Source organism: Mytilus galloprovincialis, chromosome 7 (genome assembly GCF_965363235.1).
Source record: "Mytilus galloprovincialis chromosome 7, xbMytGall1.hap1.1, whole genome shotgun sequence".
NCBI lineage: Eukaryota > Metazoa > Mollusca > Bivalvia > Mytilida > Mytilidae > Mytilus > Mytilus galloprovincialis.
Window position 1 is genome coordinate 79,888,513 of NC_134844.1, and position 72,089 is coordinate 79,960,601.

General features: G+C 32.7%; 3 protein-coding genes across 4 annotated transcripts in view; all 3 read left to right on the forward strand.

Annotated features, from left to right (window-relative positions):
- Positions 1-5,123: 5,123 nt before the first annotated feature.
- On the forward strand, positions 5,124-34,333 carry LOC143083760 (uncharacterized). Its single transcript, XM_076260070.1, has 13 exons — positions 5,124-6,178; positions 6,786-6,886; positions 7,783-7,911; positions 14,839-14,928; positions 15,226-15,407; positions 15,890-16,085; positions 16,531-16,705; positions 17,197-17,475; positions 18,611-18,724; positions 19,367-19,528; positions 26,803-26,937; positions 31,435-31,559; positions 32,239-34,333. Exons 1-13 carry the CDS (start codon positions 5,176-5,178, stop codon positions 32,380-32,382), a joined length of 2,835 nt encoding a protein of 944 aa, XP_076116185.1. The 5' UTR covers positions 5,124-5,175; the 3' UTR covers positions 32,383-34,333.
- Positions 34,334-46,008: 11,675 nt separating this feature from the next.
- LOC143083761 (serine protease HTRA2, mitochondrial-like) lies at positions 46,009-59,460 on the forward strand. 2 transcript variants are annotated; one of them, XM_076260071.1, is made up of 7 exons: positions 46,009-46,361; positions 47,702-47,900; positions 49,551-49,745; positions 50,550-50,582; positions 57,349-57,463; positions 58,322-58,514; positions 58,949-59,460. In XM_076260071.1, exons 1-7 carry the CDS (start codon positions 46,009-46,011, stop codon positions 59,112-59,114), a joined length of 1,254 nt encoding a protein of 417 aa, XP_076116186.1. In that variant the 3' UTR covers positions 59,115-59,460. The 2 variants fall into 2 exon arrangements, with proteins under 2 accessions (XP_076116186.1, XP_076116187.1); XM_076260072.1 differs by lacking the exon at positions 50,550-50,582.
- Positions 59,461-67,367: 7,907 nt separating this feature from the next.
- The window catches only part of LOC143083762 (uncharacterized), an 18,196-nt gene continuing 13,474 nt past the window's right edge, over positions 67,368-72,089 (forward strand). Inside the window, exons 1-3 of the mRNA XM_076260074.1 lie at positions 67,368-67,627; positions 68,493-68,650; positions 71,148-71,300. Coding sequence (XP_076116189.1) covers positions 67,497-67,627; positions 68,493-68,650; positions 71,148-71,300 — 442 coding nt within the window. The 5' untranslated portion in view covers positions 67,368-67,496. The remainder of the gene's footprint in view (positions 67,628-68,492; positions 68,651-71,147; positions 71,301-72,089) is intronic.

Here is a 72,089-nt window from a genome sequence, read left to right on the forward strand (position 1 = left end):
TAATCTTCGAAACCAAACTCAGACTTGTACATTCTATTATTTAAACATTTTGACGTATTAAATATCTGAGCCTTCCATTCATTTACAAACAAATTGTGGTAATACTGTTTCACATTTTTAGACAACTGACAATTTGTATCTTTATATTGATAATCCAGGCATTAATAAAACCACATTCAGATATAATATCTTTTACACAATTCAACCACTTAGAGTGGTATACATTACCAGAATCAAGTTTATATAGCATTTCATACAATGTACGAGAAATTTTCTCTTTTTTGTCAGTAACATACGTTTCAAAAAAACCAACCATTCTTGGAGAAGACGTTACTAAGTTGAAAAACTTGTGTCTAATCCCTTTGTCTCTTTTTGGAACAACAAAATATGTTTAAACTAACTAACCATTCTTGCTTTAATATTAACAGACATCGGTACTCTACCTAGTTCACCATATACAATGCAATTAGGTGTACTTTTTTAACTTTCATTATATATTTACAAAATTCTAAGTGCAGTGATTCAATAACATCATTTTTCTCATACCCCCAAACTTCTGCACCGTACATTAATATAGGGCCAACCATAGCATCAAAAAGTTGTAACAATACATCTATAGGTAAATACAATTTTCTTGCCTTTCGTTATACATAAAACATTGCTTTTCTGGCTTGTTGAACCAGTCTAGATTTATTAACATGAAAAGTATCTTTTCTAGAAAATATAATACCTAAATATTGAAATTCATCAATAACATATAAACGGTCATTATTTATAAAATGAACATTATCAGCCTGTCGACTTTTAGAAAATATAACAACATTGGTTTTTTTCAGTATTAACTTTGAGATTCCATGATTCACAATATAAATACAATGCATTCAATGCTGTAACTCAACTGCAGATTCTGCAAAAATGACTGTGTCATCCGCATATAACAACAGATACAATTTAAAATACACTGATCTCATGCATAAATACTAAGATCGAATTAGAGTTATCTATCTTTAAACAGAATGATAAAATATTAATCAACATGCTCAATGTGGAAGAAATGAGCAAAATGAGTTAAAATATAACTATATCATGTATACGAGAGCGTTTAACGACATTCACTAGCACTACCAATGAGGATCTCGGTAAGTCGGTATGTATTTTTATAGCGTTTTATTTGTCTTTTCTATAGCTTATATTGGTTGTCATAGCCTTAGGCAGCGTATATTGCTGATAGTGTACTGTAGCTTTACCATAAAATCAAATAAAGTATTTGCATTCGTCATAAAGAGTCCATAAGGATATAAAGCACAAAAACAATACCATTCCTTACATTTGTAGAACAATGATATATGTAGTCTAGACAATAGAAATGTTAGTAAATAAACTTTAATACAAAAATTAAACTGCAACATAAATAAAATAAATGTTATTTTGACATTAACCATATATACTAATACAGTGGCGGATCTAGAAATTTTCGTAAGTGGGGGCCCACTGACTGCCTAAGAGGGGACCCAATCCCGTCACACTTCAGTGATTCCCTATATAACCAACCAAAATTTTTCTGAAAAAGGGAGGGGGGCCCTGCCCCCTAAATCCGCCTTTGTAATTAGATTTTAGTGAAACGTCTCAGTAGTGTCGTTCCATCTCAGAGGACTCAGGTAATATATAATAATCGAGGTAAACAAAATTTATCATATGTATAATATTCTTTTGGAAAAGCTCCATTTCGAAAGGTTCGTAACAATTTTTTTTTTAACTTGGCATCAGAAAAATGCCTCAAATTAATAAACGAGTCAGAACAGAACGAGGAAGAATATAAAAAAGGAGATGTGGTCTTATTGTCAATGAGACAACTCTCCACAAGAGAATAAATGTCTAATGAACACTTAATTTGTATTCATTCTTTTTTCTATGCGTCTACGTAATACGATCTTCTATGTAGACGAAACGAAGGTCAACAAAATCATTGATAATAATAACCTACATGAAAAGTTATGTGACTTTTTCCTTCATTTCTGATGACTGTTAAAAAGGCTAATAACTTTTAAATGATATGTCCTTTAAATTTTTAAAGCATATATAAAATTTAAAATATATATTGAAGATATACTGTTCCCAGCCGAAATTGCGTAACCGACTCAACATGACAAAAAAATGCATACTAGTACTTAAGGAGTCAATACTTTTAAATCACTCATAATGTTTTGTGCTTAAATGAATATATTTTGTATCAATAGTAATATCTCAACTATTTCCATGTGAAATTTGTAGTATTTTGGCCTGATTGAACTTTACAAGGATTTGCAAATCTTGAATTAAAAATATATTAAAATGTTTGTTTACCCGTCAAGAATATAAGGATAAGAATAAGAATTGTATTAGTCTTAAATCCAAACAATAGGATTCAGTGTTACTAAAAATACAAAGCAAAAATAAACAAAACAGACAGACAGACAGGCATATTAATATCAAAACGATAGACATTAAACACTACAAACGTGTAGCATTGAAAGAAAAAAATATATAGATTATAAATATTAATTATATTTACTATTTTTGACAGCATATGCCTCCTCTTTAAAATTATCAATTCAAATATCATGAACTTAATCATTTTATTGTGAAAAAAAAAAATACAAATATAGAAACATCTACATATTTACAAAGCGGACCCTGTCCCAGATGGGGAGCGTAGCTATAATCCGACACCCCGAAATTCCGACAGTCCAGTAGTCCGACAGACCAATAGTCCGACGGTCCGATAATTCGACAGTCCATTAATCCGACAGTCCGACAATTGAATGAAATCTTTATAAATTCCGTGACGTCTATTTTTATTTCATCAAAATGATACCTTATCACTGCCCTAGTATGGCAATATTATTCACTGTACTGTCTTTTTCTGGATTAATTCCAATAACCTTTATCTATCGGATATATACCTTACGTCGTAACTACAATCCCCTTCCCGTTCATGAAAGTGACCTACCGAATCTGCTTACCCTTCCAGAGCACCCCTAGTTTTTGGTGGGGTTCGTGTTGCTTGTTCTTTAGTGTTCTATGTTGTGTCATGTGTACTATTGTTTATCTGTTTGTCTTTTTCATTTTTAGCCATAGCGCTGTCAGTTCAAGTTATTTTCGATTTGAGTTTGACTGTCCCTCTGGTATCGTTCATCCCTCTTTTACTTTTACTATATGTGATAACACTTCTATGTAATTACTAGACGTATAATATGGACCTATAAGCATTCCTAGTCATAGAATCATCACGACATGACACCAATTATGTGAAAAGGCGACTACGGGCAATGACGCGAAGACAGTACTTATTCACACCAGAGAAATATATATACATATGTGTCTCTGTTCATACACAGCAGATAAAGCGAATAGTGGTTAAGAGTTGGAAATTTAAGAGTTTGATGTAACATAGACATATATCTTGGGTATTTCAAAGCACCATTATTTTTTTATTATTCATTGTTTCTATAGAATAAATTTGATACTTGAGATAACATGGTTAATTATTATAAAGCTTGTACAATGAAAGAAAAAGGGTGAATATTTGATTGGTTAACTTCCAGCAGAGACATATATAATACAATTTGTATTATATATATGTCTCTGCTTCCAGTGATTGTTATTTTCTTATATATGTAATGAAACATTTAATATGTCACGGTAACTTTATATATAGTACTGGACAGGACAAAACTTTACTCATGCCAAATAAACTCATAGATTAAAAATTTGTATTTTCACACTACGCGCGTTTCGTCTACAAAAGGCTCATCAGTGACGCTCGAAATAAAAAAAAAGTTAAAAAGGCCGAAAAAGTACGAAGTTGAAGAGCAATGAGGACCAAAAATTCCCAAATGTTTGGCAAAATTTAGCTACAGTCATCTATTCCTGATGCAGAACAGCCAACTTAGTTTTTCATAAATTCAAATGTAATCAGTTTATTTATAATTATGACTATATCATTGATAACTCATGTCAACACAGAAGAGCTAACGAAATTATTATTACGATTGACAAATTTGGGTAGGATTGCTACGGATGATTCCGACAACAAAAGTAGGCTTGTTATACACACCATTGTGTAGATAAATCAAATTAAATTTACGACATAAGTTTTAGTGGGGTTGACAGTCGAGAAATCGGCATACAACGTAATTTCGCCACCGGCTGACATTTTTTAAATGCGACTGAGTTAAGTACCTTGTGTTATATAAAAAAAACTGAGACAAGTGCCTGTGACGTATACATACTGACTGAAAATTTTCAGTGTGAAAAATTATATCAATTTGCAAACTTTCCATGTCTATATAGGCATATTTTTTTAGAGTGGGTCTCATTGGGGTCTAAGCGTGACGCGGGATTGTCGATTTTTTGAAAGCGTGACACGTGAAAGTCAAATTATTGTGTCGTGAAAACGGGAAATGAGGTCTAGCGGGCCCCGGGAAATGACAAAAAAAAATAGAATTGCCTACGTACATAGCGTAAGCGGGATACGTGAATCTGACAAAACAATAAGCGGGATACGGGAATCTGACAAAACAATAAGCGGGATACGGGAATCTGACAAAACAATAAGCGGGATCCGGGATCGGAACACCCCCCCCCCCCCCCCCCCCCCCCAATTAGACCTCCTTTAGAGACAAGCTGAAACTACTATAACTATGTGTTATAGTAGTCTCAGAGACAAGTGACTATACGCGTCGGACTATCGGATTGTCGGAATATAGGACTGTCGGTCGGATTATAGGTCTGACACCCCCCCCCCCCCCCCAGATGATCCCAGATGTCTTAATGTAATCTGTAATCTGTTATATAAATTCTGCCAGTGTAGGCACACCTCTTCCGAGTAATGGATTTCACAATATGAATAGAAATATATATCTTCCACCAATATCACTATACACTATTTACATTGTACAATTTATTCTTGACGATAAAATTGGGCTTAATGTCAATATCATCAACTCATTAAATATTTTAAAATCTAAAATATTTATCAATAAATGATAAAAGGGTCAATATTTAAACGGGAATATTTTAAATTTCCCGCTTAATTGTACTATTTTACAAAGGACAAGTGCGCGTGACGTCACTGCAGTGACTCTTTGGTCAGAAATGGCGAACCCCATATGGTAGATCGAATGGGGCTTCAATATGTCGATAGAAGGGGGTCTGTCAAGTAAAGAATATGGCGGCACCCATGAAAAACATGCGACCGGCTTCAGTGTAAATAAAGGAAACATATCTGACACTTTAATTGAGAGAACCGAATCATATCATAAAAAGAACAATGAAGATCAAATTTTGTCATTTCAAGATGGCGACATTATCGAAAAAAATATTGACACTGACATTGAAAATGTACAATTTCTATCAAACGAAGATCTTGACAGCTTCAGGACAGATCCCCAAAACGATTCCGAATGGCTGAGAAGTAGACATGATAGTGGTAACTTTGACATTCCTTCGTCGTCTTCTGATGAGGGGGATTTCTTTGAGGCGAGCGTCGTCGATCTCGCCTCTGGTGGTAACGGTATATCACTGCCACTGGACAGTGATGTTTCTGGTACTCAAATATTCATGTCTCCTTTAAATCAGCCTGTGTTCAGCACAACAGATACAAATCTAGTCATTCCACCATCTTCCATTCATCAAAATATTAACTCTGTTTTGAGTGCAGACATCATCACAGACATAGGGCAGTTATCACAGTCCATAAAAAACAATGAACAAACTGATACATGTACTGCCGAAAACTCCCAAACCATTGCAATAGTTGGCCAGAATGAGGACATGAATAATACAGCAAGACAAAGTGCAACCTACAATGTCGGAAAACCGCCAGGTCAAATACCCGAACCCACAGTATTGATGGCCCCTGTCAATGCCAATAACCCACAGTTGATTCAAGCAACAGCAATTCCACAGACAATTCAAGTGATTCCACCACAGTCCTCAGTGACTCCACAGGGGAATTTGAAGTTTGCCACTATTTCCATTTCAACAGACAAACCTTCAAACTCTACCCACATCCTTGTGAATACAAACCAGGGCAACCAGTTATATAAAATCAATACAGCTGATCTACAACAAGCCACAAATGCAATTAAACCAACACAGCCACAGGAAGGACAACATCAAACAATCCCACAAACAGGTTAATGTTATGCATTTGAAAGATTTTTATTATGCAATGTTCATTTATGCTGAAAAGACAAACATTTTTCAAAACAACCAACATATTTCCATATATCCAATGTTTCCAAAGGAAGATCATTAATTTGGCCATTACCATTCCCTTTATGCCATTATAAATACAAGAAAATATGGTATGATCCACAATGAATGTGAATGTACATTTCGGTCATCATACAGCCTTCAAGATGAACTGAAATGTCATATAGCACGCTTTAAGAGCTGGGCCCTGACATGACAAAATGTGAGAGAAATTGAAAAAGGGAAAAACAACAGCCTTTCTATTATAAAGCATTTAAATAAAAGAAAAATTAATTATTGGAAATGTTGAGCATCAATGAGACAAATCTCATATTTTATTCTACAATCATGACAATAGTCATGTGTAGAGTCATTCTCGTAATACATGTAATAGCCAGAGTCTTCATTGATCAGAGACTGAAAATTCTTCAATTAAAATATAATTTCCTAAAAGGCAAACTTTTTTTTGCATACATGTACGCTCACAAAATCTATCAACTCTATAGTTTATTTGTGGTAACTAATGTGAAATATGGTTTTTTTTCCAGGTTATTTGCTGTTAAGTCCTGACACATCAAATAATGGGCTGGTTAATATCGTACAGATGGATGGAGTACAAAAGGTCCTACAGCTTGAAAACTCGCCTAAAGTAGGTCTTCATTAGACATTATTTTATTATACCAATCATGGGCCCTTGTCGAGCAAGATACATATATAAACATCATACAATGTTTGTTATTAAACAAGCTTTTAGTGAAATGCACAATACATAATACACAACGTATTAAAGTGATAATATGAACAATGTAGGATATAATTATGGTAAGAAGCATTGAGTGTAGTGAGGTCAATTTAGAAAGAAATTAAAATTAAAGGAATATGATATAAAATTTATAAATAAGGAAAAAATAGAACCAGAAATAGTCTCTTTTTGTAGTAGTTCTCATGATGACCGTTGCACAGCAGTGAGGGACTTTTATGATGAGATACATGTACATGTATGAATGTATTTTTTATAGCAAAGCATTTAGCAAAATAGCATATTCACCATATTCTAGTTATGTCCCTTGATAAATGAAAACATGGGCAAATTTGCAGTTCCGCAATCTAACTAATTTTTCAAATATTTATTTGGAAATTATACACGATGCTTATCATTACCAAACTCAGATCAAGTTTGAAATCACTGTTTTTATTACTTTTGTCTCTTCATAATACACATGCATGTTAAATAGAAAAAATTGTTAATTTTGCTGTATATTTACCATGTTTACAAGTCGGTCATCAGTGTCCCATCAGTGTCCCATGGACACTGATTTGGACACTGATTTTCATAGTTTTTCCAAAAAAAAGTTCTGAAAAAATTGTGAAAAAACAGTGATAAACAAAAGCTAATCACTGTTTTTTCATAAAGGTTCTGAAAAAACTATGAAAATCAATCTGTGTAGTTTATGAAGTATCTTTATTTACAACATGGCAGGTTGCTTCCTGTCAATTTCTTGCAAAATTTTGGACACTAAAAATGTATTTCCTTTCTTTATTCAGGTGCTCATGAATTCTATGGAGAATAAGAAGGTGTTTGTTTGTCCAGTAGAGGGCTGTAGTAAGATGTTTAGGAGATTATCAAAGTACAAAACTCATCAAATGAGACATACTGGAGAAAGGCCATTTAAAGTAAGAAACTTTTATTGCTAATTGTGGAAGATTTTTTAATTGGTATGTCCTAAATACGTATTCATGTGACCAGGTCTACAAAAGATACACATATACATTTGTACTTAACTCCTGATGCGGGAGTTTCTCGCTACATTGAAGACCCATTGGTGACCTTCGGCTGTTGTCTGCTCTATGGTCGGGTTTTTGTCGCATTTCCCATTTCCTTTCTCAATTTAACATATACTTAATCATGATTCATATAATCTACATCCCCCTAAGGGTGACTGGGGTATAGAAATATGGTCACTTGGTCTTCTCCCAACCGGCAGTTAAACGCTTGCCGAAGTGGGGCGTCCGTTTGGCTGTGCGGGATGTATCAAGTTCGCAGTCACGTCCGGTCAGAAGGGGGACATTAAATCCGATGCCTCGTGTAAAGAGAGTGCCACGCTCCTTGCACGTTAAGAACCCTTGCAATAACTCTTTGAGGGGTCCATAGGTGGCCTGTTGCAAGTCAAAATTTCTGCCTCTATCATATACCCTCATTTTCCAGTGGCAGTCCAAATTTGCCCGAACATCATCCTCCATTATAACTACCTACCTATTGTGTTTATTGTTAACTTGTTCTCGTCCTGAATATGCATGAAATATTTGCCACTGGACGTTAAGCAACCAACAATCAATCATATAATCTACATAGACATTGTTATCGTATTCTATATTAACATTACAATGTTATTCTAGATTTCTTACTTTCTTAAACCGTTTGCTGTCCAATCAAGGACTGTTGTGTGCACTCCTTATGTAACCAGTATAATATTTGGCATATTGCCGGTCTACCCATTTTTGTAAACTCTCTAAAGGGACCAAATCTTCAGCTCTATTAAATTTATATTATACATACCTGCCAACTGTCACTATTTGCGGGGGATTTCCCCCATGGAGGCTCCCAAATTGAAATTTTGAAAGAGCAATTTTGTCCACAATTTAAACAAAACAATTAATTTTACAATGACTTTAGGCTTATAAAAGTATGAAGGAGCCAAAAAACAACATTAAAATGTATGTGCAGGCCCCCTTGAAGGTTTTTGAGGACTATGACAGCCATCTTGCACACAAAACCCCCATAGGCATTTTGAAAAGTTGGCAGGTATGATTATAGGTTGATGTCAGCAATGTCTGGGACTACTTGTAGAACAAATCTCAGTACTCGTCAATTATGTCATTGTATGTGTACAATAGTTATGTCCCTTTCAGTGTTCTCCCCAGAAATTTTGGAAAGCATCACATTTGGTGAAAAAAAATAAATTGTATTTTTTTTCAATTTAATTTGTTGCGTCGTGGCAATGCTCCATTTCCTTTATGTTATATACATTGTACATTGTTGTTTATTACAAAAATGTATTATATTGTTTGTATGCTATAGACCCTTATTTGGTGAATAAAATATTCTATTCCACCCTATTCTTTGTGTTTATGTTGAATTCATAACTGAGAACACAATTAAACTGTAACCATGATAATAGTATTTTCAGTTTATGTTTTCTATTTTCATTTATAGTTCCAGAAGTTTTTTTTTTCCTCTTAGGCCAAATAAAAATATATGTGTGGTTCCAGTTACCCTTCCTACCCAGCTAAATGATTGAATGGTTTATCATAGTGCAACCTGTATAGATACAATTGCACTAAATATGTAGGAAAAAAACACTGGTTCTTATAAAAAAAAAAAAAAAAGGGAAGAGAAAGTATCATATAGCAATAAATTTTAAATTGAAAATCTTTTTCTTTATCATGTCTATCAAAAAATGTATCATGTCTATGAATTCAGAAATATATTGGTTCATGGTACTCAATGAATTAGTGCCAGTTGTTTCTTTTTATCAAAATGATATATATTTTTAACAAAGTTATCTAACAAATAATCAATATCCGGTTCTGATCAGTAGTTTACACTAAAATATTAAATGGCCGCCGAAATCAATGAAAAATACGAAAATAAAAAATGTTTGACAAGAGATTGGGAATGAATATGGTGTTTACAAGTGAAGCGCCAACCGTTATTGTAAATGGTTGGCAGATATTATATAAATATCAATTTTAAAGTCGAAGGAATAAAACTGTTTTGAAGTCCAAACTTTGAATAATCAAGAATAAGATTTGTTGGAATTAAATAAAAGCAGCTTTATTAAAAGCTAATATCATAAATAATAATTATGAATCAATTACAATATATCTAAATAGAATTGCAGTGTGTGCTATAATAGTGAAAATACATGAATAGTAAAATCTAGGTCACTTACTAAAAACAGCTGATCTGTCTGCGAGGTAATTTGAAACTGACTATACTTTTCTCTAAACGTTTAAAAGATCAAGTTAATCAATACACCTAAAAATAGTACGTGTGTACACAATATGAAAGTAGCCAAAATGGCCATAAAGTTGACAAGTTCGATTTGGGATAATTCTAACATTATAAAAGGATAAATATGGATTACATAGGATGCATTAATAACTTCTGAATAAGGTAATTATGTTGTAACTATAGAAAATCATTCCGCATAACAAGCAAGTGTACAAAAAGTGAAAACATGTATGACCTAGTTTCGCGGAAAATATACGCCGGGAAATACGAATGTATGAAGGTTACTATTAAAAGAATAATGCAAATAATCCTGGCACAACAACAAGGATGAAACATAAACTAAAGCCTATTATGATCACTTTCTCAAGAAACTACAAAACTTAATTAGCTCAAAATCAAAATGTTCACTCGATTTACAAAAAGTAATAAGGGAGAGAAAGAAAGTAATACATACCTGCCAAGTTTTGAAAGTGCCCATGGGGGTTTTAGTGCGCGACAACAATTTCAAAGGTTACAATTCTTTGCGACGACTATTTTGCATGTGCTGTTTTGTGGTCTAGAAAAAGTGTCATATTTGTAAGATGAGCTTACATGCCTTTTTCTAAAGTTTATTTGCATGATTCTAGTTATTATATATCAGTAGAAAAGATGAACATGTAGCTGCAAGACCAGGAATTAATTTCATGTGTAAGGATATTAAATAATTGTTGACTTTTCCAATTTAAAATTATGCACAAAGAAAGACCTTTATCAGGTTGGGAACAACACCTAGGGATATCCCCTCAATGTAAGGACATTAAAAACCACTTTTTAAGTAAAAATGAGCACATTTTCTGAGTGATATTCATATTATTTGAAGTAACTTTTCCCAAAGAATTATACATCTTATGATCTATCTGGTATAATATGGTCAACACATGTCCAAGTATTATGGTATGTTCATGGCCTAATATATCATGTATTTCTTCTTTATTTTTCAAAATAATTGGACCCTACATTTAGAAAAGTAGTTCTAAATATAATGTCAGAATTTCCCATTTTTAAGTTAAATAAAAATCTACATTTTCATTTTTATTTTTCACAGAAGTAAAATGACCCCTTGACTAAGGGGTGTCCCTCATTTAAGGTATTCCTCATGTGGGTTTTTTTGTTTTTTCCATGTGAAAAATAAAGAATAGTACATTAAATGATTTGGTATTTTAATTGAATACATATCATTTGTTACAGCAAGTGAAATATCAATAAATTAGTGAATAAACTACTATTTATTATCTTTATGGTAGTACTGCATCATTGAAGTTTGTCAATCAACCATGCTTTTATTCTTATTCTCATTTCTGTGTAAGAACTTCCTTGCAGGTGAAAAACCATTTGCCATGTTTACGATTTTAAAAAGACAGAGGAAATCAACACAAGTTCAAAATCTAGGATGTTAGAATTATCTTGAGAGAAAACGTTTTTGATTGGCTGATTAATTTGATCATGAGAAACATAGAATTTGATTGGCTGAACACGAATGTCTTCCTTGGACACAGTTCAAAATCGGGAACCATCATATTTTTCGTGTAGATTTTCACAAAATCGTGTTTTAGAGGGTTTTTCACGATCACGATCGTGCAATCGTGACAATGGGTCAAAATCGTGTAATACACGCCTAAATCGTGAAAGTTGGCAGGTATGGTAATATTTAGAAAGTCATAAAAATATATGACTCAACCTCTTTTTAAAAGAGAAAAAATGTTTGTTTCTCTGAATTTTCATTTTGTAAACTTATATTTCGATTTTTTAATGATTTTCTTATTACATTTTCTCCTTGTCGAAATTTGTGATTGCAGACCACATTTTATTAATCATGTCACAAGTGAGGCCAAAAATAAAATATTGTTTGTTTCCCCTCACACGACCGACCCGGTAAAATCACCGCGACCCGAAAAATTTTATTGGCCATTCTTGTCCACTATTTTTTTTCTATGCTGTAGTCAACGAGCGTTGGTTTTTTGTGATACCTTTCCGATGCTGTAGTCAACGAGCGTTTTAAATCAAGGCATTTTTTAAGGAAGCGTCTACATGATTCGTAATCAAGGAAACAAACAAAATGCTTTGCCACACGTTTTGTTTACAAGGGTGATCTTTTTTGAAAATAAAAAAACCTGAAGCATCTTTCAACCCGCTGAGTGCATCTTGATTTATTTTGTGTCTAACCTCTGTTGCTGTTTAGAGGATAAAATCTTAAAGACTTTGAGTAAAAATGGTCTTAATCGTGCTTTAAAATATATCTACTTTGTCTTTGAACAGGTTGGGCACAAGTCAGGAAATGTGGGATACATGTATTCCCTGCTTTCAGGGAAAGTCCCTGTTTTCTGGTGTAAAAAAATCCCAGTTTAAATGGGATTTCCTTTTTCAATTTATGGCATGAAAATTACAAAAGGGCACGTTTTAACGTTGTAGCTGCTTCAGTAGAATTCGTAAATACTTAGGCAGCAACCATTTGATTTTCTGGGGGGGGGGGGGGGGGGGCTATGGATCTTTTGGAAAAAAAAGTTTGTTTCCAGTTTTTGGAGAAAAAAATAATTTGTTTTTGACCCTGAGAAAAAAAATATGTTTGTTTCACCCTCAGTTGCCACTATATGTAATGATAAAATTGAAAGAAAAAAATTGTTTTTGACTTGTCGCCAAAAAAATAGATTGTCTTTCGCCAAAGGCGAAAAAAAAAGTTTGTCCAGAAAAAAAATTCATAGCCCCCCCCCCCCCCCCCCCCCCAGAAAATCAAATGGTTGCTTCCTTATTAAAAGTATTTTAGGAAATACAAAACATGAATATAAAGTGAAGCCTTGTTTCTTCTAGAACTCGAAAAAAAACCATACAAATCTTTGTTTATCAATCAATTGACCAAGCTGCATGATACAGGTGTAACTGAACATAACTAAATTATGTTCACTTCTATTTTTATTTTTTATTCATTGAATTTTAATTCCAAGTGATTAACATACATGTATCTTTTTGTCATCTCATAATTGATGATCAAGGTATGAATTGGTGAACAAAGGAATTGTTTTGTTGTGAGTTATGCATCAAATTAGACTTGAAATAAGCTTGATTTTTTAACTAAAAAAACACTTGCTATCATTAAGCATTGTTATCACAAGTAGAATATGCGCTTTTGTAGATTTCATTACATTAAATGAATAGAAAAATTAGGAGGTCCGTGTATACTGTTTTTTTTTTAACACCAGAAAACTGGGGTGTACACTGAATTAGAATACAGGGAATACCCCACTTTTCTTGACTTCAGGGTTGGCAAAGTATTACCCGCCCGGGAATTCCCGGGTGGGAAAACCCGGGTTTTCCCGGGCTGGGCAATACTCTCAGAAATGGGGAATCCTGGGCAATACTGGGCAATATGATTTTTTAAGCTTATTTTATCACAAAATAGTAAAGTCTTGGTGTAGTTTTATAGTATTACAGCTAAATATATACTTTTTATACAGATAACCATTGACAGTCATTTCTAAAAGAATGAAAAATTCAATTTCATTCCCTTCTATATAGACAAAATACAGGATTTGCACATTTAAGGAAACCTTGTTAATTACCAAGCATTGTTTCAATATTAATCCATACTTTGAAAGAAAAAAAAATATTGCAATGTTTTAGTGAATTGTTCATTTCAAATGTTATACATTCATATTGCTAAATAAACACCCTAAGGGGTCATGCCATTAACACATATAGAATTGAAAGGGCTGATTATTGTTACATAAACAAATCTGCATTCTAATCTGAATAATTATTTACTAATAGTGACAGTACATAGACATTATGTAAATATAATTTTTCTTTACATGTACATTTAATTGTTAATCCTTAATAGGAGTTATATTTATTTAAAAAAAAATAATTTTTGCTTTATATTTACAGTTTTACCAATCCAAACAAACAAAAAAGGTTATATATATCTTGAATGTATAACATTTGTGTTTGATCACTGAATACTCTATAAAATTCAGACCAGTATTTTATATTACCCAGTATTGCCCAGTATTACCCACTAAAACGCAGTAAAACCTGGGTTTTCCCAGTATTTCCCACTGGGCTGGGCAATACTCATAAAACCCGGGTTTTTGCCAACCCTGCTTGACTTGAGCCTTACCTGTTGAATTTTATATTTTATACAAATTCAATATAGAAAACCATATTAAGGAATAAAATATAATAATTTGCCTACCTACCTACCCATGCCCTTACAACCTCAGTCGGGTGAGGGGAAACAAAGATATTTTTAATGTTGGCCTGAAAGCTTGGTGTATTCATATCCAAACAGTTATCGCCCAAAGGGCAATTAACACCTTTGCAATCACTCTAAATTAACTCTATTGTCCGACTTGAAGGGATTACAATTAAAGGTGATATATTTTTTATGATCATAAGCAGTAATTAGATGAAAGTTCAAAATTTAGGTCATGGCTTTGCCATATAGAAACGAGAAAAATAACATCCTGAAAATAATTATAGCGGTACCGCGACGCTTAAACGGCTTGGGGAGAACACTGCCTTTTTAATGTACATACTATTCATTCTATTTGCAGTGTTCCAAAGCAGGCTGTGAATGGGCGTTTACAACTCATTACAAGTTAAAACGACATGAAGAATCACACGAGGGCAGGAAGTCTTTCATGGTATGGTCAAAAAATTTATCATCTTGTTATTTTGTTGGATAACTTACATTTGGGGAATAGCAGTTTCAAATTTGAATGCTAATTTAAGTATTTGTAAGAGCTTGTTTTGATACGTTTTATTTGTGTACAATGATTCATATTCATGATGTACACAAAGTAAAGTTCCACTTGCATGACTTGTTTGGCAACATTTTTATAGGTTTTAGAATTTTGTTTTGCAGCATTTATTAGTGTCAGATTTTAATCTAAATCCAATACTACTGACAATGTGTAATTATACATTATGATATATTTCAGTGTCCTATACCTGACTGTGGAGGGAAGTTCACAACGGTTTATAATCTCAACTCACATATAAAGTTACACAGCAGACCGTGTACAGAGCAATGTCCTGTAGAAGAATGTGCACTGAAGTTTGCTACCAAGAGACAGTTAGATGCTCACATGAAATCACACAGTGGGCATGAAAAAACATACAAGTAATTAATCCCTAACAAATTTCTAAAGAGTTTTGTCATGTTGAGGACTTTCAGTATTGAATGTCAATTTTTTTCTTTGACAAAGGTACCTAGTTCTAGGTATCATTAGACTCTGCATAAAAGTTGATTTATCTTAAAATAGACAGAGGTCTAGAAAAAATATTTATAGCACCCTCTGATCTGAAGAAGTATTGCTTAATTTTGAATTGATATAGACAATAGGTGATCCCATGTCCAATTGGATGGGCCCATGAAATGTCTTGCAGTAGTTTACATGGACTAAAAAGGTGCAAATGTTTGTTGAATCTTGATCACCAGATCAGTTTTATCATGTGTACTTTATTGCTTGGTTATATTTTTTATAGCAAATGGTAATAAGTAAAAGTAATATAAAAAAAAACTTCACTCAATACAAGCAATATTATAATATCCTAGAAAATTTAGAACAGATTATATATGATTATATATGATCTATATTTCAGATGTCCTCATGAAGGTTGCGACAAAGTGTTCATATCAGCATTATCCATGGGTTCTCATCCAAGGGTTCATCAACATAACAAAGATGATCTGACCTGCACATTTGAAGGCTGTGGGAAGGTGTTTGACAAAACCTGCAGACTTAAACAGCACATGAGATCACATACAGGAGAAAAACCTTACATCTGTGGATTTGAAGTGAGTTGTACATTGTGTTATGATCAGAACATAATGGGTGATCATCTGTCAACTTAAAAGATAATTGTGTATTTATCGACAACCCAAAAATAAGCTGGTCTTCAGGCTTCTTTTTATTGGTATTCGATTATCAATTAAATACCATTTTTCCTCTATTTTTCTATCTTTATATTTTGTTACCCAAGAAAATAAGATAAATCAACAGTGCTAAATGACTTTACATGTTATGCTATACCAAATTTTGCAATGTCTTTGTTCTTCTAGTTTTTAAATCCAAGAATAAATAAGGAAAAACATCTTCATAGGGCACAGAGCAAATTTTAAACTTTTCTGAAGTTGTTTAATTTTTTAAGATCTAAGAATGATACCTTATAACCCTTTCGTTCAAGGAAGCCCTTTATACATTTAAAGGCAATTGTCATTTTTTGTTCTCTTTGTATTACAGGGTTGTGATTGGGCTTTTACAACAGCCAGTAAATTAAAACGACATCAAGCCAAACACACTGGCGTCAGAAAATGGGTGTGTGATCTCTGTGGTAAAGCCTTCATGAGATCTGAGCATCTCAAAGGTCATAAAATCACACATTCAGGGGATAAACCATTTGCCTGTCCTGTTGAAGGTAAGCAATGAACCTCCTTTTCTAAAGAGCTTCCAAAATACATATATATTTTACTGAAAACTAAATTTCAGGTTTGCAGAAATAGGGGGGAAAATTGAAAACAGCAATTAAAAAGTATTGATTTTCAGAATTTAACTTTGTGATCATCTTCACTGAATTGTTAGTAGCCTGATTCTGATGTATTTTTTTGGCAGAAATAAAATGTAACAATTTCTGAATTAACAGTATTTTAATGCGAAATTTCAATTGCTGATGTTACTTTTACCAGAACAGAAAGTAGAAAAGTGTTGTCAGAAACTTACAAGCGAAACTAGGACGCATAATCTGTATTTTTATCATTTTGCAGTTTTGACACTAGATTTTCCATTATATTTTGTGTGCTTACTTTTGATAAAAGAGGTTGAATTTTTTAGGCAACATTAGACTTTAAAATAGCAAAGACTAGTCAGCTGTAGGTTGGAATAATGTAAATTGATTAATGTCTATTTCAGGATGTGGTATTAAATTCACTGCCAAAAGTAGTTTATTTGTTCATATCAAGAAGCATGAGAATGGTGGAAAGAAAGTGATGTACCACTGTCCAATGGAGGGATGTCTAAAAAAGTACTCTAACAAACCCTCACTGAGGGCTCATATTGTCAAACATGTTAAACAGGTCATGTCTGAGGGTAACAGTACACAGGCTGACAACATAGATATCATGCCTTACTTAGACAATGATCTGCCTGATATTGGACTACTTGCATCTATAGATGGACCCAATTCTACAGGTATTTAAACTTATAAGATGTGGGATACTGATTTATGTGCTAAAGCATGTGTTTTTAGATTTTCATAAATGTATCATTTTCAATGTTGTTTGGGGAGGATATCAGAATAAATTCTTAAAAAGATCAGAATTATTGAAAGATCTGATGATTGTACTAATTAGTACAACAGAGTAATCATGGTATTAAATGGTAATTTCCTAAATAGAAAAAAAATATGTAAGGATTACATTAATATTAAATCGATAAAGAACAAGAAATAAAACTATATAATAAAGATAGACAAAGTAAAGTTCACAGTTAAACTAATAATCTTAATACCCTTCCATGATGGTTAGATATATTGTATACCATTTATTCCAAAGGTCAAACTTTTGAAGATATTTTGGCATTTACACAGGGGTCTAATTTTAGCTTTTTGTCTACTGGCCAGCCGGACCAGTGGACTTAGAAGTCGACTAGTCCGGCTGCAAAAATGACATTCATTTAAAAAACACTAATGTAAATAATAGATTTTCACTTTTATTTTCATGCTTTTTATGCCCCACCTATGCTAGTAGAGGGGCATTATGTTTTCTGGTCTGTGCATCCTTTCGTCTGTCCATTTGTTTCCATTGAACATGGAAAATGATAGTGCAAGTGTGGCATCCGTGTACTTTGAACACATTCTTGTTTTTTACATATGTTAGACACGAAAAAGAGAGAGTCTCAATGATTTTCTTCATCTAAATCATTATCAAGGACAGAAAAATGTTTGTCAGGCCAGGAATTTTTTTATATTTACGTTTCCTTTTGTTAATTTCATAAACTTTATTCCGTTCTTCTTTTAAGATGACACTTATTTAATTTTTTGTCCGGCGGTCCATCCAAAAATTTATTTCCAGGTAAATTTGTTTGCAAACAAATAGCGATGCAATCGGTGAGTTTTATCGACAAATTTCTACTGGTCCATTTGTCAACCAGCTGACAAAATCTACTGGTACAACGCAAATTCTACTGGTCAGAAAGACTCGGACCACCGGACCAGGGCCAATTTTGACCCCTGCATTTACAGTAGCCAACAACAATTTGTCAATTGATTACTTAAAAAAGGACAATACTAAGATTTTCTTTTTAATTCCATCTTTATTTTGTTCAGATCAAGAGGGTCAGCCAGAAGTGACTGATACAGACTGTCCTCAGAATGCCCCAGTCCAAGAAACTTCCTCTGGACAAGTGATGATAGATCCGTCAGAATTTATAGCATCTTCTGGTAAGGTTAAAATCTGAATTATAGTTGAAGGTAGTTTTCTAGTGATGAATAATAGAATGTGAATTTAGTGTACTCCATTGCTTCAGACTTTGATCTCTTGTGTGATACCGCTTCTTATTATTATTAGTCTTTCCGTTTGCACTCTGTCCGTCTGTCTGTCAATCCATCAGTTTTACACACTTTTTTTCCTCATGCTTGAAGATATTGATTTGAAATTTGGTATATAGTTTTATCATGAACAGTTACAGATCAAGTTTACATTGTATTATGTTCGTTGGACTTGTTTAAAAAATGTTTTTAGTAAAAATAATGTATGTTTGTCATAACACTTATTCTAAAAATAGATTTTCATATTTTCATATGAACAGAAAATATCTGTTCGAATAAAATTTAGAACCCTAAAAAACTGTAAAAGATGATGAAAGATAAATTACAAGGATGATTCCTACATATACAACCGGGATATTTTGTTATTGTTGAAAATTTGCACTGACTTATGTTATCAACAAATATGGATTGATTTAGAATTTGACATAGTATAAAATCATTTGTGTATTGCTGATAAACTGTGCATTAATTTCTGGATGTCTTTTGGTTTTTGCGTACTTGAACCTAATAATGAAGTAATTTATCTTTTTGCAGGTATTTCAGAAACATCATTCATTACAACAGATAGTGGTGATGTCCAACAGATTAGTCCTGACGTCATCAACCAGATCCTATCTTCCATGGAACGGCAGGATCAGATGGCCACCACACCTACTGACACAAACGTGACACCCTCACCTAGTTCCAAGACAAAAGGTAAACTTGTAATACAACTTAGTACTCAAATAGATACACATTGATAGACAAATCTGCCTTATTTTTATGCCCCACCTACGATAGTAGAGGGGCATTATGTTTTCTGGTCTGTGCGTCCGTTCGTCCGTTCGTTCGTCCGTTCGTTCATCCGTCTGTCCCGCTTCAGGTTAAAGTTTTTGGTCAAGGTAGTTTTTGATGAAGTTGAAGTCCAATCAACTTGAAACTTAGTATACATGTGCCCTATGATATGATCTTTCTAATTTAAATGCCAAATTAGAGTTTTGACCCCAATTTTACGGTTCACTGAACATAGAAAATGATAGTGCAAATTTCAGGTTAAAGTTTTTGGCTTCAGGTTAAAGTTTTTGGTCAAGGTAGTTTTTGATGAAGTTGAAGTCCAATCAACTTGAAACTTAGTATACATGTGCCCTATGATATGATCTTTCTAATTTAAATGCCAAATTAGAGTTTTGACCCCAATTTTACGGTTCACTGAACATAGAAAATGATAGTGCAAATTTCAGGTTAAAGTTTTTGGCTTCAGGTTAAAGTTTTTGGTCAAGGTAGTTTTTGATGAAGTTGAAGTCCAATCAACTTGAAACTTAGTATACATGTGCCCTATGATATGATCTTTCTAATTTAAATGCCAAATTAGAGTTTTGACCCCAATTTTACGGTTCACTGAACATAGAAAATGATAGTGCAAATTTCAGGTTAAAGTTTTTGGCTTCAGGTTAAAGTTTTTGGTCAAGGTAGTTTTTGATGAAGTTGAAGTCCAATCAACTTGAAACTTAGTATACATGTGCCCTATGATATGATCTTTCTAATTTAAATGCCAAATTAGAGTTTTGACCCCAATTTTACGGTTCACTGAACATAGAAAATGATAGTGCAAATTTCAGGTTAAAGTTTTTGGCTTCAGGTTGAAGTTTTTGGTCAAGGTAGTTTTTGATGAAGTTGAAGTCAAATCAACTTGAAACTCAGTATACATGTGCCCTATGATATGATCTTTCTAATTTTAATGCCAAATTAGATTTTTACCCTATTTCACGGTCCATGGAACATGGAAAATGATTGAGTGGGGCATCCGTGTACTTTGGACACATTCTTGTTTTGTTAATTGTTTTGAAAGTTTAATTGAATATTCAATAAGCGTTGTTAAGCAGATGGATTTCAATTTGCATGTTAGCATGTATGACTGTTATGCTTGATTAATTTGTATATTGAGATACATCATTATACTTTTAAATCCAAGAAATATATTGAAATTATATAATTAAACGAAATTTTAATTGAAGTTTAATTAAAATTCCGTGAAACAATAGTGGTACATAGGTGTTACGTGAGATGAACAGCCTCGTCATGATGTCAGACTTCAGAGTAAATAGATGCAATATAAGGGTGGGACGGGTTCCACAAACCAAACAATCGTTAAGTTCACAGGTTAGTCAGATTAAACAATTAGATAACAAAAGTAAATGTGAATTTTCAAATCTTGTTAATACTCCTGAAAACTTTAGAGCTGGGAAAGTTAAATACAATCTTGAAAGTTGGAGATCAATAACGAGTGATACATCAATTCTAGAAATGTTGACTGGTTATCGGTTACAATTTCACACCTTACCGCCCGGTCGTAACAGTTGTAATAATCCTTCGTTTAATGAAGATGAAAAAACTTCCATAACTTTGGAAGTGAAAACTTTTTTAAAGAAAGGCATTATCCAAAAAGCTATACCATGCAAGAATCAGTTTGTGACACATATTTTCATTCGCCCTAAAAAGGATGGAACACATCGAGTGATTTTAAATTTAAAATCTTTAAATGAATATATAGAGAATTACCATTTTAAGATGGATAGTTTAGGCACTGCAATTAATTTAATGAACCGTAATTGTTATTTTGGTAGTATAGATTTGAAGGATGCATTTTTATGCCCCACCTACGATAGTAGAGGGGCATTATGTTTTCTGGTCTGTGCGTCCGTTCGTCCGTTCGTTCGTCCGTTCGTTCGTCCGTCTGTCCCGCTTCAGGTTAAAGTTTTTGGTCAAGGTAGTTTTTGATGAAGTTGAAGTCCAATCAACTTGAAACTTAGTATACATGTGCCCTATGATATGATCTTTCTAATTTAAATGCCAAATTAGAGTTTTGACCCCAATTTTACGGTTCACTGAACATAGAAAATGATAGTGCAAATTTCAGGTTAAAGTTTTTGGCTTCAGGTTAAAGTTTTTGGTCAAGGTAGTTTTTGATGAAGTTGAAGTCCAATCAACTTGAAACTTAGTATACATGTGCCCTATGATATGATCTTTCTAATTTAAATGCCAAATTAGAGTTTTGACCTCAATTTTACGGTTCACTGAACATAGAAAATGATAGTGCAAATTTCAGGTTAAAGTTTTTGGCTTCAGGTTAAAGTTTTTGGTCAAGGTAGTTTTTGATGAAGTTGAAGTCCAATCAACTTGAAACTTAGTATACATGTGCCCTATGATATGATCTTTCTAATTTAAATGCCAAATTAGAGTTTTGACCCCAATTTTACGGTTCACTGAACATAGAAAATGATAGTGCAAATTTCAGGTTAAAGTTTTTGGCTTCAGGTTGAAGTTTTTGGTCAAGGTAGTTTTTGATGAAGTTGAAGTCAAATCAACTTGAAACTCAGTATACATGTGCCCTATGATATGATCTTTCTAATTTTAATGCCAAATTAGATTTTTACCCTATTTCACGGTCCATGGAACATGGAAAATGATTGAGTGGGGCATCCGTGTACTTTGGACACATTCTTGTTTTGTTAATTGTTTTGAAAGTTTAATTGAATATTCAATAAGCGTTGTTAAGCAGATGGATTTCAATTTGCATGTTAGCATGTATGACTGTTATGCTTGATTAATTTGTATATTGAGATACATCATTATACTTTTAAATCCAAGAAATATATTGAAATTATATAATTAAACGAAATTTTAATTGAAGTTTAATTAAAATTCCGTGAAACAATAGTGGTACATAGGTGTTACGTGAGATGAACAGCCTCGTCATGATGTCAGACTTCAGAGTAAATAGATGCAATATAAGGGTGGGACGGGTTCCACAAACCAAACAATCGTTAAGTTCACAGGTTAGTCAGATTAAACAATTAGATAACAAAAGTAAATGTGAATTTTCAAATCTTGTTAATACTCCTGAAAACTTTAGAGCTGGGAAAGTTAAATACAATCTTGAAAGTTGGAGATCAATAACGAGTGATACATCAATTCTAGAAATGTTGACTGGTTATCGGTTACAATTTCACACCTTACCGCCCGGTCGTAACAGTTGTAATAATCCTTCGTTTAATGAAGATGAAAAAACTTCCATAACTTTGGAAGTGAAAACTTTTTTAAAGAAAGGCATTATCCAAAAAGCTATACCATGCAAGAATCAGTTTGTGACACATATTTTCATTCGCCCTAAAAAGGATGGAACACATCGAGTGATTTTAAATTTAAAATCTTTAAATGAATATATAGAGAATTACCATTTTAAGATGGATAGTTTAGGCACTGCAATTAATTTAATGAACCGTAATTGTTATTTTGGTAGTATAGATTTGAAGGATGCATTTTTATGCCCCACCTACGATAGTAGAGGGGCATTATGTTTTCTGGTCTGTGCGTCCGTTCGTCCGTTCGTTCGTCCGTTCGTTCGTCCGTCTGTCCCGCTTCAGGTTAAAGTTTTTGGTCAAGGTAGTTTTTGATGAAGTTGAAGTCCAATCAACTTGAAACTTAGTATACATGTGCCCTATGATATGATCTTTCTAATTTAAATGCCAAATTAGAGTTTTGACCCCAATTTTACGGTTCACTGAACATAGAAAATGATAGTGCAAATTTCAGGTTAAAGTTTTTGGCTTCAGGTTAAAGTTTTTGGTCAAGGTAGTTTTTGATGAAGTTGAAGTCCAATCAACTTGAAACTTAGTATACATGTGCCCTATGATATGATCTTTCTAATTTAAATGCCAAATTAGAGTTTTGACCCCAATTTTACGGTTCACTGAACATAGAAAATGATAGTGCAAATTTCAGGTTAAAGTTTTTGGCTTCAGGTTAAAGTTTTTGGTCAAGGTAGTTTTTGATGAAGTTGAAGTCCAATCAACTTGAAACTTAGTATACATGTGCCCTATGATATGATCTTTCTAATTTAAATGCCAAATTAGAGTTTTGACCCCAATTTTACGGTTCACTGAACATAGAAAATGATAGTGCAAATTTCAGGTTAAAGTTTTTGGCTTCAGGTTGAAGTTTTTGGTCAAGGTAGTTTTTGATGAAGTTGAAGTCAAATCAACTTGAAACTCAGTATACATGTGCCCTATGATATGATCTTTCTAATTTTAATGCCAAATTAGATTTTTACCCTATTTCACGGTCCATGGAACATGGAAAATGATTGAGTGGGGCATCCGTGTACTTTGGACACATTCTTGTTTAGTATTTCAGTCAGAGAGTCTGATCGAAAATATCTCCGATTCACATGGAATCATTTTCCTAAGGTTTTTTGTTGGCTCAAATGTGTTTTTCTTAAGAGCAGCTTTCAAGATGTCATTTGTCGTTTCTATGGCTGGTATCATTCCCTTGATGATATACCCCATTATTTTCTGTAATTTCAGATCACGTGATCTGATTGCGTTGAGCATGGAGTGTTTTTCTCCCCAAACTTCTTCATTTACTGAAGGGATCATAAGATTTTGACAGTTTTCGGGTCTTTTGTATTTCGATTTAATTTCTTTAAATTTTGAATCGGGGATCTTAGATCTTAGAGAGGTATTCACGGATTTTGCTAAGCTTTCTTCAATAGCCGCACTAGTTTCCTCAGAATCATTGTAAAATTCGCTCATTTCATCCATTAATTCATTGACCTCGTTAAGATCCTCGTCATCAGTGAGGTTATCAGATTTATCAAGGTTGTCGATCTCAGCATTTTCAAAGCTACACATAAGTTTATCTAGGTCATCAACAGACTCTGTGTCCTGCTGTGAATCATCTGCAACTTTTAAGTGTTTATTTGAAATGTTAGATTCCCCGTCATCACCATGGGATCTTTTTATGCCCCACCTACGATAGTAGAGGGGCATTATGTTTTCTGGTCTGTGCGTCCGTTCGTCCGTCCGTTCGTTCGTCCGTCTGTTCATTCGTCCGTTCGTCCGTTCGTCCGTCTGTCCCGCTTCAGGTTAAAGTTTTTGGTCGAGGTAGTTTTTGATGAAGTTGAAGTCCAATCAACTTGAAACTTAGTACACATGTTCCTTATGATATGATCTTTCTAATTTAAATGCCAAATTAGAGTTTTGACCCCAATTTTACAGTTCACTGATAGAAAATGATAGTGCAAATTTCAGGTTAAAGTTTTTGGCTTCAGGTTAAAGTTTTTGGTCAAGGTAGTTTTTGATGAAGTTGAAGTCCAATCAACTTGAAACTTAGTATACATGTGCCCTATGATATGATCTTTCTAATTTAAATGCCAAATTAGAGTTTTGACCCCAATTTTACGGTTCACTGAACATAGAAAATGATAGTGCAAATTTCAGGTTAAAGTTTTTGGTCAAGGTAGTTTTTGATGAAGTTGAAGTCCAATCAACTTGAAACTTAGTATACATGTGCCCTATGATATGATCTTTCTAATTTAAATGCCAAATTAGAGTTTTGACCCCAATTTTACGGTTCACTGAACATAGAAAATGATAGTGCAAATTTCAGGTTAAAGTTTTTGGTCAAGGTAGTTTTTGATGAAGTTGAAGTCCAATCAACTTGAAACTTAGTATACATGTGCCCTATGATATGATCTTTCTAATTTAAATGCCAAATTAGAGTTTTGACCCCAATTTTACGGTTCACTGAACATAGAAAATGATAGTGCAAATTTCAGGTTAAAGTTTTTGGCTTCAGGTTAAAGTTTTTGGTCAAGGTAGTTTTTGATGAAGTTGAAGTCCAATCAACTTGAAACTTAGTATACATGTGCCCTATGATATGATCTTTCTAATTTAAATGCCAAATTAGAGTTTTGACCCCAATTTTACGGTTCACTGAACATAGAAAATGATAGTGCAAATTTCAGGTTAAAGTTTTTGGTCAAGGTAGTTTTTGATAAAGTAGAAGTCCAATCAACTTGAAACTTAGTATACATGTTCCCTTTGATAAGATCATTCTAATTTTAATGCCAAATTAGAGAATTTATTCCAATTTCACAGTCCTTTAAACATAGAAAATGATAGTGTGAGTGGGGCATCCGTGTACTGTGGACACATTCTTGTTCTACTTATACTATCGTGTGGTGCTGTTGTGTATTTATTTGCACTGTCCAACACACTATCAGAATTAGAACCTAAATGTTCTGTTAGTTTTTGCATGTATTTCATCTGCTTGTGTTGTAAACGTATTAAAGTGTCAATCGACATCGATGACATATCGTCGTCATCATCAGATTCAGATTCATGGGTTTGAGAATCCCTAAAGTCTTTGGGTATTCTAGTATCATCTACACCCTTTCCAGATTGCTGGCTAGTGTTAGGGTTATGGTCATCATCAGTTAAGTTTAATGTCCCACTTTTTGGATCATCATCAACCTGAGATGCCATTGTTCAACAAGTTATATAACTTGCACTTACGTGGTTACGTACTGAAAACCGTGATTTCACGTTAATCTAATTTCAGAAACGCCAAAACTTCGAAATTGATAAAAGTTTTTATACGACCGCAAAATCCTGGCACTATATAAAATCCAAGAGTTCTTCAAGACAAAAATTAACACATGTTAACAATATAATAGACGAGCATGTTCTGACATCATGACGAGGCTGTTCATCTCACGTGACAGCTATGTACCATATTTGTGAAATGGAATTAAACTTCTTATCAGATGTTTGGAATATTTGATTGTTCATCCTATTTGACATTTGTAACATCACAGTAGATATGATAAAAAAATTTGAAAAAAAAAAAAATATTGTTTATTCTTCAGAGGATGAATCATGATGATAAAATTTCAACTGCTTTAAGAAAAATAAATGGTGATATAGAAATTAACAGCTTGCTGGTAAAGTAACAATATAGATTAAGACATCAAGTTTACCAGTTGACAAGACACCCATTTATGGAAGAACCTTTGTCAGATTTGCTGGATCCATAAATATGTATATAAAATATTGTAATGCATCAAAACAATTTATTGTCTAAAACAGAACATGAAAATTGAACTTTGTTTGGCAATTAATTATCAGATAAATAAATATTTGATTTTTTAGGAACAATGTCAAATAGTAAATCAGGTGGTTCAGCAAGGACTGATTACCATGGTAACCATCTGATGAGTGAGAGAGCAAAGAAAAGAAGAAATAAGGAGGCATCATCCTTAGCAACTGCTGACACTTCATTCCAAGGTAAATATTGGTTAACAAAGTAGATTTATTAACTGGTTGCCAATTGTTCAATTATACATTGTTAAGGTAGCACAATACAAAGATTTTTTTACTTCCAATCACTAACATTTGAAATGCTGTAACTTTCTTATGAATGCATAGAATATAATAAAAGAGGTATATATAGATAGATAAAAGTTTAATCTTTTAAATGAATGCAGTATTTTTATTATGCAATCATTATGTAATCAATTATTATGTAATTAGTGGCAAAATCTGGGTAAGTTCATTTGAATGAATTTAGCTCTATCATCTCTTTAACTATACAGAAATTTTCAACGAAATCTTAATCAACACATCATGGGCTTCAAAAGGGTGTCTCAGATTGTCTCTATGGTATTCCATTCTCTCATAAATCTCTTATTAGTGTAAACATCCTAACCACATAAAAGAAGATAATGTTTAATTAGGTGTAAAATTTGTTCTATACATTCTATCTGAAATCTGAGACACCCTTTTGGAGATAATGGCCATAGGAACAACATATAATAAAATCAACCCTCTAGGGATACCTATGCAGAAGCTAATTTCATTTGAAAGTGGAAATTTGGTGAAAAATATTTTAGACACAGTTAACATTATAATTGGTTACAGAATTGTTGCATAATACTAACATTGCATTAATTTGAAAGAGTAATCTGTTTAATAGCTATCCAAAACTACCACTTTTATAAATTTTCAAGCATTATTAAGAAAGTTACAGCATTTTAAAACTTGGGAGTTGGAGTTATAAAATCTTTGTATTGTGCTACCTTAAATAGCATATGCATTTAAGGAATGACTGTTATATTTTGTCTGGCTATGAAGAAATGAAATATAAAATGTGGTGCCCACTGAATAATGCAGCGTAAATCATAAAAAAAACATCAATGACGTCATCCAATCAGAAGACATGTTACATTCAAAATTAAATGATATTTATATAACAAAGTTGTTGCTATTTGAGGCCAACCTTAAAAATATGTTTGTTTGCAGTTTTCCGACTGTACCTTCAGACTGAAGGGTCGGTAGGTAGGAAAAATATTTTATTTTATCAGCCAAAATACAGTTTAAACAAGCAGTTACACTAAACCAAGTTTCTTGTGAAGAAAAAAAAACATTTTAAAACAACTAACACTGGACATGCTGAAAACCAACATCAAATGAACAGGCATTTTCAGATAAAAAACTTTTTAACCAAAACTGAAAATTTAACATAATGTCATTATCCAATTTATGACATAAAATATGGTATAATTATTAAATACTGGAACACTTATAAACAAGGAATGTCATTATGACTAGAACTGTTTTAAAGAAATATATTCAGACATGTATGCTTCTTGACTAGAATGTTTTCATGAGTAGAGTATTTTCATCAGAAAAATGTAGATATTAAAGATTTATAAGACAATGTATTAAAGAGTGTATTTTTAATAAAAAAAAAATAACCATCAGAGCTCCAGATAAGCTGCGTATTTGCGTGATCACGCAATACAAATAATAAAAAACCCAATGCAATTGCCCATTGCAGAGTTCAATAACCCAATTAATTCAAAGGAACACCCAATTATATTCCAAAACCATGAGTTCTCAACCCTTTTATTGGCTACAATTTGCGTTATTTACCCTTATCTGTTTACAGTCGTCGCGTAAATTATTTTTATAATATTTATAATTGGAAATTTCTTTCGTTCTAAAAATAGATCCTTGCATCGTGTAGCTTAAATGTGATTGTGTCCCTGTTAGAGTTTTCCGTTGCTCAATAGGTACACATGTTTTTGAAAACATTTCGATCTTCTCGGCGTTTATCCAATTAGCGTGTGTCATGAAGTCATATTTTTTTTGCATTGCTCAGGATTTATCAAAACATACATTGAATTAAAACGAAAGTGAATGTCCGGTAAAATATTGAATAGAAGCATGTTTTCTGCTTCTTTAGAAAAGCTGACGGAAAGTTATGATGATAACAAGACTCAGCCAGTGTTTTTAGGAAGCGTCCATCGAACACACGGGCGTGTGTGCGTACCTTAACGAGAACATTGCTAATAAAAACAGGGTTTCCTTAAGAATTGAATGCTTCTTTTTGTAAATTTATTGGGGTGTAAAAGCGTTGACCGAAGTACATTTTGTATGAAGCGCAGAAGCGCTTCATTCTAAAAATGTGCGCTCGGTCAACGCTTTTACAACCCTATAAAGTTACAAAAAGAAGCATTCAATACTTATAATTACATTTTTTAGCTATGATCATGAAAACACGAATTTTATATATTTTTTAATTTAATTCACCTGTGCACTTTATTGTTGGACCACGTGTTATCACGAATAAAAAGTTGTATTGAGCAATGCAACTGCTTACGGAATAACACATGATGTGCAGTTAGCCAATCAGAATAAAGTATTATAATGAAACATACATCTAATGTAATTATTTAAAAATGAAATCAGTTGAAAAGTGAAAGGCCAAATCAATTATGACATGAAAAAGCATCAGAAACCAAAAGTTCTAATAATACAACATGTAGACAACTAAACCCAGATTTATGAAAATTGGAATAAAACAAAAACATTCAAGTATAATTAGAGTTTATATACTATTTTTTTCATTTTACGGTTAATTAATGAATACACACGCAGGCACTGCATGGTCTCAGAATTTATTATATAAAGCATTGTAAAGGTATAAGACGAGTGCCTGTGAATACATATATCCGTTTTTTACAGTTTATATGAGAAAATATAAAACTTGCAGAAAGTTTGAAACAGAACACAAATTAAACCTACAATTGCTCCTCAGTGAATAAACCAAATAAAACAGCTAGCAAATAACCCTAACCCTAACCAAATAAAACAGGTAAACAAAGACAGAAACATATTTAAGATGGAAAAAATCTGGGGTTGATATTGCCTAAATATTCAATATTGTGTTGATGAAAAAACCCAATACATTAAGGAGCTTGGTGGTGAAAAACCCAATTTGATATTACATGAGGGGTGAATTGGAATTGATAATGCAATTAAAAAACTTTATCACCCAATTGTATAAGAAAATGGTGGGTAAAAAACCCAATTTGTGAATTCTTATCTGGAGCTCTGAACCATTGAATCTTCCTCAATTGAAAAAAAAGGCAACTTGAAAAAAAAGTATTAAGACATTCGACTGTTTTCATATTTCTAACAATATTTAATTATATGTGATAAGGTTATATTTTTGCCAGGCTTTAATGAAAACCAATTGCAAAGAAATCTAAAGTTTGGGGTGAAATCCATAGCACCCCATTAAAAGTAAATGGTCTGTACTGAAATGTTTTTAATGCATAACAAAAATTGGCAGCATAGCTCCACAGGCCACACAGTTTGGGTATATTTAATATTGTAAGAAAGAGAATAATTGCAATGAGTGGGGCAGCCCCCCTTATCCTAAAGGAGCATACTCATTGCAATCGAAGATAGATTTAATATAGAGAGAGTATATTTATTTTTCAAGCTAACCATTCATTTTCTCTACATCTTTGTGTAGTTAGGGTTGCTTCTTATTGATTTGGCATGATCTATATCCATTAACATTTCAAATGAGCCCTTCCTCCGTACAGGCGTGTTTACAGATATCCATGAAGATTTAACACAGGGGCTTGTTACAATTGCCGGATTTACTATCCATACGAACCCCTAAAAAAACACGTGTTATTTAAGGGTTCGTATGGATAGTAAACCCGGCAATTGTAGCAAGCCCCTGTGGATTTAAGTCACGGAGGAGTGGTTTCATCTTTGTCGTCTTCACAACGATTTGTAGAAAATATGCCATACTTCAAGCTGCTGTCGAATTATTTAACCACTGAAATTGGTTCCATAAAGTCAGGCTCCACAGATTCTGTAAACGATTTGTTTGAGACAGAATGGTTATCGTGTCAGTTATGAATATCCGCTGCATCATCGCCAATGATATCATCACACATCATTACATGTGCCTGAATCTGTATAAACAGTTTACTAATAAACTTTTTTGTTTGTTATTTGTCTTAAAATTGACACGAGACGACAGCGTAAAGTACTCCTCCGTGACTTCATGGATACCTTTAAACAATTTCCATGTGATTTATCATTAAATGGTCACATGAACGCTTGACGGGAAGCTAAGAAAAACCGAACTTGAAATGCGTAATTGACCCAGACTTCAAATCATTCCGGAAAGGACCCAAAGTTCCGGATCGCGTCAATAGAAGTATTAAAAAAAATTTCTTCAAATTTAAAGCAATAAAATTTTCACAGTCGGGAGGATTTTCAAGGGTCGGTCGGTAAACTGCAAACAAACAATATTTTAATTTAAGCCTGACCAGGTGCAAATAATTATTTATGCACTTATATTTTGGTAAAAACTCATCTCACAACAATTCACATGTGTAGTGGTCATGGTTTTTTTTTTAGAGAAATCACAAAATAGATAGATATATAAATAGTTGTTGTATTTTATACTTGAAGATACAGCAGAGAAGAATAACTATATGACAAACTCCTTCACATCAGGTGATGGCATGACATCTAGAGGGATTACATTCCGAGACCCAGAGACCGGGGTGTTGTATCTACAGACCCAGCTATTACAGGTTAGTTCATATGAGGGTTGTGGATGTACAATAAAAGATTGTGTTTGATTTGGTCTTTATTTATGGAGAACCACAAATTTAAACATCAAATAAAGTACTAATCTTCTAACGACTTCTATGAAGACTTTTCAAAAGCACAAAATGAATATCTATGAAAATACATTTTTTCCTCAATCGATGAAAATTGATTCATGGAAATAAAAAATCACTGTACAATAAGTTAATTTAATGTGAGGAATTTGCCTCTAAAATTACCTAATAATCCTTGATTAATAATTTTGTAACTTTTTTAAGAAAATTTCTCAAAATTCACTGAATGACATTTATAACATTAGTAGCTGGCAATGATTATCCTGCCATTAGTAGCTGGCAATGAGTATCCTGCCTATGTAGCTCAATTAATAGAATGTGAACTATTGTCACAACTTCTCCATAGATTTTAAGAAATATGATTCCAAAGCATGATACCAAGAAAAGAAAAAAGATAAATTGCCTATAGCTTTATGGAGACAAAGGATAATTGCATTATGAATAACCGTAGTTCTACACAACTGACAAGTTGCAATATTATTCAAATGCTGTCATGTTTTCTACAAGATTAATTTGAAAACTTGATAGTTAATATTTGATAACTCATATATAGTGACGTTTGTTCCAAATTATTTTTTTCTTTTTATAGGATGACCCACCAAATATGGATATGTACTGTGAAGACCAAGAGATTTCTCCTGACTTGCCAGTGACCTCATGTACGCCTTTACATGACAATTCTTCAATACCAGAATTTACCGAGTCCACAATAAACTTACAAGATCTGGAGTAGAATATATATGTTAAAATTTTCTGGGTCCACCATAAACTTACACGATCTGAAGTAGACCGTCTATGCCAGAATTTACTGAGTCGACTAGAAACTAACGTGATCTGGAGTAAATCATTACAGCTGATTGTACTGCCTTGTTACAGGCATCAATTACAATCTGGTCAAGCAAGCATTTATCCTTATACAACAAAATGATCTGATGGGGTTTGTTTTGTTACATTTGACCAATTTGTAATTTTCACAATCTGATTGTGGATTTTGAGGGCTTGCATGTCAGAAGCTCATCTGGTGAAATGGCAATATTCAAAGTTCTGATAAATTTGTATAAGACTACTATGTTTATCTGAATGTAACTTTGTAGCTTTCATCAGATGAATTGTATTCAATTGAATCTAGATGAACAAATTCTTGGTCTCATCATTTTCTTACTTTAAATCATCCAAAAGTTGCTTTAATGAAACATTTATTTCTGAAAATATTACATACAGTAGAAAATGTGATAATGATTTAGGCCAAAAAAAAATATATGTGTGGTTCCAGTTACATACTTTTAAAAAATAGGGTCGGTAGGTCGGCAATTTTTTTTTTTTTGAATTTTTTTTTGAATTTTTTTTTTTTTGAATGTCAAAATCCGGGAAAAAATTGTTTGTTTACCGAAATTGTAATCAGTATTATACATGCCCCAACCGGAAGTCCGCCATTTTTACATGTGTTTGGTTGTAAAACATTGTAAAATAAACAGTCCTGATACGTTTTTAGTTAATTTTGTTGCATTCTGTTATGAATCGTTGTATTTTAGCCATAACAGATACTTGTGATGGAAATTCAGATGACAAAAATCTATGAATTTAATTATTTTAATACACAATCCTCAGAATTTGATCGTTTGAAAATTTATTTTTCAGAAATGAAAAAAAAAGTTCTAGAGTCGGGGGTTTTTAACTAGAGTTGGTCGGGTTACTGGAACCGCACATATATTTTTATTTGGCCTTAAAGAACACTGGCATAAGTTAATCATGACTGTAATGTTATTCTATTTTAGTTAGTAAAAAGATTTAAATTTTATATAATCCAAAGGAATATTTTCCTTGCTTACTTTTGTTATAATTTAGGTTTAATTAATTCAGTTTTAAGCACAACTGACAAGAATTTGACATATTTAGTGCATAAAAAAATCATCTCTGAATTTTGTATTATTGTTTTTTGTAAGACTGTGATTAATATTGACTTTTGAAACAAAAGTGCTATAATATTCAATATGATGTACATTATTATTTTGAATGTGCAATATTCCTGTAGTTTTAGCTGTTAAAAAGGAATTAAGTGATCAAAGATTTATTGGAAATTCTATTGACGCCAATAAAATCAACAGAAATTTGATGTATGATTGTAGCGATTGATTTTCTATTAAAACTATGATAAGAATATTAGGAATCAAACATGACAGAATTTTCTAATAATCGAATTTGTTAAATAAATCGATATTTTGTTTAGAGGCAACACAACAAGTAAAAAGAAGTTTCATAAAATATCATCTGGATATTTTGTTCACTGGAAATATTTCCCAGTATTTTACATAAAACATTACAGATCTGTAAACAATAAAAATATCTAATTGTACAAAGTAGCACATTAAGTTCTTATATGAATTTTAAACGATACTGTCTGGGATTACTTTGATTTCACAATTTCAGTTAGGAATGAATTTATATTTAAATGATTACTATTATTTCAAATGCAATTTATACCACAAAAGTTTTGTGTTGTCTGTAAAATTGTTTCTGAAATGTGTAGAATAATTGTCATGTATTTTGTAAGATTGAATTTATATGTGAATAAGCAGGTTTTCCTGCATACTTCATATAGAATGGTTTTTCCATTCATCATTTTGAATTGTATTTTGTTACAATTATAGATGATATATTGTTATAAATAAATCTGTTGTCAGTTATATTGGTTTTATATTGGTTTTATATTTGTTTTCTTACAATTGCCCCCTAAAAGTCGTATAGATTATTGATAAGAGAAACATTGTTGTACCAAAACCAATTGTATTTCAAGTTGTATTGTCACCTGTCTCTCTAGTTTATTATGAATCTTTTTGGTCCTATACCTTTTTACCAATTTCTGTTTGCAAATTCCTCCATTTTGTGTTGGAATAATCCAATTACTGTGGACTTTTATTAGTCCTGTGCCGACTTAGTAGAAGGGGACTTGGGGTTTGCTCTTTGTCCGTCTGTCAGTCCAGCAAATCAGTTTTCTGTACTTTTTTTGTTTTTTCACTCCTGGAAGATATTGAAGATAAGAAAATTGGTATATAATTTAATCATGACAAGCTATAGATGAAGGATATGGATTATTATTATGTCTAGAAGTCAGTTTCCCACAATTTTCTTCAAGCCTGAAGATATTGATTGGAAACTTGGTATACAGTTATATCATGTGACCAAGTTTGAATTTTGTTCAGTCAGACGATTTTGTTTAGAGAGTTATGGTCCTTGAACTAAGGAAATTCATTATCATAATCAGTTCTCAACACTAAATTTCGTCATGCTTGAAGAGACTTGATATTTGTTAAATAGTCAACAACATGACAAGTATAAGAGATTAAGTTAGAATTTGGTTCCATTACAAAGAATTTTAAGCGGTAGGGAATAAAATTGAGAATGTGTCAAATAGACAACAACCTGACCGATCAATGCTGCGAGAAAATTGTGCACCCGGAGGCGTGCTTCATTTGGCCCCTACACCCATAATGTATAAGGCATCATACTAAACTCTCAAATATATAAAAGAATCTAAAATTAAAATCATACAAGACTAACAAAGATCAGAGGCTCCTGACTTGAAACAGATGCAAAATGTTGTTGGGTGAAACATGCTTTTTAAGATCTCAACTTCCCCTATACCTCTAGCCAATGTAGAAAAAACAACCACACAACAATATGCACAGTAAATCTCGGTTTAAAATAAGTTCGATGACAGAATAGATAACAAAACAAAATAAACAAAATGACTATGATACATAAATAAACAAAGAACTATTTATTACCATGCAATACTCACAAAATACTTGTTTATTCACAAGATTTTACATTTGGTGAATTCATTGATAGAAGTGTAAAACAAGTATAATATTTTTAACAAAATATGAATTTATTGTACATGCTTATGTAGAATATCTCTTAACCATGAAATAAAGTATTTAGAAAGTAAAATTTTTCTTAGTCCTGATAAATACCAAAAAACACAAGTTAAAAAAGAAAAGCAATACATGAAACCCAAGAAGGCTGACTGGTTACCAAAAAGATGTTGCTGACTTTGAATTGAAGTATTTGACCTGATTAGAATGAGATAATGATAATGTGTTAAATAATCTTTATTAAAAATATATGTAGGTTCTTGCACAAATCAGTTGAAAGCAATGTTTGATAGTTTGGAATAGAAAAGTGAATATACAGCTACTATTTGAATATACAATTAAAGGGGTCAACTATTTTCTTATCACTTGGAAGTCCACATCATTTTTTATTATACGACCGCAAAAATTGAAAATTTTTTGGTTGTATATTGGTATCACGTTGGCGTCGTCATCGTCCGAAAAAACATTTGGTTTTCGCACTCTAACTTTAGTAAAGTAAATAGAAATTTATGAAATTTAAACACAAGGTTTATGACCATAAAAGGAAGGTTGGGATTGATTTTGGGTGTTTTGGTCCCAACAGTTTTGGAATTAAGGGCCAAAAAGGGCCCAAATAAGCATTTTTCATGGTTTTCGTACAATAACTTAAGTATAAGTAAACAGAAATCTATGAAATTTTAACATAAGGTCTATGACCACAAAAGAAAGTTTGGGATTGATTTTTTGGAGTTTTAGTCCCAACAGTTTAGGAATCAGGGGCCAAAAACAGATCCCAAATAAGCATTTTCTTGGTTTTTGCACAATAACTTTAGTATAAGTTAATAGAAATCTATGAAAATTTAACATAAGGTTTATATGACCACAAAAGGAAGGTTTGGATTGATTTTGGGAGTTTTGGTCCCAACGAATTAGGGGCCAAAATTAAACTTTGTTTGATTTCATAAAAAAATGAATTATTGCGGTTCTTTGATATGCCAAATCTAACCGTGTATTCAGATTCTTAATTTTTAGTCCTGTTTTCAAATTGGTCTACATTAAGGTCCAAATGGTTCAAAATTAATCTTAGCTTGATCTTAACAAAAATTGAATTCTTGGGGTTCTTTGATATGTTGAATCTCAACATGTACTTAGATTTTAAATTATGGGCCCAGTTTTCAAGTTGGTCCAAATCTGGGTCCAAAATTATTATATTAAGTATTGTTCAATAGAAGAAATTTTCAATTGCACAATATTCTGCAATAGCAAGAAATCTTCAATTGCACAGTATTGCACAATAGCAAGAAATATTCAATTGAACAGTATTGTCCCGTTTTCAAATTGGTCTACATTAATGTCCAAAGGGTCAAAAATTAAACTTTGTTTGATTTCAACAAAAATTGAATATATGGGGTTCTTTAATATGCTGAATCTAACCATGTATTTAGATTTTTAATATTTGGGCCTGGTTATCAAATTGGTCCACATTGACATCTAAAGGGTCTAAAATTGAACATTATTTGATTTCATCAAAAATTGAATTCTTGGGGTTCTATGATATGCTGAATCTACTGTAAATTCATAAATTATTGCGTGCATTTATTATTGCGAATTTGTCAATTTCAACTTAAATGCAATTTTATTTTTTACGATTTAGGGAAAAGTCGTGCTTTATTCAGTTAAAATATTACAAAATGCAAGTTTTAATTATTGCGTTTACAACTCTGTCGCATTATTCGCAATAATAAAAACCTCGCAATAATTTCTGAATTTACAGTAACCATGTATTTAGATTTTGGATATTGGACATAATAGGTAAATGTTCAATTTAAAAATTTTAAGTTTTTAAGTTTAAGTTCTTAGACCACATTCATTCTGTGTCAGAAACCTATGTTGAATCAACTATTTAATCACAATCCAAATTCAGAGCTGTATCAAGCTTAAATGTTGTGTCCATACTTGCCCCAACTGTTCAGGGTTCGACCTCTGCGGTCGTATAAAGCTGCGCCCTGCGGAGCATCTGGTTACCCATCAAATCCTAGTTTCTACAAACCGGGTGTCTAATGCAAATTGCACAAAATAATCGCAATAAAAATTTAAGCACTCTGTTTGCCTAATATGGATGCATTTATTTTATTTCTCATATCTTCATATTTTGTTTCCTAAATGTCTTCAATTTTTCTGAACTCGTTACTGATGCTGATGTTAGATGCTGTATCTATACTAAAGTATATAGATAAATTGAAAGTCCATCTTCCATGTGAGGTGAAACGCTGTTACACGTAACTGATTAGAAGGTTTATTTTTATTTTTCTTGAGAACACACAAGCTTCATTAGACCTCTTTTACAGGGATAGATTTTGGTTTCATAAAACAAATTAAATTTTAAGGAATACAAATATTCTACAGTAAAACTTGGTTTTGATTCAGAAGTTTTATGAATACCTGAACTACTCTCCAAAAAAACGACAGATTGACACGTATGGTGGCCTTCGGCTGTTGTCTGCTCTATGGTCGGGTTGTTGTCTCTTTGACACATTCCCCATTTCCATTCTCAATTTTATAGACTATTACATGGCATTTTTCATATCCCTTTATCGGCCCAAGGTCATTATATTAGCACAAGAGCCACAGGCTCGATGCCTGATAGGAAAGAGGGCAGCAAAGGTTCTGATATTAAAAATGACATGCAAGGATCTTTTTATCATATACTTCAACAGAAGAAATGCAGACGAGAACTATTAAAATTTGTCTTTCTTTGAACTTTTAGATAATACAGACAAACAAATACAGATTTCTTAACTTTAATTGTTTTTATTGATATAACAATCATTTTAATTATCTAGTGACATATCACAACAATTATATTTTAAGTTCACTTGAACCCGCACTGTGTTGTCGTTTTTCACAGCAACACCAAATGTGTGTGGAAGTTTTTAACGAACTTGACTGGTTATACTGCCCTTGCACGTTCGGACAAACGCAGCTGTGTCGTCTGTCATGATTTAAACAATGTCTCATTGATGAAGTTTAGCCATCAATGTAATTTTTTTTTAAATTTAAACAAGTCTGCAGTAAACGGATGCAATTGGTCCCCATTTGCATATGTAAAAACTGTTATAAGTATTGCCGCAATGTGTAGTTTAGTCACCTCATCAAGTATATATGGCATGTTTGCATATTTAATTATAGAAGAAAGCTTCATTTAAGATCAGATTTGAAGGGTGTTTTTTTTTTAGATCAAAAGACCTGGACAACGGAATTGAAACGTAACACAGAAGCCAATGTTTTGCAGTTTTCATTAAATGATTAAGAATGGAAAAGGAGAATAGGTCAAAGATACAATAGTTTGTATTAAAAAAGAAGATGGGACATAATTGCCAATGAGACAACTCTCCACAAGAGACCAAATGACATGACACAGACATTAACACTTATATTGGTCACCTTACGCCCTTCAAAAATGAACAAAGCTCATACCGCATAGTCAGGTATTAAAGGCCCCGAAATGACAAATGTAAAACAATTCATACGAGAAAACTAACGGCCTAATTTTTGTACAAAAAATGAAACAAAAACAAATGTGTAAAATCAACAAACGACAACCACTGAATTACAGGTTCCTGACTTGGGACAGGCACATACATGCATAATGTGGCGGGGTTAAACATGTTAGCGGATCCCAACCCTCCCCTAAACTGGGACAGTGGTGGGACAGTGGTGTAACAGTACAACATTAGAATAAACTATAAAAATCAGTTGAAAAGGTGGATACAACATGATAGAATACACAAAGTGGACGTGACCGGGTACTTCAGTTCAAAAGTTCAGTTTAGTTCAAAGCCACTAACAACTAATAACAAAATCATGCATCTAAGACTATATTATCAATCAGTACACATCTAACATCAAATGGATTTAGTGTAAAGATACTGCCAAGATACAGCCAGGTATCGACAGATTGTAAATCCATGAATGTGTATATGTATATAACAATAATATTTAGTTTACTTTTAATTTACTGTAAGTTAGTAATGGAACTTAAATAACTTACAGTAAATATAAATGTGTTATAAGATTTAAACTAAAGGTTGCCACATATGTAGTATGAATCTCAGTGGCGGATCCAGAGGGGGCGTAGAGGGCGTACGCCCCCCCTCCTTTTGCTCGGACTTTTTTTCTTTTTTTTTTTTTTTGTAAAATGATTAATCAGACTAGACTTCGTGAACTTTGCCATTTCCCGTGTACTATATTTAATTTTTATGCGACAATTCTTGACTTATAAAGATATTTTTCGCTGGAATTTACTGATTATCAACGTTATGTGATTCGCTATGGTGGAGTTGACCTGCAGTGCGTCGAATAAAACGTCTCTCAGTCATTTTGAAATTCAAATTACAGTAACACATTGCGTAGGCTGAGGATGACACCTTCAAAACAACACAGGATTTAGCAAGAACATAATGACTTCTATTTCACTATTCCACCAAACAGAAAGTAATGCTCTATAGACTATTACACTCTCATAAAAAAAAAGTTCCACAGCAATATTATCTAACTACGGAAACATGTTTAACCCCAAACGCCCCAGCCTTTTTAAAAATAATATAGCTGAATAATGATCCCCAGTCAGTATAAGCTCTATATAGATTTAAAGTCGTAAGTACGAACCATTTGATTTGAGGAGACAGTCTTAGATATTTGAGAGAGAAAAAATTGACTCTGATTTTTGCCTTAAACAAAAATTCTGGACGCAAAACAAAAGTCTTGTCCACTTTTTGCTATTAGAAAGGAAAATTCCCAACAGAATTGTTTAGCATTAAATGAACATGATGAATAAAAGCGGGCATATTTTTTTTGTGGCTGGGGTTTTCATGTCTGACCGGAATGTCTGTTTCGCGGAACTGATATATATGGAATACTTTTTTCAAGACCAGACTGCAACCTGCCTGCTGGGTGTGGCCTTTATGTCTCCATTTGTCGGCTGTCATTCATAAATTCGTTGTCATTTCAGACTCATTCTTAGCCTTTGATTGATTTGGAACCCTTTGCTTCCCTTAATGTTGTTGGTGAAACATATCAACCAAACATTGGGATAAAAATTGCTTGTTTGTCTTTTTTAACTCGTGTCGGTCGTATTTCAAATTCAATCGAATAGCCCAGCGTTTACTTGTTTACAACAAGAAATCTATGAGGTTATTCTAACTTAACTTACAACATACGTGCGAGAATTTTCCATGTCTATGTTTTACTGACAAATCCCACATTAAATGTATCAGTACATAGCTTTGAATCCATACTATCATTTTATGATAGACAATTATTAATAGCTATTATATATAGGGATAATACAGCATCGAAAATGTCCAGCCCTTACACCTTAACAGCAACTACAAAATATGCATGCCCCACGCCAGGAACCGTTTAAAAAGTCCATATTTCACGTATTTTATGTTTTTAGTCCTAAAAAGGGCCCAATTTTTTTTTCGCCTCGCTCCGCTCGGCGATATTTTAAAACTACGCCCCCTCTTTCAAAAATCCTGCATCCGCCCCTGATGATGGACACACCAACCTTTAAAGATAGTCCCCTTCTATGTTGCCTTATCCATTGTCCCCTTCTTAATATTGCCTTATCCTTGGAAATCATCAATATCCGAAGTTCTCATTATTTAATGTTTCCCCTTAAATATCTGACACAATATTAAGTTCTGCTTAAAAATTCATCTTTTCTTCTAGTAATTCAAACTTATCAAAGGTAAAGCTTTTTCATGTCCAATGGCACATATTACAGTGTTATCCGGATTCAACATTGTTATACACTGAAATCATTGCTATTGTCAGATTCAATTTCAAATAAATAATTTCGTGTTTAACAAAACTATTATCTGTATGTGAAACTTCTAAGATGTACAATGGTTATTTTATGATAGTATGATACTAAATCCCTAACTGGAGGGATTGTGCCTGATATTCATATGATGAAGACATAATCTTTCGATCAGTTTAATTGAGGTCTGGAGCTGGCTTGTCAGTTAACTGCTAGTAGTCTGTTGTTATGTATGTATTATTGTCATTTTACTTATTTTCTTTTGTTACATCTTCTGACTCGGACTTTTCTTGAACTGAATTTTAACTTGTGTACGTATTGTTATGCGTTTACTTTTCTGCATTGGCTAGAGATATAGGGTGAGGGTTGAGATCTCATAAACATGTTTAACCCTGCCGCAATTTTGCGCCTGTCCCAAGTCAAGATCCTCTGGCCTTTGTTAGTCTTGTATGATTTTTAATTTTAGTTTCTTGTGTATATAATTTGGAGTTTAGTATGACGTTCATTATCACTGTACCAGTATACATTTTTAAGGGGACAGCTGAAGGACGACTCCGGGTGGCGGGGAGTTTCTCGCTACATTGAAGACCCATTGGTGGCCCGGGGGCTTCGGCTGTTGTCTGCTCTAGGGTCGGGTTGTCGCTTTGACACATTCCCCATGTCCTTTCTCAATTTTAATGATTGGTGTATTCACTGTTGGTCTGTGGTGTCACTTATCAGCTTTTTTTAATCATGTAGAAAACAGGGACGCCCGGAGATAATCACTGACCTTCGGCAAAGAAACGGTCAGTCCTAGTAACTAAAGATTGGGTCGAACCAATTAAGCCACTACGTGTAGGATTTGAACTCTGAAATAAGCAATGAAGCAGTAATTTGTACTAATGAAAAAAAACTTGTTTCTTACTTTATCTATTCAGTTTTTTTTTTAGTTTTGTTTTCTATTATTTAAATTGAAGAAACCAAGATGTTTTAAAAACGAATTGTAGAAAAAAGGTAGCCGAGTGCATAGTTCTTTCAAACATATTCTTTTATCGCTGGGATGCTGTCTCGTCATGCCAAGAAATTGTCCGTCCGTTGAAATTTTGGAAACATCTTATAGAACATGGATGATAGTCATACCATTATAAGTGCCGACAGGTATTTGTGGCGAAAATGGCACCGTTTTCAACTCACCACCAATCAAAAGTGCTGTTGTATTTAGACGTAGGTTATAAATTAGCACGATTTTGGTAATATTCATCCTAAAATAATTTACTGCTATTTAGATTTGTTTACGATGCAGGGAGAAGGAAATTATGTTAGACAGTATAAAATCAAAGACAAAAAACGTAAAACAAACAAAAATACCAGACTCTAAAGTAATTCAAATCTGAAAATCCCTTTAAAATTCTTTTATAAAATCAAATGTCAAAATCAAAAGTTGAAAAGCTTATATGAGATCTGAGACTATTATAATATTATAATAGTCCCAGATGAGATATGTTATAAACTATATAAATCAATCATACTTCCCTTGTTGGAATACTCCACCACAGTGTGGTCACCATATTTGAAGAAAGATATAAGGAAAATCGAAAAGATCCAGTGACGAGCGCCTAAACTAGTACCTAATATAAAAATGTTAAGTAGTGTAGAAAGATTGAGAGCCTTGGGCCTTCCAAAACTTGAATACAGAAGAGATCGTTATAATATGTTACAAGTATATATAAAGCATTACATGGGATAGATGATATTAAATGGCAAAATATGTTTGAGTTATCTACAAATTCTACTAAAGAACATCCTTGGAAATTAATTAAAAAGAGGTGTAATTCAACTCAACGTCTTCATTCCTTTTCACAAAGGATCATTGATCAATGGAATAGTCTTTCAACAGAAACAGTTTGTGCAATTCTGTCAATATTTTTAAAAATCGTATTAATGATGAACATTGGAATGGGAAGAAGTTTAATCCTACATGACATTAGATGATATAATATAAATGCAGCAGTATTTCAATGTGACAAGTGTTTAAAATATTGTGGAAACCATCAAACAACATATATACCAGTAGAGGAAAATTAAAATATTCATTCTATTTATGTGCACAGCTCATAGTTAAACATTTTGAACATAAATTAGACCATAAGTTTTCTGGTTTGACTTGTCTAACATTGTCATTTTGGGGCTTTTATAGCTGACTATGCAGTATGGGCTTTATTCATTGTTGAAGGCCGTACAGGGACCTATAGTTGTTAATTTCTGTGTCATTTGGTCTCTTGTGGAGAGTTGTCTCATTTGCAATCATACCCTGTATTCTTTTTCTTATATTAAGATATCTTTTATAATTATATACTGTGAATTCATTTATTTTCGTGGGTATCAATTTTCGTGGATTGCTAAAAACTTGCTTATTCGAGAATATTTGATTTCGTAGTTTTGCCAATCTCTGAATACAAAGCCTATTGAAAATATGCTATTCCTTGAACATTTGAATTCGTGGTTCACCTGTTCCCACGAAACCCACGAAAATTGGTATACAACGAATAATAATGAATCTACAGTAAGATATGTTATGAAAACAGATTATATAGGATATCTTATATATTATATAATATGAAATATCTTTTATTTCATAAAAGATATGATATTATAATTTAATTTTGGATTCTGATTGGCTGACGTTATTTTGTTATCAGCCAATAGACATAATTTAGTCATGTGACCTTGACGTCATCAACGTTTACTCATTGTTTTCTACGGTTTAAAATGGAATTTAGAATTAAATTATAAGAAATGACTATAATATTTTTTCTGTCTATTCGAAATAACATAAAAAAATGTGGTGCACACTGTTAAATAACTCGCTACGTGCGTTATTCAGTGTGCACCAAATTTTTTATGTTATTTCTTCATAGACAGAAAAAATATTACAGTCATTCCTTAAATATATATAAGGTATCTTAGGAATATAATTTATAAGATATCTGATATGGTTTTTAAGATACAAATGTTTATAGATGTAAAAAGATATCTTATATAATTTCCTTTATAAGATATATCATAAATTATATAACATATTTTATAAACTATAAAAGATATCTTATAAATTATATAAGAAATAAAGATATCTTATATACAAAAATATTTATTAGATATCTCATATATACTTTATAAGTTATCTTTTACACTTTATAAACTTTATATGAAATATCTTAGGTAAAAAAAAATATATGTCTGTTTATGGTTACCTGACCAACCCTAATTTGTAGGCCAACCCTAAGCCATTTAATTTCTGTCGTAAAGTGAAAAATTAATAGAACTTGCATCACAAGCAAAGTAAGGGTTGCCAATAAATCTAATCAATTACCTGATACATTGTACATCCCAATGTTCACAATCGTGAATATGACAGCTGTTTTAAGGAAACTCACAACTCGTGTAATGAAATTAAAACTTCACCGCCTTTTTTTTTTCAACCAATAACCAAGGGAAATAATCCAGTCATTTAAAAAATGGAGAAACTCGGCCCATGGACAACTTGGACCACAGCAAGACAGACCGCACAACTCAAAATCATGGCGCAAAAAATAAAATGGAAAAAAGTAATAAAATGGAAATACCAACCTACCTACCCTATTTATTTTGATGATTTAACCTTATACAGACATGTTTTTTTTTTGGCCTTATATAATGTATATATTATATAAGATACATGTATCTCATATATCATGTATATCATGGTATATATAATATATAAGATATATATCTTATATATTAAATGAGATATATTATATAAGATATCTTATATATATCATATGAGATACTTTGAAATTGGAATAAATTGTAAAATGGCTTGCCATAGTACAATGTGGTAAGACTTACTTTCCCTGGTTTTAATTTTTATGCACATATAAAAATGTCATAACTGGGTCTATTATACTAGTTAGTCTCAGGTTATAAGAGTTTTGGATTCAGGTAAGATAACTTATATTGTTCTTTTGTCACATTAAAAAGTTTTTTCCCACACTTGTACTTACATGTATGTAGAGTACAAATTCACTACAATATAAAATGAGAAGATGTGGTGTGATTGTCAATGAGACTTCTATCTACCAAAGTTCATATGAAGTAGATGCAAAGTCCTGTTTGTATGTATCAAACTGACGGCAACCAAATGACACAAAAAGTCAAAAGATATCTAGGTCAGCATATGGTCTTCAACATATTGAATAGGTTTCGTTCAATAATAAAGTGCATTTTCAAAAATTCTTAGAGTCCAAATCAAGTACATGAATTTCAGTCTGCACCAAAATCTTTTCCGACTATTAGTCCAAAGACAAATATTGCACCATTTTTCTTACGTATCTAAACAAATTTTTGCAATAACTAGTCTAACTAGTCCAAATAAAATTTTACTAAGCTCGAGCACAGGACTTTTGGTTAATGGGCAGACATATTAAGTTCAGGTATGAATAAAAGAGCAGATTGTAAATGATTTTCCATCAGCACCTAAGGAGAGTTGTCTCATTGGCAATCATACCACATCTTCTTGTTTTATAGATACGAAGCTAGATATCTATTTTCTTTTCAATCGTTCTATTTATTTTTTTTATATCATAATTCAGATACAGTTTTGTTTATTGCAGATGAATGTTGTGCTTCAATGATTAGTCAGCCTGTAAATACCTAGGAAGCTAAGATGTCCAACTTAAGAGTGTTCTCAACCAAATGTGTCACATTTTTTAGGAAAACATTTATTAATTCCAGCTCAATAACATTAAGGAGATCTCTTTCACAAAAGTCTCATCATACATATTCCATTCCTGAAAATAGAAACAGATTAACGAAATTATTAACACAGATCTGTGGTGGATGCATAGCGTGTGGATTATCAGCGTATTGTTTAAAGGACAGGAAATTTATAACAAACAAATTTATAGTGAATGCCTTAGAACCTTCAGATGATAATATACCCAGAATGCCTTACAGTTTCCTAGCAGATATTGTAGATATGACACAACCAGCTGTAGTTTATATTGAAGTAAACATACGGTAATTTGGATTATAAGCAATATATATAAAACTTATTTAAATCAAGGTATCCAAAAAATGAACATCATTGAATATTGTACTGTTACACCACTGTCCAAGGGGGAGGATTGGGATTTCGCTAACATGTACTACCCGACCCTATTCTGTTTATATGTATGTGTCTGTCCCAAGTCTGGAGCCTGTAGTGCCTGTTCCAAGTAAGAGCCTGTAGTTCAGTTGTTGTCGTTTGTTGATGTGTTACATGTTGATGTGTTACATATTTGTTTTTTCGTTAATTTTTATGCCCCACCTTCGATAGTAGAGGGGCATTATGTTTTCTGGTCTGTGGCTCCATTCATAGATTCGTTCGTTCGTTCCTTCGTCCGTCTGTTCGTCTGTGCGTCCGTTCAGGTTAAAGTTTTTGGTCAAGGTAGTTTTTGATGAAGCTGAAGTCCAATCAACTTGAAACTTGGTACACTTGTTGCGTATGATATGATCTTTTTAATTTTAAAGCCAAATTAGACTTTTGACCCCAATTTCACGGACCACTGAACATAGAAAATGAAAGTGGGAGTTTCAGGTTAAAGTTTTTGGTCAAGGTAGTTTTTGATGAAGCTGAAGTCCAATCAACTTGAAACTTAGTACACTTGTTGCTTATTATATGATCTTTCTAATTTAAAAGCCAAATGAGACTTTTGACCCCAATTTCACGGTCCACTGAACATAGAAAAGGAAAGTGGGAGTTTCAGGTTTAAGTTTTTGGTCAAGGTAGTTTTTGATGAAATTGAAGTCCAATCAACTTGAAACATAGTACATATGTTCTCTATAGTATAATCTTTCTAATTTTTAATGCCAAATAAGATTATTACCCAATTTCACGGTCCATGGAAAATGGAAAAGGATAGTGAGAGTGGGGCATCCATGTACTTTGGACACATTCTTGTTTGTACATAAGTTAGGCTGTTTCTCATTTGAATTGTTTTACATTGTCATGTTGGTGCCTTTCGTAGCTGACTATGCAGTATGGACTTTGCTCATTGTTGAAGGCTGTACTATGACCTATAGTTGTTAATTTCTGTGTCTTTTGGTCTCTTGTGGAGATATTCCTCATTGGCAATCATACCACATCTTCTTTTTAAAAACATGGCTGTTAGTTTTCTCGTTTGAATTGTTTTTCATTTGTTATTTTGGGGCCTTTTATAGCCGAGGATAAACGGTATGGACTCACATGTATACCTTGTGAAAGTGAAACTGCTTTTGATAAATTGGTAATACATGTAATACAACAAATATTTGGCTTTTACACAAATAAAGACACATGACAGAAAATGATTAAACAATTTTACACTTATAAATTTCAGTAATCCTTATGGACATGGCGTTGTGAAATCTCATGGATCAGGATTTATAGTACGTGAGGATGGACTTGTCCTGACAAATGCACATGTGATAAGCCGACAATCAGTTGTTGAAGTAAAGTTACAGGACGGCCGTGTAGTAAAGGGGCAAGTTCAGGCTGTTGATTCTGTCACTGATCTAGCTACTGTTAAAATAGATGAAGTGAGTAGTTTTTTTAAATCTTTTTAGACTTTTACAAGTTTTAACTTTTAAAAGAAAGGGTGTTTCAAAGCCTCTGAGGTTAATACTATCTATAAGAATGCCAGCTATTGATTGGTTGGTAGCCAGTGTATTTTTTCGCATATTCTAACGCATATATGACGTAATATAACAAAAACATTACCCCTCCATAACATGATATATCTGTTCATAAATCTATGAAACAGCAAACATACAACACAAAGATAAAAAAATTGCAAGTACCAGTTTCCTGTCTAATTTTCCTTAACTTTTTAGACTTGAATTTGGTTCTGACCGCATGAATGAAGTTTTCACTACAAATTGAAATATGTACATGTATTAAATTTGATCTAAGATAAGTCTATCACAAAAAAAAAAAAAGGAATAATATTCATATTATCATGAACAAGATTTACAGAACATCAAGATCCTAACTAAGCACCACAATTATTATAATGTATTAAATTTGACCTTGGTGGCTTGTGTAACAATGGTAACTGAATGTCACTAAATGGAATCCATCATGTTCTTAAGCTTTGGGGTAACAGCCACTGATCCAGAAATTTCAAATTAGAGTGGGTCCACCTGAAATAGGTGAAACTTTCAATTTCTATAAAATTTAAAGAAAGGGTTTTTCAAAGTGATAAATAATTTTGATTTCATTTGATATCTAATTCATTACGAAGTGATATTACTTTTGATATCATTTGATATCTAATTCATTACAAAGTGATATATAATTTTGATATCATTTGATATCTTATTCATTACAAAGTGATATTACTTTTGATATTATCAGATTATTACATGGCATTTTTCATATCGCATGTATTATCAGCCCTAGGTTCAATATCAGCCCAAGAGCCGCATGGCTCGAGGGCTGATATTGACCGAGGGCTGATAATACATGCGATATGAAAAATGACATGTTATGATCTTTTTATCATATGCTTCAACAGTAGAGAAAAATAACAGATTCACATATTGATCCTCTACGTGGTTTCCGAAAAGAAGTTGAAAGAGTAAAAAGTTCACGGACGTCGGATCCAAAATTTGATACATTCAATATGAAATCTTTCCATCATATGCCTCAACAGAAGAAAAAAAAAACACATTTTAATATAGACGAATCGACAAAAAAATAATTCAACAATATGATACATAATGAACATTGTTTGGAAAAGTCAACTTTTTAAAAGTAACTTTCTAAATTATGTTTCAGAAAAACTTAAAAAATTCATTTATTTAATATTCTTTTTTTTAATTAAATTTAATTATTTTACACAATATACTTTCCAGTATTCAAATAATTGTTTTGTACACTACTTTGTAATGGTAGCATTGAGATGTATTTTCCGGAATTTGCCGAGTATCACCGGAATGCCATGTGATAACGTTACGGAAAGGCATGTGATAACAATCGAAGCATGTGATAAACTTTTCATATCAGCCCGCTAAGCACCAATTCGAAAAATATGGAAAATACTTTAATTTAATGCTATTATCATACGGTAAAAATCATATGTTATTTAGTCTAAGTATATAATAAGATTTGATATCTAATTCATTATGAAGCGATATGATATTTTCTTTTTGACATCTATATTTAAGTTGTTTAATCTATATGTTTAGAAAAATTTGCCAGTGCTAAAATTAGGAAAGTCTTCAGCCTCAAGACCAGGAGAATTTGTATTAGCAATGGGCAGCCCTTTGACCCTAAACAATTCTGTGACACATGGTATAATTAGTACTGTTAATCGAGGCAGCCAGGAATTGGGAATGGGAGTTCGTGATATGGAGTATATACAGACAGATGCAGTAATAACGGTATGTTTATCATGTGTATTGTTATGTGTAGCAAAATCTAATAAGAAAGATAACTGATTAAATAAGTGTATTTTATTACACTGTTTATCAAAGTGAGAAATAATGTATCCAAATATGGACCTACAAACAGGTCAGGTATTTTTAAAATCACTCATCATTTAAAAAAATCAGGGGTATGACCAGGGATATAGAAGATGTGGTATGAGTGCCAATGAGACGACTCTCTATCCAAGTAACAATTTATAAAAGTAAACCAACAGGGAGCTTTGGCTCACTCTGAACAGCAAGCTATAAAGGGCCCTAAAAATTACTAGTGTAAAACCATTCAAATGGGAAAACCAACAGGCTAATCTATATAAAAACAAAAATCATGAATATGTAAGACCTGTTTTAGAGAGTACATGTATGTGGGCAAATACTAATGGAAAAACAATGAATCTAATGTTCCTTTGATTTATTGGGTATTTTGTAAAAATGTAATCTAACTAATATTTGCAAATGGTTAATAAACATTACTTCTGTTATATGAAGCAAATAAAAATCATGGCAAATGTGTCAAATTAGAGCAAAAATCAGAAAAATTGGGAAATTACAATAATGCATTGCTATTGATCAGGCTGGATCATGTGGTAGGGTTTGAAGAGAAGAAAGTTATTTTGAGAAATTAAATAGTTTCACAGATTTTATATAAAAAAATTATCTTGTATATATTCACTGTATAAGTCTCTTTTATTTAAACAGAAACACATGATTTTTAAAAATTTATCATATGTACTCTTTATTTTTTTTTACCTTTTATTTCAGAAAGGAAATTCTGGAGGACCTTTAGTAAACATGGTGTGTATCTTAGATTTTAAGTAAAACAAATATGAGTGTTTCCTTGTCCACTATCTAGTATGCTTAAAGTTTAAGGAAAATTTACACAATGCTTATTACCACAAAACACAGCTGAAGACTGAATTTGGGTTGCATCACTTTGACTGTTCTAGAGTTATTCCTCTTTACTAAATATCTGTAATTAATAAAACTGCTGATTTTTTCATTTCAATTCTCTGACTTAATTAAGTTTGCCTTTCCAAATGTTATAAAACTTATACACAATATTTATTACCATAAAATCAGATCAAATTCAAATTTCGGCAGCGTCACTTTTTACAAATCTTGAGTTATTTCCCTTTATAATGTTGTATGCAAGTGGGGCGCATCAAAAATATCCCATGGACACTTTCTCCATTTATTTATATAGTTTGTGTGATTTGGTAAATAGGTGCATAAATTATTGTTTACCTTTTTGTACACAATTTTATAATCAATGGTAGTTGTCAGATTAGTGAATACAATTGTACTGGCCCGAGAACACAGTTATTTCGTAGTGCATTTCTTTTGGACCATAAATTCAAATTAAAAAAATCGCACTTGCTCTTTCTCAAAAAGATTTTTACAGTGTAGTGTACTACCAGTGATACAAATAATATCAAAATTAAAAACCAATTGTTCAGAGAACAATTGAAAGTCTTTCCACAACAGAGAAATTTGGATCAGAAGGTAGTTTCTTCATACTGATGATATAAATAATGGTTTAATTATCTTTTTGAGTGATGTAAGGGAGATAATATGCTACTTCCGGTCTCATATGATAGCTTCTTTCACACTGATTCCAAAAATATATAGTTTCTATGTACTTTTGCATGTAGAATGGGAGATAATTGGTTACTTCCGGTTTGTTGGAAGTCATTTTTATTCTTCAGTAATCAGTTTATGTATCTATATGACAAAATATATGGATTCTGAGTACTTGTATGTGAAAAAACTGCAAAAAAAGCTACTTCCGGTTTTCTCAAGGTCACTTCCGGTAACCATTTTTCAAGGTCATTTGTCACTTAACCTTTTGTATAAGGTCAAATGTCTTTGTAATGAACTTACTTGAAGATATAATCAAATAACCTCATATCAAGACATTTCAGGGGCAACAACTCCTATAAGATGCCATTTATTTGTATAAGACTAAATGAAGCATATCTTCATTACAATTAAGCAGACATTTTGCACTTGTTCTTTTTTATGTATCTCTCAAAGTGAGTGAGAAAATGCAAAAACAAGCAAAAGTCACAATTAAGAATTTGACCTTGACCTTTGACCTTGACCTCATTTTCTAAGTTAAGACCTAAGGGACTCAAATAAAAGCATTCCAGGGTTATATGATTAATTGTTTATGAGTTAAATAAACATACCGACAAATTTATTTTGTAAAGGTAGATAACTCCTATAAAATTTCATCGAATCGCTTCGATCAAAATACGCCAAAACTTTCTGAGGATGTAACGAACAATGTGTAAAAGAAATTTTGTCGATATCTTTTTTTGTTACAGAGGAGATGCACTCTGATTATAAACAGTGAATAGGGAGATAACTCTTACAAAGAAAATGGTTCGGCTTAGCAGGGTGAAATTTAAAAGCGCATAAACTATACAATACAATATGAGAAATATCTAAGCGACATATTGCGAAACAAACATTTATCGCAAGAACAAAAGTTGGCGGAAAAAAAAAAATAATAATTAAAAACCAATTGTTCAGAGAACAATTGAAAGTCTTTCCACACCAAAGGAATTTGGATAAGAAGGTAGTTCATACTGATGCGATAAATGATGGTTTAATTATCTCTTTGAGTGATATAAGGGAGATAATATGCTACTTCCGGTCAAATGAATGTCACATCCGGTCTCATATGATAGCTTCTTTCACACTGATTCCAAAAATATATAGTTTCTATATACTTTTGTATGTAGAATGGGAGATAATTGGCCACTTCCGGTTTGTTGGAAGTCATTTTTAGTCTTCAGTAATCTATTCATCTATCTATATGAATAAATATATGGATTCTGAGTACTTTTATGTGACAAAATTGCAAAAAAAGCTACTTCAGGTTTTCTAAAGGTCACTTCCGGTAGCCATTTTTCAAGGTCATTTGTCACCTAACCTTTTGTACAAGGTCAAGTGCCTTTATAATGAACTCAGTTGCAGTTATAATCAAATAACCTCATATCAAGACATTTCAGGGGCACGAACTCCTATAAGATGCTATTTAATTGTATAAGACTAAATGTAGCATATCTTCAGTACAATTAAGCAGACATGTTGCACTTGTTCTTTGATATGTATCTTTCAAAGTGTCAGAGAAAATGCAAAAACAAGCAAAAGTCACAATTGAGAACTTGACCTTGACCTTTGACCTTGACCTCATTTTCTAAGTAAGGACCTAGGGGAGTCGAATAAAAACATTCCAGGGTTATACGGTTAACGGTTTATGAGTTAAATAAACATACCGACAAATTTATTTTTTAAAGGTAGATAACTCCTATAAAATTTCATCGAATCGCTTCGATCCAAATGTGCCAAAAATTACTGAGGATGTAACGAACAATTTGTAAAAGAAATTTTGTCGCTATCTTTTTTTGTTACGAAGGAGATGCACACAGATGTTAAACAGTGAATAGGGAGATAACTCTTACAAAGAAAATTGTTCGGCTTAGCAGGGTGAAATTTAAAAGCGCATAAACTATATGATACCATATGAGAAATATCTAAGCGACATATTGCGAAACAAACATTTATCGCAAGAACAAAATTTGGCGGAAGAAAAAAAAAAAATAATAATTTAAAGCCAATTGTTCAGAAAACAATTGAAAGTCTTTCCACATCAAAGAAATTTGGATGAGAAGGTAGTTTCTTCATACTGATTCGATGTATAATGGTTTAATTATATTTTTGAGTGATATAAGGGAGATAATATGCTACTTCCAGTGAAATGAATGTCTTTTCCGGTCTCATATGATAGCTTCTTTCACACTGATTCCAAAAATATATAGTTTCTATATACTTTTATATGTAGAATGGGAGATAATTGGCCACTTCCGGTTTGCTGGAAGTCATTTTTAGTTTTCAGTAATCAGTTTATGTATCCATATGACAAAATATATGGAAAAAATTGCAAAAAAAGCTACTTCCGGTTTTCTCAAGGTCACTTCCGGTAGCCATTTTTCAAGGTCATTTGTCACTTAAACTTTTGTATAAGGTCAAATGCCTTATAATGAACTTAATTGAAGTTATAATCAAATAACCTCATATCAAGACATTTCAGGGGCACCAACTCCTATAAGATTCCATTTAATTGTAAAAGACCAATCGTAACTACTCGGCCATTCTCGCTACGCAGTACAATAGCCTCGTATGCACTACGGAGAAATTCTTCTTAAATTGTTGGCCGGAATTGTAGTGATCCGCGACACAAAGAAGTTCTATCCTCCAGGTGGCGCTATAATTTGGTTACATATCACAGAGTAATCAAGAACTTTAACTCTGCCAAATATTTTGGCGCGAAAGAAGGAGCAAAGTAAATAAGTAATGGTAAAAAATTTGTACCATTCCAGTCGAAAAAATATAAAATTCAATCGGATCGGAAAATTTTCCGGACAGGAGCAAGTTAAATCAGTAGTGGTAAAAAAAATGTACCAGTCCAGTCGAAAAAATATAATTTTGAATCGAATCGGAAAATTTTCCGGACAATGATTCCTCCGCCTAATGCATACGAGGTTATTTCTTCGTGCAACCAGAAAGGCCGAGTTGTTCCGATTGTGTAAAAGACTAAATGTAGCATATCTTCATTACAATAAAGCAGACATTTTGTACTTGTTCTTTTATATGTATCTCTCAAAATGTCGGAGAAAATGCAAAAACAAGCAAAAGTCACAATTGAGAACTTGACCTTGATCTCTGACCTTGACCTCAATTTCTAAGTTAGGACCTAGGGGCCTCAAATAAAAACATTCCAGGGTTATACGGTTAACTGTTTATGAGTTAAAAAAACATACCGACAAATTTATTTTGTAAAGGTAGATAACTCCTATAAAATTTCATCGAATCGCTTCGATCCAAATTAGCCAAAATTTACTGAGGATGTAACAAACAATTTGTAAAAAGAATTTTGTCGATATCTTTTTTTGTTACGAAGGAGATGCACACAGATGAAAAACAGTGAATAGGGAGATAACTTTTACAAAGAAAATGGTTCGGCTTAGCAGGGTGAAATATAAAAGCGCATAAACTATACGATACAATATGAAAAATATCTAAGCGACATATTGCGAAACAAACATTTATCGCAAGAACAAAATTTGGCGGAAAAAAAAAAATAATAATAATAATAATAATCAGAACAAATACAATAGGCTTTCCACAGAAAAGTGGAAAGACCTAATTAAAAACCAATTGTTCAGAGAACAATTGAAAGTCTTTCCACAACAAAGAAATTTGGATCAGAAGGTAGTTTCTTCATACTGATGATATAAATAATGGTTCAATTATCTTTTTGAGTGATGTAATGGAGATAATATGCTACTTCCGGTCTCATATGATAGCTTCTTTCACACTGATTCCAAAAATATATAGTTTCTATGTACTTTTGCATGTAGAATGGGAGATAATTGGTTACTTCCGGTTTGTTGGAAGTCATTTTTATTCTTCAGTAATCATTTTATGTATCTATATGACAAAATATATGGATTCTGAGTACTTGTATGTGAAAAAACTGCAAAAAAAGCTACTTCCGGTTTTCTCAAGGTCACTTCCGGTAGCCATTTTCAAGGTCATTTGTCACTTAACTTTTTGTATAAGGTCAAATGTCTTTATAATGAACTTACTTGAAGTTATAATCAAATAACCTCATATCAAGACATTTCAGGGTCACCAACTCCTATAAGATGCCATTTAATTGTATAAGACAAAATGTAGCATATCTTCATTACAATAAAGCGGACATTTTGCACTTGTTCTTTTATATGTATCTCTCAAAGTAAGGGGAAAAATGCAAAAACAAGCAAAAGTCATAATTTAGAACTTGACCTTGACCTTTGACCTTGACCTAATTTTCTAAGTAAGGACCCAGGGGACTCAAATAAAAACATGCAAGGGTTATACGGTTAACGGTTTATGAGATAAAAAAACATACGAACAAATTTATTCCGTAAAGGTAGATAACTCCTATAAAATTTCATCAAATCGCTTCGATCCAAATACGCCAAAAAATCCTGAGGATGTAACGAACAATTTGTAAAAAGAATTTTGTCGCTATCTTTTTTTGTTACGAAGGAGATACGCTCTGATGATAAACGGTAAATAGGGAGATAACTCTTACAAAGAAAATGGTTCGGCTTAGCAGGGTGAAATTTAAAAGCGCATAAACTATACTATACAATATGAAAAATATCTAAGCGACATATTGCGAAACAAACATTTATCGCAAGAACAAAATTTGGCGGAAAAAAAAATAATAATAATAATCAGAAGAAAAACAATAAGTCTTTCCACAGAAAAGTGGAAAGACTTAATTATAGAAACTTCTACCAGCTCTAACTCAAAATATTGACAATTCTGTGTAAAGGGGGTGTAAAATTTGACCTTTTTGAACTGGACCAAATCACTACTTACCATAAAGATTCAGCACCCAAATTTTTATGCCCCACCTACGATAGTAGAGGGGCATTATGCTTTCTGGTCTGTGGCTCCGTTCATCCGTCCGTCCATCCGTCCGTCCGTCTGTGGTTCCGTTCGTCCGTCCAGGTTAAAGTTTTTGGTCAAGGTAGTTTTTGACGAAGCTGAAGTCCAATCAACTTGAAACTTAGTACACTTGTTGCTTATGAGATGATCTTTCTAATTTTTAAGCCAAATTAGACTTTTGACCCCAATTTCACGGTCCACTGAACATAGAAAATGAAAGTGGGAGTTTCAGGTTAAAGTTTTTGGTCAAGGTAGTTTTTGATGAAGCTGAAGTCCAATCAACTTTAAACTTAGTACACTTGTTGCTTATGATATGATCTTTTTAATTTTAATGCCAAATTAGATAATTACCCAATTTCACGGTCCATGGAACATGGAAAAGGATAGTGCGAGTGGGGCATCTGTGTACTTTGGACACATTTTTGTTTTAACATGTAATTACATCCCCCTACTTCATGTTTCATGCATTTAATATCAAGAAATAAATTGGGAAAGGGTTTTAAATAAAACATGCAAGTTATACACTGTTTACACTAGGGACTATATTCTTGACAACGAAAACCAAAGGACGATAACTGTGTCCTTGGACCTACTGGTATGTGAATTCTGGTGCAGACCATTACAACTGATCAGTTGTCAGCTCAGTAGTCAGTGGTTTTATTTTAAAATGATTTGTAACATGCTTTCCTTCAATTCTCTGTTGATAAATTTAGAAAATATTAAAAAAATTAAGTTCCAACTTTGCCATGAAAAGTTGACATTTCACCATGCAAAGATGACATGCAAATTTTGATTTCAACTTTCTCTATTTCTTCTTTTATGTATATACCATTTGATTGTATAGCTGTCAAGCATTCAGTTTTCTTGTATGTCTTTGCTATTTAGATATGGAGGTTGAGAGTATTTCTGAACAAGGTAAATCCAGAAAATTGTTTTATGCTGCCCTTGTCCCAAGTATATATAAATTCTATTGGATTGCTTTTTCTAAATTGTAAAAATTTTGACAAATGGAGGTTTGCTCTATTCGAAATTTTATTTTTATTTATAGAAAGGTGAAGCCATTGGTATAAATACACTAAATGTAATGGCAGGGATTTCATTTGCTATACCATCAGATAGAGCTGCTGAGTTTCTGAGGAAAGCAGAAGAGCTGGAAAAGAGAGGCAAGCGATGCTTGATATTATTATATTTTGTGTGGTACTGTGGATTTATTATAACTCAACTAAACCTGTTAACCAAACTGTGGGTTAACTCTGACATGCCGGTTAACTGAACCACTGGTTACCATGGTTACCGTATCTATATAAATAGGGTGCAAACATTAATCCACCATTCTGTATCTGATGAAGGTTTGTTTTGGACCGAAACCAGTCAGGCTATGAAACATCACCAGGTGCTGTTACTTATGTGTATTGGCATATATACTATATATTTTTGGGGATTTATTATTATTTGTGGGATATCATTTTTCATGGATTTAGTGGGTAGAGGAGAACCAAGAATTCAATTGTTCAACAAAATACAAATGTTCTTAGATGTTTGTTTGCAGATTTTGGCAAAACTAACGAAATCAAATACATTGTATCCACGAATTTGCAATGTAATAAATAATTTCAGATTGATGTATCCATTAAGAGCAGGAACTGATGATCATCCTGTAGCACCTGAGTTCACTCTCTCTTGACGAAATTTACAGAATTTAATTTTAAAGCATTTTGAAGAAATCAGGGCATATACATTGTATTTAAATCATTGAAAATACAAAATTGCTAAAATTGCTTAGTTAGGTTTGTTGCCTACAAATAGTTTCCCTCTTGGGGCCTTTTATTGCTGACTGTGCGGTATGTGCTTTGCTTATTGTTGAAGGCCACCTATAGTTGTTAATTTCTGTTTCATTTGGTCTATTGTGGAGAGTTGTCTCTTTGACAATCATAACACATCTTCTGTTTATATTAACAGTCCAACTGAAGTACCCATTGTTCATGCAGTATATTTATAAACATAAAACTTTTTTTATATAGCTGCCAACAAAGGCTGGTTTGGTATGGGAAGTAAAGCTGTTACAACAAGACAGAATCGTTACATAGGAATAACAATGTTTACGCTCTCACCAGAATTTTTGTCAGATTTACAGGCTAGAGTTCCCAACTTTCCACAACACATAACCTCAGGGGTATTAGTACCTACAGTTATACATGGGTCCCCTGCTCACAGGTGAGAAAATATTACTGTTTATATGTATACACTTTTTTTTTTTGTATAACTTACACACAAATGACAAAGAGGCTTCTTTATTTATTCAAGACAGGAGACTGTCTACAAAGTAGATGTACATTATATTGTTTATTCAGAACACACTTAGATCAACAATAGAGTAAAACGAAAGTTTATGTATCAATAACTGTCAATTTTTCATAAAAGTTAAGGGATTTGAAAATGAAAATTTGACGATTTAAAGAAAAATATAAAAACTTGTTTTTTTGGCCAACCTAATGTCTTTTCTTTACAAAAGTTCACCTATTTTGAAATAATAGATTCAGTAATACTTCAGAAAAAAAAGATAAATGCATTTATTTTTTCAATTTTCAGTTTTAGTTTAAAGAGCCAAAATTGAATATTAATATCTTTCTCAATGTTTTTTTTTATAGAGCTGGAATACAACCTGGTGATGTTATTGTGAGAATCAACGATAAGGATATAAAATCTTCGGCTGAAGTTTATAAGATCTTAGAGACAAGTGAATCTCTCATTGTACAAGTTTACAGACATAATCAGAAATTTCAGCTTACAATTACACCTGATACAATAGATTGATAATATATGTATATATATTTGTTTTCTTTTTAGTAAAAGTGGTCTCATTGGCAATCATACCATATCTCCTTATTTTTATATGTGAGTTCTGTCTTAACCAGCCTCATGATTTGCTGAATAAGAAAATTTATGTTCATACTTAATTTCGTATTGATTCCTTTGTTTTAAATTAACCTACATGTAACTTTGTATTTTAATCTTTTTAAAAGTTAAAAAATATTGATACCATTAGCTGCCTTCTAGTCTGAAGCAAATCTGTTCACCTAAAGAACAGCAATACAAGTATTGTTCCTTTATTAAGAAATGCACAAAAAAACTTAGCTTTATTAAATTGATAGCTATATCTTCCAAGCCTCATTTCTGCAGTACCTTGGAGAATGTAAAAAGCACAGTACATTGAAGTAACGTTTTTTTGTGAATATCCATGTCTGTGTTAACGAAAATAATTTATTAATGTTATCAGATATTCAAAATATAATTAAAAATATGAAGATTAAAAACATTTAAGAGCTGATCAAATGCTGTTTCTTATACCATACAGATAATGAAAAGCCTTATTCCTGTAATTCAGGATTTGGCTCAAGTTCTTAGCAATCATGTTATTATAAAAAAGAAGATGTGGTATGATTGTCAGTAGGACAACTCTCCAGAAGAGACTAAATGACACAGAAATCAATAACTATAGGTAACGGTACAGCCTTCAACAATGAGCAAAGCCAACACAGCATAGTCAGCTATTTAAAGGCTTTGCATTGACAAATGTAAAAAAATTCAAACAAGAAAACTAACAGCTTTATTTATGCACAAAAAATGAACAAAAAACAAATATGTAACACATCAACAAACGACAACCACTGAATTACTGGCTACTGACTTGGGAGAGGCACATACAAAAATGTTGCAGGGTTAGATATGCTAATAGAATCCCCCTAACATTGGACAGTGGTGTAACTGTACAGCATAAGAAGGAACTATAAAAATCAGTTAAAAAAGGCATCAGATGGATACAAGTAGACATACATAAAACAAAAAACAGAGTGGATGTGGTCATGTACTTGTATATCAGAACAACAAAAAGACACTTAAGTACAGATCTGAGTGTACTTGCAGTTACTGACAGCTAGTTAAAAGAAACTAACAACTAAATAAAAAAAGTTATGCATCAAAGACTATATCAACTTTTATAACAATAATATTTAGTAAGGTATTTTTGAAAGGGATTGTAAGGATTGGATTTTTGGAGTTATGGCTCAAACAATTTAGAATTGGGGGCAAAGAAGGTGAAAAAACAAGGGTGTCCTGGTTAATGGACAATTACATTTAAGTAAAATACTAAATTTGGATTACCTCCCTTACACTAGTTTATTAAATGGGTACTTATGGTTGCAAACTCCATTGGAAATTTAAATTGAGATTTTGACCATATTTTGAGGGATTTTTTTTTTTTTTTTGGGAAAAACATAAGTTGGGAGGGGGACAATTTTTTCTAAAGATTTCAAAAATAAAAAAAATAAAATTTCTTCAAATATTTTTTTGTTGCCAAAAAAAAAGAATAGGGTTGGGGGTTTAAACAAAAATTGTTCGGGGGGGGGGGGGGTCAATTCTTAACAGCATAGTGTATTGTACAAAAACCAATAAAATGGGGGGGGGGTCAATTCGCAACAGCATGGTGTATTGCACAATAGCACTGTAACGTGTAACCGGGTATTCAATGGATCCGTATCTGAATAAATCAGGATTTCAAGTGTTCAACTCATTTTTTTCACCACAAGAAGTTGTCCTATCTAAAACAATTAACACAACCTTAAATGAATTCACAATGTCAAATCAATACGCCACACAATGCACATTAATCAAAATGCCGGGTGAAGTACCTCATTCACAATGCACAGACACAATGTTTCATAACAGAATATATATACACAATGTCACTATGCAATCACTATGAAACATGTATCAGACCGATTCATAGGCGGATTTAGGGGGGGGGGGCCAGGTCGCCCGGGCCCCCCCTTTTTGGGAAAAAAATTGGCTTGCTTATATAGGGAATCACTGAAGCGTGACTGGACCGGGCCCCCCTCTTAGGTCAGTCAGTGGGCCCCCACTTATGAAAATTTCTGGATCCGCCACTGCGATTTATTCACAATGTCACTAACAGATTATTATGCAACATGCATACGGGCCGGCCCTTTATTACACCATGTCACCAACAGATTACTTTGCAACATGCATCAAGTAAGTATTACACAAAACGTATGAACACAAAATCACATATATACAACTTCTATTTACAACGTCCACAAATCTGTAGTATCACCTTGTTAGTCTGCAACTAACCACAATAACACAATGACACAATTACACTTGCACAACTTGTTTCAATTCACAAGCAGGGGCGGATTTAGGCGGGGGCGTGGCGGGCGTGCGCCCCCCCCCCCTAAAATTTGCAAAGCATGGGTTGTCTTTTAACTTATTTAAGTATCAGAAGAGACGATTCCATCTTTTTTAACATTGAAAGTATATAAAACAGTCAGTTTAACAGAGTCAACGTTATTATCATTTAACTGACCTACGATTTATTTAAGTTCTGTAATATATATATATACCTAAAAAGAAGGTGTCAAACACGGAGCTGTGTTTGATGACAAATGAAATAGGGTTTTAGCAGTTAAAGTACAAACAATTGTTACATTGTATTTGCGGTTTTTATAATCAATTTCTTTGATAATCGAATTTCCAAAGCATCCCTAACGGACTTACTCACTTTCACAATTTCATCATGGCACGGGCCAAGAAAACAGTCAAGGTGAGATTCTTTCTTAATGTAGAAATACTGTTTCGAGTGAAAGGTTAGTTTATAATTTGTATCTCTGTGTCTTTATATATTTCTTACTTGTAACCTGAAAATTTTTCCGAATTATGTACCGCATTATTACATGCATGGGATCCTCAGAAAAAAAACATAACTACGTAAATGCATCTCATTCTGATTTTATGTGGTTTGTGCCGAACATAGTATATATAAAGTCTGGCACGACCTCCGAAAACAAAAAAGTAAAAACAGATATATTATGAGAGGACAATTCAAATTCACAAAGAAAAGTAGAAATTTTCGTTTGCCAAATCTAAAACAAGTATTGGTCAGGTGAGCTGTTTTGATCTGTCTCGTCTCACCTTGCTCCCGTCTATGTCAACTCTTCACATTTCCATCGTCTTAACCAAGTTTGTCGGGGCTGGTGTTCATGGTGTTATGGAGTGGTAAAACAATTCTAATGTGAACCGATTTCATTTCACATTATTGAAAGCATGTACAATCGGCTTTGACACATTGACCGGCGATGTGCAAACAAGGGTATTTTTTTTTTGTGATGTTTCTGTATTTCTGTTTGTCAAAACTACCAGCACCATGTCTTTCAAGGTTTAGTTGAGATATTTATTACCTGATATTGCTTTATAGATCATCTTACAAAAAGTGCTGGTGTCTTGATTGTAGATTGGTTTGCATAGGAACACATAATCAAAATAAAATGTTCGCATGGTCTTCAGATTCTGATTTTAGGGCTGCAGTTTTATAACTGTAGCTTTATAAACTCATAGTATGCAATACGAATCTCTTAGTGCGTAAGTAAGGGGTGTTAGAAGATTGTTGTAAATTTTTCTAATTTGTAGAAGACCTTGCCATCATAACTTGAAGTTCTACGCGGAAAAGGAACATATATATATACATATATATTGTTTTACATCTGTCCGTCCATCCGGTAGTCAGTCACTATAGTGATTGTATATTGTTGACAGGGTGGACTTAGGCGGTTTCTGCTAGAAACTTTAATTTTTCGCTAAATTTACCTCAGAATAGTTCGAAATACCTACATTGCACCCCTTTAAAAGACTATTTCAATAATTTTACCTCAAAATTTTTTCGCCTCGCTACGCTCGGAGAATATATAATTTGCGCCCCCCCCCCTAATCTGAAATCCTGGATCCGCCCCTGACAAGGAATATATATATATATAACACAGCTGAACTCACGCACTAACTATCCCTTTGAGTTCCACACAATGAATATTATCTAACTGGTAAGGTTTAACACAGTGCACTTTCACTAATACACTTCCGCAATATAACAACAAGTAAACACCTTGTATTCTCACTAATACAAATCTATGAAGTATTCACACTTCCACATAGTACAACTTGCAACACCAGCAAGTATACACCTTGTATTCTCATTAATATAATAACCACTTATATATTTCAGATTCACTTTATACATTGTATCACAATCACTATTGCAATATCCACATATAAATCCGAACACTATTTATATATCCTTTGGAATCACTTAATTCACTCTACTTACCAGTTGGAAAATAATCCCTGATGTTATCACTTCAACGGTCCACATATAACTGACAAAGTTTCATATATATGGTGGTGTTTAACGACCTTGACTGGCTATACAGCCCTCGCACGGTCGGCTCGGTGCCCGAAGGCGTTTGGTGAGCTTTATCATATTTTGATGCCATGGGTCAGGAACAAGTAGTGGAGGTCGCAATATGTAGGCCGCCATCTTGGTTTTGGTGAGTTGTTTTTGGTTTTTGACTATTTTGGATTTTACTTCTTCACAACGGCTGCTTTCAGGGCCAGTTTGGTCAGCTTGGCAGCCCGCTAACCTCGATGAGTGAGTACTGGTAGGTGAATGGTGGATGTAGTTCTAAAGATGACAGAAAGCGTTATCAGGACCAAAGCCGTGAGGCAGTGAATTGAAGGTCGTATCACCCAACAGCCTAGGATACAGCCCTCGGACGTTAATCGGCATAACACTCCCCATGATACAATGGTTTTGGAGTGCATGTTAACGCGGGTACGCCAACTACTACGTCTATCTGTACGGCATGGATTGGTTTCTGTCATCTTTAGTAGTATGTCGTTGTTCATCTAACTGTAAACCCTCATCGAAGATAGCGGGTAAAGGAGAGCTGGCCCAGCACGTCCGTTCAGCTGTAATGACTGAGACGTGACTGGGTGAATGTGATGGACAAAGTTTCTCTGTCTTGAGCTGGTTTATATACTACCATATGGAACGGTCCATTATACTTGAAGAGGTGAAAAATAAAATTATACCAACTTTAGGGGTGTTTTAACAAATAGACAGTACTCCAACCATGGAGAAACTTATTAACATATAGAAAGTTCAAACACAATTAATAGAGAAAGACAACTGGTGTTTCACATAAAAAAAATGAACTATGACCTATTTTCGTTACAGCACAAAATTGAATATACATTCAATTCATGTAAACAATTCTTAGATCTTTGACTACAATTATTCTGTGTCAGTAACTATTATGTGTATAATATTTGATTACAATCCAAATTTAGACCTGTATCAAGCGCGAATATTGTGTCTATTTTTCCCCCAACTGTTCAGGGTTCGGGACCTGCGGTCGTATCCAGCTGTGCTCAGCAAAGCAATTTATTATATATCTCATAACTAGTGCCCCTTTAAATGATATAACTTATCTTTAAGTTTCTAACAGTTATAACATCTTTCGCATTAATAAACAATAAAAATGCCTGTACAAAATCAGGAATTTGGCAGTTGTTTTCCACTCGTTTGATGTGTTTGAGTTTTGGTTTTACCATCGGATGAGGGAATGGAAATGGGCAGTGTGTCAAAGAGACAAAAAATATACAAGACTCAAAAGGGCCAGAGACTGCTGACTTGGAAGAGGCGCAAAAATGCGGCTCGGTAACTGTCAGGGTTAACCATGTTTTGTGAGATCTCAACACTCCCCTATAACACTAGCCAATATAAATTAAACAAACATACAGCAATACACACAGTAAAACTCAGTTCAAAAGAAATCAGAGTCCGATGTCAGAATAGGCAGAGACGTATATTGTATTATATGTCTGGAATAGGTAACTAAAAGAAACTAAGCAAATTAACAACGATACTATCAATTAATGACATGACAGCTCCAGACCTCAATTAAACTGAGCAAAGATTATTTGATGTCTTCATCATAAATAACATATACACTATTCCTTCGGTCAGTGGTTTGGTATAATATCATCATTAAATATAATGAGAAGAACATAGAATAAATGTGATCATTTCCGATGCAAAGACCCTATGAGTGAATCATTATAAATACCAAAATATAGTGTATCAATCTTTAATTGATAGATTATAGTGCAAGAAATGCAAAAAATGACAAAACATAATGTTTAAGGGCAAAAACGCCTCTCGGGGGTCACATGATGATATACAATTTTGACTTATTATTATGAGTCGCGAAAACATTGTTATTTAGTAGGACATTTCTTTGAGACATTAAATTCAAATTTAAAAATCGAACCTGTTCTTTTGACAATGCATAACTTTGAATCTATACTTTTGGGACAAATAAAAGAAAAAAGTACCAGCACTATTTAAACATATGGACAATTCTAGATTAAGGTGGTCTATAATTCAGTTTACAAATTATACACTGACATTATATACACTGTCCACAATAAAAACATTACAAGTAATGTTGTTATAAATTATAGCTTATCGGGAGTTCTTTATCTCTAAAAAAATTATCACTATAGCCCACTATAATTGATAGTTGTAAATGGACCGTACGGCGACCTATATATAGTTGTTAATCTCTACATTTGGTCTCTTGTTGAACACCGTGCCACATGTGGAGCAGGATCTGCTAACCACTCAGCAGAAAACTGAAACCACCCTCGTTTTTTGTAGGGCTCGTTCGTTCTGCTCAGATATAAAATAATCAGGAAATGTAGAATTAAGATAGAGAGACAACTATCCACCAGAGGTCAAATGGCATAGATGTTATCAAATGCATATATAGTTAGTTGACGTTCGATCCTCAACGGCAATGAGCAGAAGCCGTACCGCATAGCAAGCTATATCAAAGATCCCGACATAATGAAACGTCAACCAAACTTGAGATAGTTTAAAAACGGCCTGGTTTAAGTAAAAAGCAACCAACGAAAAATAATAAGAAATACAATAAAAGGGAAATGACAACCACTGAATTACAGCTTCATGACTTCGCCCAGAATGTGGCTGAATCAAACATGTTTGTGGCCGCCCAGGCCTTTTGTACGAATTCGTTAAAATTTCCCAAGCTGTTAGTTATTTATGTTTAAACACTGGCGTAGAATCCCCATGCTATCGCCACTTTTTGGCAAACCGTTGAAAATGATTGAAAAGAAAAATGAGAATCGAAATAGAGCACCGACTAATAAGAATGCTTTTTCTGATTGTGACACTCTCAGTTTAAGCTGATATATATCGGTATTATCCAGTGAACAAATAAGTAAGTTAGTAAGTAAGTATAAGTAAACAAAACGCAAGCAAGCGTAAAACATATTTTACTTTAGCTGCAAAGAGACAAAAGCACTAACATATAATTGAAATAAAAGCAGCTTAACAGAACATTGAGGACTGAAAGACTTCATCCGTGGCACAGCCAACAGAATTGTCAGTTGTCTATATGAGGTAAAGAAGCAATCTGAACTTGAGAACACCATATTAAAATAATATGTTTGAACTGTGTAAACACACGTGCCGGCTCCGTGCATAGTCAGGCAGAGACTTCCATAACTGTGCAGCCTTAAAGTAAAAGTTTCCTTTTTACCATACCTTGTAGTTCTTGGTCGTGATTTATAAATTGACTATGAGTTTATATTTAAAATTATATGAATTTCTTTAAATTTGATATGTTGTCTAAGTTGTCACAATTCTTTAGGGCTTCCCTTATATCCTCTATGCATACTACTGTTCGATGCCTCTGCATTAACTATTCTATTAAATGTTGGAAGTTTTTGATTATATTGAAGTCATTGTAGATGAATCCGAGCGCTCGTTCTTGTAGTTTTTTTTTGTATTTTTCCGCCGTAGCTACGGCCCAGGGCATTTTGTGTTACCACCACCCGTCCGGCCGTCCGTCCTAGTTATTTCTTTTTCGTTTCCTATTTTTCTATTCTCATTTGCCTACAATGTCACCGTGTTAGCGTGTTACTCAAGGATAATATTGGTGTTACTTAATATATAATAAATAACTTTAAAAATATATAACCTTCACTGTGATAGAACAATGACGTATGTTAGTTATAAGTCCTTAATTGGATAGAAGTAGAAGTAGTGAGAGAAGTAGAAGTCTACCAACCAGCTTCAACCGGTTAAAACCGGAATATTGTTCGTTCCCGGAGACCGGTCTGAGTATTAAAATTTCAGCTCTCTTCCGTCAATAACAAAATTCGTGGGTGGAGTTTCGAAATATTATAGAATTTGTATTAATGGCAATATTTTCAAAAGGTGTAAGTTGACAATAGTATTTCGAAATTATTTTATATAAAAAGATGGCAAGTAGTCCCGAACCTAGTATATTGAATCAACCGATGCCGCAGAAACCTGTCGCAAATCCAGGCCAAACACCTGCCAAAGTTTCTGCAGTGGAGCTTTCAAAAAAGTTACAGAAATGTATGCTGAGGTATGTTTTCTAATGTTTCTTCTGTTATCAAGAGTTGAAATGACAACTTTTTTTTCTTAAGTAATTACACCAAAATAAATAAACAAAATATTAATTATTAATAATATTCCACTCCCCCCCCCCCTTTTTCCACAAAGACAAATATTTGCTTTAGCAGAGATATAATTGTATTATATGTCTCTGGCTTTAGCAAGTTTGGGGAATCCAAAGGCTATTTTTCTTTTTATTCTATAAAAAAAAAATATTCTTGCTTATAACATGATAAAAACATGGTACAAATGTAAACAGTAAACTCATATTTAATTTTGTGCAGTTGCATGCATATAATAACTTTTGATATTTTTCTACTGACATGTACAAAATGTATCTGTTCTTAGAAGAGAAATATTGACGTTAATTAAAATTAAAAATCTTTGACTTGGAGTTCCGTTAAACATGTTAAATGTTCTGAAATAACCACTTTTTTTAAAAAAAAACTTGTTTTAAATATTTAAAAGATAAAAGTATAGTAACAAATGTTTTTCAATGAAAACAGCATTGAATGATAATTTGACCCCCCATACTGTTTATGAAAAATTGCTGTTTCTTGTCAAATGTTTCTTTTGTTTAAAAAAAAAAGTTAATGCCAGTGCTAGCATTGCCTACATTTTATGTACATGTAATATTACAAAATGCTTCCAGAGGCGGATTTTAGAGGGTTTTTTTAGGGGGAAATTTTCTTAGATAATATAGGGAACCACTGAAGTATAACTGGCAGTCAATGGGTCCTGTAACCTCCAAAACTACAAATGTAACTGTGTAACTGTCTTCAAATAAAGAATTATACAATTATTATTATTTAAATATTTTAATTTGTTAATTTTAGACTGAAAGGAGAATATATGGGAAATGAAGGGCAAGGTGTAGACTATGAGAAACTCAGATTAAGTCAACAATTCAAAGAGTATGAGGAATTAACTTCACAACTTCAGAACGTCAATTTGACAGATTTGTCTGAGAATGAAAAGAAAGCTTTCTTCATCAGTATCCTTTCAATTTTCTATGTAGAAACGGTATTTGTAATGCACCACATCATGTTTGAACATGCTCAAAAGGGTCAAAGTAGACTATTTGAAAAAAGATGATACATTAATTGTCAAAAAATGTTGCAGATTGATTGATTGCTTGTTCATATCCAGTGGCAAATATTACATGCAATTTTCAATATGATATATTCATCTTTCTGTGACATGAAAATACCAAAGCTTTGCATTTTAAATGTGCTTTTACTATGTGTAAATTAACAGTTCTTAGACTGAACTTATTGTAAACTGTCATGTATGACTCCAAATTTGAGAGAAAAACATCAAGATAATTATATTTTCTGTATAACTTGGATGCCGGGTGAGAGAAAGAAGATGTCATAATAAAGATACAGCAAATATCAATAGCACCTTTGTGTCTCTTACATTGTCTAACATGGTGAGAAAAATCATAGTTGGTACATTTAGGTAAGCAGTTAATTTTTCAAAAAGCTTCTTTCAACTGGTTTCAATAAGGTAAACAGTGTGACTTTGAAAGAGTTGGATGATTTCAACTCACTGAGGTGAACTAAGACAAAAATGCAAATAAAATCCTTAGGCTGAAAATTTGTGTTTGTTGAATTTAGACAAAACATGATTTTTTGGGGGGTCTATCAAAATAGTCTGCACACAAGATAAGATTTTTTTACAAAACTACATTATGAACACAACATAAATGAAATGATGTCAGTCACAGGAAATAGTATTTTAAGAGATTAGGTTTAAGTGAATTATTTAATCTGATCCGTCAAGTACATGTATAAATCATTTTTTTTTTTACTTTGGTCTTACCACTGATTAATACATGTATCAGTTAAGGTTTCCTCGCAAAAATTTCGACCAAAAATTTGCGAGGAAACCTAAACTGAATTTAATGCCTTAAATGCTTTTCAAAATATTTTTATTATTGGAATTTTTAGAGTGAAACCAGCAAAATTATAAGTCTCCCCATATATGCTCATGGTAATACATTATGTTCAAAAATAGAATTCTTTATAAATAGCTTTAAACCTATTTCCCTTAAGGAAGAAATCCTGAACCAAACATTTGTTTATTGTTTTGCCTTATAAGTTATAAATACATGAAATAATGCCTTATAAGTGACGAATAACACTCTTTTGATGTAAAATAGAAATAGAACTAAGAATAAAGAAGACCAAATTTATTCTTTATATTTACAAATTACATGATAAATAATCTATTTGTTCCAAATGATTTCACAAATGCAGATATATATAATATCAATTGAGATTTGAATTCACAGATGATACCAAATTTCCTTATTTTTTTTATATATGTGTTATATAACAGACAAGTAAGTAGTTCTCATGAAAATTATATTTTACGTAATACTCAGATTTACAAATACAATCATGAATATTGAAAGTTTGAAATTGACAATAGATGTTACACAATTTAATTTGGCATGTATTTATTGCTACCTGTATATTGTTGCCCCTTTGATCTCCGATATCTTTTATTATGTTATTTCTTTAATATGATTTTTGCAGACTAAACTATTGAGTTTTGTTCATAATGTAAAAATAAAGTGTCTGTAAAACTGAAAATTGCAATTTAAATGTACTAATCTTTTTCCTTTCAGACATGCACATGTGCATGTGCATTAGCATGTTGTGATAACAATAAAGATACTAAAGTGTGCAAGCCAGGCTAGATAATATGTAAATGTAGACATGCATGTTAATTCTGTAGTGTGCACGGATATCCTCCAAGCACTCAGTGTTTATGCATTGAACTTACATGTAATCAAGGATTTATATAGTAATATTTATAACTATACAAATCCTTGATATAAAAGTTAAAAGGATCAATTGTATTTTGATAAAATTTCAGTGATAAATTGAGATGTGTTTTAACCTAAATGTACAAAAAAATTGTATGTACATGTATATGTAGTGACTCCCTTAGACAGATTTTCTGAAAGTGTTCTGGCTATCCTTTAAAATACATGTACAACTTTTTATTTTAGAGCTACTCCTGTATTTGATACAGAAGGGGTTCTAGTAGACTAAGTAGAGTGTCTCAAGTAGGTCATTAGGTCGTTTAAAATGACCACTTTCTTTACTTAAGGTTTTGAAGACCACAGTTCATTAAATGAGATGTCTTGTCACCAAAACTAAGAAAGTAAGATTTTGTCATTTTGAAGCCACTTTGATGTATACTGATACAGATTTCAAATTTCTACATAAAACATGAAAATTCTGGAATATGCATCAAATTAGATAGATGATACATTTTATTGTTTTTTTCTTTTTCTGCACTTTGTTCACTTCCACTTTTTGTTTGAGTTTGTGTTGTTCAGTTTTCAGCTCTTTAGGTTTGTGAACTGTCTTTTCCATCTCTCTTCTAGCAATGTTGTTGCCCATGAATTAAAGTACCAATATTGTTCAATATGTATATTCCAAATCTTTGTTTATTTGTACCTTAACTGCATTCAGATTTATATAATGCTCTTACCATCCATGGTTTGGCAAGAATGGAAGCATTACCAGATTCTGTTTTAAATGTCCAACAGTTCTGGAAGAAGACTGCTTATAATGTAGCAGGGCATACATTTAGCTTGGATGATATTGAACATGGGATACTGAGAGGTATGTAAAGTCTATCTTTTGGTCATCCTTTGATGTGCAGTGTACAGCATCGGAGACTTCAACAGTTATTCTTTCGAATGTTTTGTTGTTTTATCTTGATTTTCAAGTTAGCAACAAAGAACAGGTTTGGGATAGTAGTAAATTGTTTGGTTCAAATTTTTTCCATCCACGGAATACATGTTTTAAAAAATTAAAGGATTTTTTTTTTAAAGAATAGTGGTACATATAATTTGCACAAAACCTAAATCTAAATAAGGTCAAAGGAATAGACTATCATGACTATTGAATTATTAATGTTAATTTGAAATTTTGAAAGATAAAGACAAATTTAAAAAAATAAAAACTTGGGTATTTGTTTCAGCAAAATATAAGATTTTATCTTACCTCCTATACATTTCAAGGAATATGATTGGTTAAAAGCGTCCGCGTGCAAACCGTGTATATTTGATATTAGGTTAGTAGGGAGGCGGGGCTTATCTCATACACGGTTAGTAGTGGAGTTACGTCCCTTTATATTCCTTATAAGGTAAGAAGGGGGCGGAGCTTATTTCATACATGGTTAGTAATGGTGTTATGTCCCTTTGTAAAAAACAAAACGGTACTGAGAAAAAATCTTAAAAGTTCCAACAGACAAAGAAATTGATTATTAAGATTGAAACAAATTCATAAAACACATTTAAACCTTACGAGTCGTTATTGTTGGCATCTGTTTTTGTAGGATCAATGGAAGTATTTTCTTAGAGCTAACAGTATTGAAGACTTGCTCGTTTTGAGAATCACTAGTCTTAA

What these genes read in the sequence shown, in the direction of transcription:
- LOC143083760 (XM_076260070.1), top strand. Translation starts at nt 5,176, where the DNA reads ATGTCGATAGAAGGGGGTCTGTCAAGTAAAGAATATGGCGGCACCCAT. An exon ending in AGGGCAGGAAGTCTTTCATG is followed by an intron (nt 14,929 to 15,225) that starts GTATGGTCAAAA and finishes GATATATTTCAG; the next exon opens with TGTCCTATACCTGACTGTGG. An exon ending in GGGCATGAAAAAACATACAA is followed by an intron (nt 15,408 to 15,889) that starts GTAATTAATCCC and finishes TCTATATTTCAG; the next exon opens with ATGTCCTCATGAAGGTTGCG.
- LOC143083761 (XM_076260071.1), top strand. Translation starts at nt 46,009, where the DNA reads ATGTCCAACTTAAGAGTGTTCTCAACCAAATGTGTCACATTTTTTAGG. An exon ending in TATATTGAAGTAAACATACG is followed by an intron (nt 46,362 to 47,701) that starts GTAATTTGGATT and finishes TATAAATTTCAG; the next exon opens with TAATCCTTATGGACATGGCG. An exon ending in CATGGGTCCCCTGCTCACAG is followed by an intron (nt 58,515 to 58,948) that starts GTGAGAAAATAT and finishes TTTTTTTTATAG; the next exon opens with AGCTGGAATACAACCTGGTG.